The sequence below is a fragment of the Caloenas nicobarica genome, chromosome 22 (assembly GCF_036013445.1).
Source record: "Caloenas nicobarica isolate bCalNic1 chromosome 22, bCalNic1.hap1, whole genome shotgun sequence".
Classification (NCBI taxonomy): domain Eukaryota; kingdom Metazoa; phylum Chordata; class Aves; order Columbiformes; family Columbidae; genus Caloenas; species Caloenas nicobarica.
In genome coordinates, this window is record NC_088266.1 from 2,149,652 (window position 1) to 2,220,042 (window position 70,391).

A 70,391-nucleotide genomic window follows, 5' to 3' on the forward strand; every position below is an offset into this window, starting at 1 on the left:
CCTGTCTCCCCTCACACTCACTGAGGTCAAATCCATCTGTTTTTTCTCCCCAAATTTACCTATTTTATCTCACGGCATCTCGGCCAACTTGCATGTGAACGCTGGGGTGGTTTGAGGGTCAGGAATTGGCATTTTGGGGTCGGAAAGTGGCTTTTTGGGGTCAGGAATCGGTGCTTTTGGGTCAGAAAGTGGGGTTTTGGCGTCAGGAGTTGGCGCTTTGGGTACAGAAATCAGCGCTTTGAGTTCAGAAATTGGCGATTCGTGGTCAGAAAGTGGCTTTTTGGGGTCAGAAAGTGGCTTTTGGGGTCAGAAATTGGCATTTTGGGGTCAGAAAGTGTCTTTTTAGGGTCAGAGGCATTTGGGGTTCAGAAAGTGGGGGTTTGGGGTCAGAAAGTGGCACTTTGGGGTTGGAAAGTGGCGCTTTGAGTTCAGAAAGTGCCTTCCGGGGGTCAGGAATTGGCACTTTTGGGTCGGAAAGTGGCTTTCAGGGTCAGGAATTGGCGCTTTGGGGTTGGGAATTAGCGCTTTGGGTTCAGAAAGAGGCTTTTTAGGGTCAGAAATTGGCGCTTTCAGTTCGGAAATAGGTGTTTTCAGGTCAGAAAGTGGCACTTTAGGGTCAGAAAGAGGGTTTTTTTAGGGTCAGAAAGCAGCTTTTTGGCTCTGGAAGCAGAATTTGGGAGGGATGGGGAGTGCTGTTCGACCCCTGATTTCTCTTCCTCCAGGAGTTTCAGCTGCACGTGGGTGCACGGGGTGGATTAACCCATCACGAGGTTATCGTGGGATTGTTTTCCTCCCTTTGCCTTATTTATAGGCAGCCTCCGGGGGCTGAAAAATCTGAATATTGCGGGGTTGTATCATGCCTTGCGTGCCAAAGCCCTTGATAAGGTGGGAACGGCTTCGCCCACCAGCAAAAAGGACAAGTTTTGCAGGAAATTTGGGGTGGTTTTGGGATTTTGCAAGAGCAAAGCGACTAATTTGTGCTGCGGCGGCGACAGATCTTGTGTTACTGTAAATTTGAGACCACCAGAGATACGACCTTCTCCCTCCTTTAATTAATCCGAGCAAAATTGTGAGCGAGCGTTGCCGGGGGAGGCGTCGGGCGATTGAGCATCCTCGGGAGCGGCGGTTTGGATTGCAATGTTTTAATTTGGTTTTGGCATCGAGGATGCTCTGCCGGGAGTAAAGGGCAGCGCTGAGCCCTGACACCTTCATCACAGCGCTGCCGGTAACAGGAAGGTTTCCAAGCACGCGAAAATTATATTAACCCACCGGGGGCTGGAATTAGTTATTCCGAGCTGAGGGATCGATGGGTCCTGATCCTAAATGGAGCATTAATGCATTAGCAGCAGTTCTGCGGAGCATCAGCCGCCCTAATGCAATTTTTCCCAAGGCTGTGGCCAGGAGCCAGCGGGCACTGTCCTGCCCGCACCCGTTCCTTTCACATACCCCACACCAATTTCCCTCTAATTCCACACTTTTATGCAGTTTAAGAGGCGTTTTTTAGCTTTTGGAGGTCTCCCGTACTTGGTCAGGGTTTTTTTTTTCCTTCTCTTTCATGTTGGGATGCACCTAAAGTATATATATATATATAATATATACCTAAAATATTTTCTCTCCTGGTAAATCAGATCAGTGTGTCCTCACCCAAGCAAGGCCGAGCTAATTAGAGAATTACTGCGTGATGGATTTTAAAAAAAAAAAAACTCAAAATTCGAAACGATGTGTAGCAGAGGAATTAATTTGGCAAATGTTTGATTTGGGTGCTGTCATCCTGCCCTTTTCCTTCTCAGTGTCAAAACTGGCGCTGGGTAAAAGGACTCGGAGTAATTTCATATTAATCAATCTCTTTCTAAGAGGAGCTCAAAGGACATTCAAGGCCAAGGATGGAAAGGAAGGCACGGGGCCAAATTAATCCCCAGCACAACGTTATGGACTCGAGCAAAGGAAGGCAGCAAGTCACTGAAGCCGCAGGAGGAGCTGGGGTTCTCAAATTTCTTGGACTTTGCATGGAAAATATTTCCAGGGGAAGCAGAGGAGTAGAAACACCGAGAGATGCTCGTTCACGGTGCTTCGCCGCTGCTCCCATCGGCAGCAAACCGGCGGGTACCCGCATTTTAGGGATGCTGGTGCGAGCAGCATCCAAACTAAAGATGCTTTTAATTGCAACGATGGGGATCGGGCTGTGAGGGATGGAGATGGGGAAACGAAGCTGAAATAGCGAAGAGGATGGTAAATCAGTACTATTCAATATATTCATCAATGACTTGGATGAGGGAATAGAGTGACTGTCAGCCAGTTTGCTGATGACACCAAACTGGGAGGAGTGGCTGACACTGGGAGGCTGTGCTGCCATCCAGAGACCTGGGCAGGCTGGACAGCTGGGCAGGGAGAAATTTAATGCAATATAACAAGGGCAAGTGTAGAGTGTTGCACTGAGGCCAGAAAAAACAAAATTGGTTCCCCTGGGGTCACCGTTTGGAGCCCTGAGGTGATTCTGGTGCCACCATTTGGAGGCAGCTCGGGGGTCACTCCCTTGTTCTCCTGCCCCTCTGCTCTGCCCTGGTGAGACCGCATCTGGAATACTGTGTCCAGTTCTGGGCCCCTCAGTTCCAGCAGGACAGGGAACTGTTGAGGGAGTCCAGCGCAGCCACGAAGATGCTGCAGGGAGTGGAGCATCTCCCGTGTGAGGAAAGGCTGAGGAGCTGGGGCTCTGGAGCTGGAGAAGAGGAGACTGAGGGCTGACTCGTTCATGGGGATCAATATGGAAAGGGGGAGTGTCAGGAGGATGGAGCCAGGCTCTTCTGGGTGACAACCAGTGATAGGACAAGGGGCAACGGGTGCAAACTGCAACACAGGAGGTTCCGCTTAAATATGAGAAGAAGCTTCTTCCCGGTGAGGGTGCCAGAGCCTGGCCCAGGCTGCCCAGGGAGGTTGTGGAGTCTCCTTCTCTGCAGACATTCCAACCCGCCTGGACACCTTCTGTGTAACCTCATCTGGGTGTTCCTGCTCCGGCGGGGGGTTGGACTGGATGAGCTTTTGAGGTCCCTTCCAACCCCTGACATCCTGTCATTCTGTGAAAAGGTCAAAGCCCCGCTTTTCCAGGGATCAATACCACAATTGCAGTTGTCACGTCGCTGCTGGTACCCACCTCAAATGGCTTTTGCTGCAAAGAGAAAGTGGAAATGTGGAGCAATCCTGAGTCAGAGGGAACCGGGGCGAGCTCGAGGTGTGCGTGGGGGGAGCAGCTAAATCGGGCTGACAAATGAGTCACGGCACAAGGGATTTGCTCAACCACCTCGGAAAAGTTCTGCTTTCTCCAAGTTACCAAAGCTCGAGCTTCGGCGATCTCCAAACAGAGATGTGCAAAAGGTGGCTTTGCCTTGGCCACACTTCCAGCCTGCACAACTGCGGGTTGGTTCTTTATTTCTGGTTATTTCTATTGTTTTTTTACTTTATTATGAAGTTGCACAGAGCTGGAAACAAGACCTGAAATAAGCCACGCTTGGCCATTTGCAGATGCGGCCAGGGATGCAGCCACAGCCTTCAGCATCAGCCCGAATTACCCCCGAGCGCTAAAAATCTGGTTTTAGGTGAGGTCCCCGCTCGCATCTTCACTCACAACCCTTTCTAGCATTGCAATATGGAGCATCTCAGCTGGGCGAGGTGGAGAAATGCGAAGCTGGATGCAATGCTTACAAAAAGAGCAGGATTCAAGGGAGGAGAGGGGACTTTCTGCTGGATATTTGGATTTTCTTTCTTGGCAATGCGGCCGCCCAGCCCTGCCCTCTCCCCGGGGAGGAAGGGAGCCGTTTTCCAACAACAAGGAAAACAGTTCGCTTTTGTACCCGGCCCTTTCTTTCCCTTGGCTGCCGGAGGATTTACCAATTAAACGGTTGTTTAGGGCTCTAAACCCACTAATCAGATCTGCCAAAAGCCTTAATGAGAGCTTTTCATTTCGCTTCCTCTTTGTTTTATGATTTTTTTTTTCCTTTGGCGTGTTTAAAGGTTCATTAAAGATCCACAAAGGATGGCAGCGAGTTTCTCAAGCCACGCTCCTCTCCCCAAAAGAATTGCATCGTTGGCTCTTGTCGCCGCCGTTCGCCATCCTGCCCTTTTCCATAGTGGTGGGAACTGGGGATGGGGCGCTTTTCCCTGGGAAGCGCTTTGCTTTTCTCTTCCCTTCCTAATTTTTTTTTTTTTTTTTTTGCATTGTGGGCCTTTTTCCTCCTTTTCTCTTTGTTGTTGCTATTGTGCGTGTGGCGAACCCGTAGGAAAAAGGATGTTCGGAGCACATTGGGTTGGCTCCATCCTTGACCTCCAATATTCCTCCCGGACTTTGGGGTTTTTTTTCTGCTCTTCTCATTCCAGCTCCTCTTGCTGTTTCCAGCCTTGGAAACTAAATCTCTCCCCAAAGAGCACGAGCCCATCAAGGGGAGCAGATGGCTGATGAGGAGGAAAGTCGTGGGCAGAAGGATGCAAATGATCTTGGATGTCTTTGCAATATTCATCTCGTCAAGGCCGCACTGCTGGGGAAAATGCATCATCCAGCTTGGCTTCTTGCAGGTTTTTCCCCTCGACCATTCATTTTTGGGGCATTTAATGGATATTTTATGCTCTTGCAACATTTCTAATGTCTCGGCCGCTGTCACATCACGCGCTAACAAACTATTAAAGCTCCACCTAAAGTGTTTTGTAACATCACCCAGACTTTTCTGGAGATAATGCTCCAAACCAGAAACCAACCCCGCCGTGTCCGTGGGCAGTTTTGCAATGATATCGTCTCCATGAGCTGGAACAAACCTGCAAATTTCAGGATGTCAGAATTTCTCCTGAGATTGAAATTCCATGTTTTGACCAGCTGTAATTATTGGGTGTCACCGTGCACTGCTTGCGCCATCCGAGCGTGTAGGTGTTGCAAAGATCTCAAGACAATAACAATTGCCAGTGGGGGTTTAGCTTTAAGAAGTTGGGTTTATTTGCAGCAAAATGGTGTCTGCTTGTGTCTTGCTAAAAGCAACTCTTGCTTCTAGACCCACTGACAACTCTAAGTGCATTGCTGAGCAGATGTATTTTAATAGTGAAGGGAAAAAAATAATAATAATGCGTGCAAAAATGATGGGGAGTTTCTCAAAGCTACTTATCAGCTGCAAAACTTCACCAGCCCTCTTCAAAACTGCGAAACTCTCCTCTCAGATGAGCGTTTTGCACATTTAATTCTCTCTGCACAGATCTCCTCTGCATTTCTAGGCGGCTTAAGATACTTTAATGTGTGCGGCAAAGGCTGGTGGTGACACATGTAATTAAGTCTTGCAGAACACCCTTCAACAGGAGAGATCAAAGCAATTTGCAAAAATAAATGTGCGTCATTATCTCGACTTTACAGGGAAACTGAGGCTTAGAGAGGGGAAATCTCCCAGCAGACAAAGGCTTGGAGACGGGGAGGGGAAAACAGGATTCCCAAATCCCTCTTCTGCTGACAGGGCGAAACCACGGAACACTAAAATTGCCGCTGAACATGTTCGGCAGCTGACGAATGACGCAGGCTCCGGTGGGGGAATAATTCGGCTTGACAGAAGAAACGGATTGAGATGCGAACAGATTCTCCCCCCCAAAAAAATGACAGCTTGAAAGAGGGACTTGATGCGTGGGAAGCTATTTTAACGTGAAAAACCTGTATTTTATTGCGTTGATCCAAGGAGCCTTGTCCTGCATGAGCGAACTCGGTCTGTCTCCAGTTTTTGTGCTGTGAGTTGGGGTCACCCGCACTTTTTGCATCCTGTAGGCTCTACATCAAAAACTCTACCCCAAAACGCTTGCTTGCTGCCTTGGGATGGCGCCTCCATGGACTGTGTCTTGGAGATGACACGGAAATTTGCTCTGAGCAGCCTGAGCTGGGTGAAGATGTCCCTGCTCATGGCAGGAGTTGGACTGGACGAGCTTTGAAGGTCCCTTCCAACCCAAACCATTCCGCGATTCTACGATGCACCCACATGCTGGCTTGTTCACGTCTCTCTATGACCATATTGGCCAAGTCAGAGTGGACAAAGCGTGGATCATCCATCACATCCCCATTTCTTGGCCCAATCTGGTGGTTATTTGCTCCAGACAATATTTCTTCTTCTTTTTCCTCGATAAGCAGAGCTGGATCCACCGCTTGCCCACTCGAAGCTCTTTGTTTCCAAAAGCCCTCAAGATAGTACCTCCGTGCTTTCTTTGCCGTAATTAAATTTTGCTTTCCAACCACCACCAAAAAAAAAAAAACCGCCTCCTGACAACCAGTGAAAAATAATTAGCAGCACATTGTGTCATTAAACACTAGACTTTAATTAAATTGCATAGAGATAACTGCCTCTAACAACTGGAAGGCTGGAGCCTTGAGACAGCCAAGCACTCAGCAGAATGGAGTAAAAGACCTCATAAAATAGACACGAGTCAAGTCCTTTCCTCTGACTGATGAAGCACCTGCCTACATAGGGCATCACATTGTGTCTTCCACCTGAAAACAGCTTATTGCCCGTTTTCCTCACCTGTTTTTCATCTTTGTGGAGCTAACGGGTGTTTGTCGGGATTGAGTTTCATCCTGGGAGGAGATGTTCTCTTCTCATGTTGGCCTCCTCGTGTTGGGCAACTTCTTTTTCGTCTTTGTGCCTTGGGAAAAGAGCTTTCCCCATGGACGTGGAGCAGCTGGACTTGGACCAACCACGTCAGCAGCTCCGTGAAGGTCATTAATGAAATTTGGCAGCGTCACCTTTCGGTGGAGACTCATTCACGTCGTGGCGTTGGTGGGTTGACTCCAGGGAGAGCTTCTTGGAGCATCTAGGTCTCCATGTCCTGTTGTTTGCCCATGGACCTGAGCTTCTCTAGAGCGGCTGGAAATCCTAAACAGACCCATTTTCAAGGTTGTTTTGGGTCTACCCACATCTCCAAGATGATTTCCACGCATGTGTTGGCTTTACTACTTCTAAGTCTCTGCTTGGCGTACATAGGTTGAGTTTGTACTGCTCGTGAACTTCTCAGGGTGTCTGTGCATGTTTCAGTGGGTAAAAAGGCGGCAGTTGGATTAATATTGTGGGGTAGAAGACGCTCCCTGGTTTGCACTTGCTTTTTGAGCTGAAAAGCGTTACATTTTTCTCATATTATTGCCTTGCCCTAAACACAATTACAATCCCTCCGTCGTTGGCCCGCCCCGACGTTTTATACCGACTTCTCCCGATGCAGGCGCGAAGCGGTAAACCTTCTTGCGTGCGAAAAATTTAATTACTGCTTTCTCGCATCTCGCTGCCAGACCTATAAAAAGAGGCTTATCGGGAGCGATAAGCCCGGCGGCCTCGGGAATCGCACAGGAACTCGTGCACGGAGCCCAAATGCAAAAGGGGCAGCAACTTTGGTGGCCTTTTTCCAACTGCCTTCTCCTGGCAGGGTTACAGCTGAGCACTTGGATGCAAACGCCCAAGGTTTTGGGGTTTTTTCGTTTGTTTTTTCTTTTTTTTCCCCCTTCCTTATAAATAAAGTAAATATCATTATAATTCAGCTGCTCCTCTCTTGCTTTTTGCTCTTTCATCCTCGCCTCTTCCAGCCATAGTAACAATTTCCTACTGCTACTATTTTAGTTATGAATCCTCTTGGAGAAGGTTTATTTTGAATGGATCTCGTCGCTGGTGTAAAGGAGCAGAAAAAATCTGGGTCAGACGTTGCCGGCGACTCTTTGCTCGTCATCGTGTTGCAACGATCCCCGAAAACTGCCCCTTTGTGAGCAGATGTCGAGCCGAATCTCCAAAGAGCTCATAAACAGAGAAAAGCGAAAGGAAAGCGAGACGCCGACTTACTAAAAGCCGGTTTTCTGTAAATTCCTCAAGGTGCTTTTCCTCCTCGTAAAACTGCCCGTTACAACCCAAGGTCGGGTCTCCGAAGAAAATAGTCACGTGCTGGGCTGGATGTGCCCAGAATTGAGTGGTTTTCTTGCTGTAAAACCGCTCGAGGAGGGCAAGGTCTCCTCTGGATGGCTCAAAAAAACCCCTTAAAAAGCAGAATTTTCTCTTGGCTCGTGCTGAGCAACTGGCTCCCAGCCCCGCTTGGCGTTTTCCCCGCACGAGCTGGGTCGTGCTCTTTCCCTTTCGCCTCCTCGTTGATCCGCGGCAGGTTGTGGCGCTCGGCTTTGATTTATTTTCGCTGCGTTTGCTCCAAAGCACCGGGAAACGTGATGCTCTGGCTCCTGTTTCACTGGGGCCAGCGGAGGAGTGAAAGCTCCGAGCGGTGCCAAAATTGTTATTCTTATTTTTTTTTTAACTATTCTTATGAAAAATAACTTTTTTTTCCCCCTTCTGCTCTGCAAAAAAATTTAAAATACTGCTTGTTGCTCTGGTTGGTGGGGGAGATGCATGGGATTTGGCTGCTCTTCTGTGTGGTTTAAGCTCAGCTCTATACATTTTAATTTGTGATATTTAGCTGCCAACACCACGGATTGAGCTGATGCCGCGTTGTGCATCCAAAGGACAAAACCCCTCCTGTCTCGACAGCCCCATTGTTTCTTTTTGGAAAGTTCTGGCTCTTTATCAATGTCATTTTTAGGCTTCTCACCTTGCGCGGCGCAAAATGTGGCGTCTCCCAAATCGCTGCTGGTTCCAATGGTTGGATGTGTTTCCAACCCCATGCAAAGTGTCGCTGCCTCTATGATATTCTAGAGGACTTATTTTTATTATTTTGTAGGTTTTGTTCCCACAGGGGCAAGTCCAGTGTTAGTGGAACCGTCTTCTTACAGACCTTACTCAAACCTAGTGATTTAGGGGGCAAAAATACCAAGTGCGGTAACAGGTTTCAACGTTTTATGGGGTAATCCTGTAAATTAATGTGCCGGCATCAAATCCAGGCTGTGCTCCTTTCCCTGCTCTCCCTATGGACCTCATCAGGTTGACAATTTTCCTTGGATTTGGGAGTTTTTTGGGAAAAAAAATAGGGGAAAACCACAGCGTGCTCAAGAGCATGTAGTGGTAAGACACATACATGCACTTGCCTGCTTGTTCCCATCTCGAGGTTTGCTCAGTTTTGTATTTATTTCGCCCAGCCTGGCGGAAAAATAGTGATTATTCCTTGGGGGAAGCATCTATAAAGTCTACTTGGATTGGAAAAAATCATCTTTGAAGAGAGATTACAAAGGTTTGACTTATTTATCCAAGAGGAAAGCCTGGTAGGAAGGGTATGATGGGCCTGGGAAATACAGAATATGGTAAAAATGAGAAATCAAGTGCTGCTAGTTCGGGAAGAGGAGTCAGGGGCTGAGAAACGCTGCAAAAACCCACCGGGGAATACTTGACTTGATAAAAGGAAAATTTCATGCGTCTGGTCCATAATGAGACTATATGCTGTGGTTTTAGCTCTTTTTCTCTTTCCAAGTGACTTAAATTTTCACCGGTGGGTGCACGGTACGGTGTATCAGATTTGTTTTTCGATGAGAAGAGCTTCCCCGCCGCCGTTAAATGCTTTTTTTTTTTTAACCCTGTTTCCATGCAAACTTCAGCTCCGCTTTATTCCGCTCCTCTCCAGGTACTTGGCAATGGATGGATTTAATACTTAACTACAGCCCATTCGCGCACCTCACCTGCCCGAGGAGATGCGGGGAGGTGATTTGCATGTTTATTAAATATCTTTTGGTAGGATACACAAGCCGCATTGCCGCATCTCGCCTCGCGATGCTGGGAGGTGAAGCAGCGACGGGAGGGGGAGAAAAACCCACCGCAGCAAAGCACGTTAAAGTATATTCAAGGTAAAAGACACTTGAGGAGTCAGGATCTTGCAAAGGTGATGGACAGCCTCCGGAGTGGGAGGATTTTGATTTTTTTTTCCCCCCAAATTTGCCAGCAATTTCTATAATCTGGTGCAGCAGCAATGAAACGCTTGTTCCCCTTGGGCTTCCTCAAAAAAACCCTTATTTTATTTTCATTTTTGCTTTAGTTTTAGGAAGCAATGAGCCGTCCCGTGAGGTATTTAGCCAGTCCAGCGCAGGGTGTTGAAAAGCTTATTTTAACCCATTTTCCCTAAGAAAAACCATCTTGTGCAGCTGCTCCTTGTACCCAACACCTGAAATTTGGGGCCAGCTTGGTCAGTCACCTCAAAACCCCTATTTTGAGGTTTTTGACCCCAAAAGCATCCTTCCACTGGCAAGGCCACGCACTAAAGTGATGCTGCAAACCCCATTATGGGGCTTGGATGTTGAGGAATTGACCTACATGTCTTTAATTTGGGTCAAAACGAAGTTGGTTTTGGTTGTAGTCGTGCTTGCTGACCCTGAGAGATCTTGCATAATTCACCTTTTTTTTAAAGCAAACACATTACTGCTGGGGGGGGGAAAAAAAAGCAGGCAAACAAGCAAATCCCATTTACACCTTTGGGAAGGAGACTCGAACATGCGGAAATAAATGGGATATTTGGCTGGAAACTTCTCCCGTGCCCAAATTTCACCTGTTTGCGTCGGCACGTGTTGTTTGTTATCTGTATTTCTCGCTGGGTGATGGACGGTGCTTAAAGTCGGTATCTAGAGCAGAAAACACACACTCTCTCCTGAGATGGATGGATGCTCCGTGAAACATCTTATGTGCCCAAGGTGATACAGGCATCGTAAGAGCTCCCCTGACAATATGTAACAAAATTTATTGATGCTTCAAACCCACAGATTTATGGGCTTGGGGAGGTAATATGTGAAAACAAAGCGGGTGTAGAGATGCTGGGAATGAGGAGGAGGAAGGTCTGGATGATGCAGCTGGTGTACGTGGTCTTAATATGGATACAGAGGGTGACTTGGAGCAGAGATACAAAGGAATTGTGGTGGATTTGCTGGAAAAAAATGCAATTTTTCCCGCTGGCAAAGGTCGGGTTGGGTGACCGGGGCGATCCCTTCAGGCTACGGATGCTCGGAGGTGCGCAGCAAAGGGAAGCGAAGCTCGGAGTACGGGACGCAAGGAGAATTTAGGAGACATGAAACGAGGTGACGGCTGCGAGAAGCGCGGGTGACATTTCTTTTTGCGGGAGCGCAAACAGCCTGAGGCCATCTCTGTTTAAACAGGCGCCGGCTGCTTGTTTGCTCCCGTGGATTTGGGCGATGGGAAGCGTTGGAAAAGCCACTTGACCGCGGTGCAAGCCCAGGATCGCCCCCGTGCCTTGGAAATCCCTCCGCAGATATAGCGGGGATGGATTTACCTTGGTACGGGGAGGTAGGAGCCAGCAAACCCCCCCTGCTCCTGCCGTGCCGAGGGCTGGAAGGGACCTGTCTGATCGCGTTTGCCTGGGTCCCGCTGAGCTCTGCCTTCTCAGCCTTGGCTTTTCCCAAGGTTTTCGGGCATCCACGGAGGAGCCGAGGTCAAAAGGGGATAAAACCGGGCCTGGCAAAGCTCCTGCTGCCATCAGCATCCCTGCTTTTCGGCGGGGGAATGCTGCTCTGGGTATGAGCCCTCCTTATTCCCCAAGATGCAGGTGTTTTATTAAGCAGCTCTTCCATGCAAAAATATATATATTGTACTATTAACATCCCGTAAACCCCCAACCTGTGCTGGATCAGCCCCTTGAAATACAAGCGAAGCTCAGGCACGGAGGAGCAAAGCACCAAGACACAGAAAAGACCTGACAGCCTTTTGCGAGCGAGCGATCGGTAAATAAATATCAGAGATCTCCACGCTGAGATGGCAGCGGGGCTGGGTTCTGCTGAGCCTGGCACCTTTGCTACCTGAAGGGAAATTTGCTTTATAAAATACTGGAAAAAATAAGTAATGGGAAAGGTGGGCAGCATGATGGGAGGGAGGTCCAAGTGCTCCCCAAGTCACCGCTCGCTCCGTTTGCAAAGCGAGTGGCCCCAAAATGCAGCTGTGCAAACAAAACCAGGGGAGATGATGCCAAAATATATTTTAGCAAAATAGATTAAAATCCCAATGGTTTATGGCCACCTGCAAGAGCCCTCAGCTGGTGGGGAGCTGCCCTCTGCTTTTAAAGGTGACTGTCCCTCCGTCCGCCTGTCTGTCTGTTTGCTGCTGCTGCTCAAGGTTGGAAACACATCGCATGGGTTGGATTTGGGGTTGGCAAGAGTGTTTTTCCCTGTTGTGTGGAGCAGCAGCTGGGTTTTTCTGGCTTTGCGCTGAAAATTTCTCCTGTGAAAGTGGCCCTGACCATTAAGACAAGGAGATTTATATTTTTTTTTTTTTAATTTTTTTTTTTTTTTAACAGCTGCTAAGTGCCAGCTCTGCAGAATGAGGCTGGAGATTTGCAAGCTATTGGGACCCATCGTCCCTCCTCCCCATGATGCCTTCATCCCAAAGGATGCTGCATCCATCCCAAAGGATGCTGCATCCATGCACCGGTCCCATTTTATCCCAAGCATCCCCACTCCAGCGCTTCTCCCCAAGCAGACATCCACCCCCTGGCACCTGTCCGAGGGCACGCTGCTCTCCTGGAGCCCTTGATGCATATCAGGGATAAATTAGCAATTATTCCTATGTTTCGATCCCAAATCCACTTCCACATGTGTGCAGGAGCTTTGAGGCTCAGCTGTTTGGCTCTGCTTTCTTGCTCATTGCTCACCGTGCCTCGTCACGACCGGGAAATGTTATTTACCCCTTTTTCTGCTCTTTTCTGGGCTCCTGCATGCCCTGCCAAAGCCACCATCTGACTCAAATAGGATCTGTCCCCAGAGACTCGTAGCTCAGCCAAAAAAACCCATGGGAGGCAGTAGGTAGCTCCGACCCAGCACCAGCTCCATCCTTTACCCTCTCAATTACATGGTAATGCATGTTAAAATTACAAATTTATTTATAGCCTCTATTTTCTCCTCTCCCCCCAACAACTCCACAATTTTTTACAGCTCATCCGCCGTAACAAATTCGACTTCATAAAGCGAAGGCGCGGGTTATTATTGCCTGATGGAAATAAACGGGAGCAGCCGATCTTTATTCCCGGGCCTGGCATTTGTCTCCCTGAATGCTTAACACAGTTTCGGTCGACACTTCAGATTTGTTCCAGTTGCTAAAGACGGTGACAAGCTCAGCTCGGGGTGGGTGGTTCCTCCCTCTCCTCACTCCTTGCATCGTGTTTTACTGGTGAACTCCCCATTATTTGTTCTCCAAGGGGATGCTCTGTTTCAACCCCTTTGTTATTTGTGCAAGGAAGGATGCTCCTTTGCAAACTCTGAGTTATTTGTTCGCTAAGGTGATGCTCCATTGCAAACCCCCCGTTATTTGTTCATTGAGGTGATGTTCCATTGCAAACCACCTGTTATTTGTTCACTAAGATGATGCTCCATTGCAAACCCCCCGTTATTTGTTCATTGAGGTGATGCTCCATTGCGAACCCCCCGTTATTTGTTCATTGAGGTGATGTTCCGTTGCAAACCCCGTTATTTGTTCATTGAGGTGATGTTCCATTGCAGACTCACTGTTATTTGTTCATTGAGGTGATGTTCCATTGCAAACCCCCCGTTATTTGTTCATTGAGGTGATGCTCCATTGCAAACTCGCTGTTATTTGTTCAACAGAGAATATTCCATTGCAACCCCTCCATTATTTGTTCACTAAGGTGATGTTCCTTTGCAAACCCCCCATTATTTGTTCAGCAGAGGGATGCTCTGATGTAAACTCACAGTTATTTGTTCACCAAGGTGATGCTGCATTGCAAGCTCCCCATTTTTTGCTCACCAAGATGATGTTCCATTGCAAAACCGCCTTTATTTGTCCACTGAGGTGATGTTCTGTTGCAAATTGCCCCATTATTTGTTCAATGGATGGATGCTCCATTGCAACCCCCCCATTTTTTTGGTCACTGAGGCGATGTTCCACTGCAAATCCCCCCTTATTTGCTTCCCAAGATGATGTTCTGTTGCAAATCCCCCATCATTTGTTCACCAAGGTGATGCTCCACTGCAAACTCGCCGTTATTTATTCGCCGAGGTGATGTTCCATTGCAAACCCCCGTTATTTGTTCACCAGAGACATGTTCCATTGCAAACCCTCAATTTTTTGCTCACCAAGGTGACGTTCCATTGCAAATCCCCCATTATTTGCTCGCCAAGTTGATGCTCTGTTGCAAATCCCATTATTCATTCGATAGAGGGATGCTCAAAAAGAGCATCTTTTTGCGAAACTCAGAGCTTTTGGGGTGTTGTTCTTGCAACGTGCTGACAAAGCAGAGGGTGCCGCTCCGGGTTTGGTCACCCGGCTTGTGCTGGGAGAGGGTTCACCCCAAAATTTGTGGGCACAAAACAAGGATGGAGCCAATGAGATGGATGAAAAAAAGATCCTAAAATTATTGCTTAATATTTTTTTTAACTCCTTTTCAAGGCTGAGAGGCCCTGATTGGGCATTAGTGGGGTTTTTTGAACTGGGTTTATTGGAGAAAAAGGAGAATTTTGTCTGTATCTAGCATCGCTTGGTGGCAATTAGTTGGGTGAAGATGAGGATGGATGTAACCCCCAGCAACCCAATTTAAAAAAAGGGCCATGAGGCTGGTCCTGAGCAGGTTTTGAGGCCATTTAACCCGTATGTGTGCAAAAAAGCATCATTTTAGTGCAAAAATAAGAGGTTTGGGGGCTGGAGGATGGGATTTTCCATCCCCTCTGCAAGATGTGTGGGGATGGAGGTGGGAAAAATGCTGTGGAAAGGGCGTCTGCAACTTTTAATCTTATTTATATCCATCCCATGGCTGTCATCAGCCTATTTATACAGCTGTTAAGACGTCCTCTCAAACGTCTTATATGTATATATATATCTATCTGTGCATATGCACTTTTATATTTATATAGTTCCTAGGAGGATTCATTTAGCAGCGGGAGATATTTCTTGGAGGGAATTTAGGGCTGTGGGCTGGTCGAGGTGTTTTTGGGATGAGCATCCTATTAAAAAAAGCCGAATATTTCAGATGGTGGTTGGTGTTAAAGGGGTTTTTTTTCCCCTTCTGACTCGGAGATGCTGCAGGAGCATCAGGTACATCAGGCAAAGCACAGACCCCAAATACCGCAAATAATTTGGGGGGCAAATTAGGGGGAGAAGGGCTATTCTAGGATGGAAAGAAAATATTAAGTTTTCAAGTAAATCGTGGGTTTGGGGGAAAAATTGGAGCAGATGAGATGTTTCAATTTGGGTTTTTTTTAAGGCAGATGTGAAGGGATTTCTGTAACAAAATGTTCTTTCCAGCTGAAACACTGAAAACCCTCCATTTGAGGGGAGGGAGAGACAGGCCACGCTAATCCTTTCAAAATACTCCCAATTTTTCTAAAAACATGACATTCAAACCCAAAACCCCTCCTTGACTGACTTGCAGGCATGAAATACTGCAGTGTTTTTTAAAAATGAGGGTTTTTTTCACTCCCCCAGGTCTTCATTTTGGTGGAAAACAGCAAATCCAGCTTTAATATTGACTCACAGGCTCGGGGGAAGGACAGGGCTGAACATATGGAGACTTATATTCTAAATTTTGCCCATATAGAAGGGCCGTTTCTCTCTCTTGTGTGACCATATATTTAGCTATAAGTCCCATTTTGTTGCATAGATAAATGAAATAATGACTTTTGAAACACATTAGCCACCAGCATGGATTTATAATTATTATTATAAATAATAATGGAATAATTCCAGCCCCAAACACCAGCCCTGGGAATCAATCAGTGCACAGTGGATGTAAAGCAAGATTGACTAATACCTTAATTTGGGGAGATTTGGGGATAAAAGCACATTTATGCACATTTAGGCTGTGGGTTCGGGAGCTCTGGGGTTTGCTCTTGCTTTTCTGCGTCGACTCCGGAACGTATTAATTACAGTTTATTAATTACGGCCCGCACGCTGTGAAAAGCCCCTCACTAACATGGTGATGCTCTTTTTGCTCCTCGTTGGTTTTTCCACCGCTGGGCTTGTCAAGGGAGGAGAAAAGCATTGAAAAAATCGCTTTAATTCCCTCCCGCATCGCAGGGCTCCGATGCTTCACATTACCTGGCCGGAGCGGGCTCGGTCGAGGGAATTCAGCACTTAATAATACACTAAAAAGAAATGCAATGAGATTTTTTTTAAACCAGTGAAACAGCGTTTTTGGCTCCAGCTGCCTCGCTCAGAAAAACTTGGGGAAGGAATGCCAGAAAAGCCGCAGTCGTTTCATTTTCCGATGGTTTTTTTATTGCTAAAAACCAGATGTCGCGGGTGGGAAAAGCCAGAGCTTGGGCGAAGGAAAATGCTTTGGTTTAAATGCAGCACGTTGGGTCATCCCATGACAATGGGGTATTTTTTTTTTGCTTTTTGTTTCTATTATTGAAGGAAAACTGCTTGGGAGGAGAAAAACGGATTATCTGAAGTCAAGCACCTGTGATTCGATTTAATTTTACCCCAGTTTCAAGCCACCGAGGGATGAAGTGGGGTTTAGGAGTGCTGTGGCGGGGTTCATTTTTCCGTGGGGTAATTAGTCAAGGATAAATCTCCATCAGCACTAATTAACCCTTCATACCATGCAAACACTCTTTGCAACACGGGCGATATCTCCTCTCCATCCCACTGGGATGCCGATACTTTGGGGTGAATTAATGTCATTTTAGCTCACAAGCAAAGGGGTTTTGCGGGTTGAGGAGCAGTTTAAGCACTGTCTGTATTACCGTTGACCACATTTATTATTATTTATAATATTTCTTTATTTATTAACTTCTTATTTCAGCTCTAAACAAGCATTTTCCAGCAGTGGGGATGGCGCAAGAGCCAGGTGTTTGGGACCAGCTGAGATCCTGAATATATTACATAGAGATTTAGGGAAAATTGGGGTTATTCCAGGCTCGGTGGGGACTTTCTGTCGAGGAGCATCCCCCCAATTTGGGCTTTGGCCTCGTTTTTTGGGAAGTGCTCAGCCCCCCGTGAAGGGCAGGGGGGAGCCACGTGCTGCTCTTTTCCTTCATTAATCTTGATTACGGAGCCCTGGCACCACAGTTAATTTTCTTGTAGATGCGTATCAGTCATGTAGCTGGGAATCTCGCAAAAGCTAATGAGGAATCGCATCCTCGCCACGTTATTACTCGGCTAATTAGTACACAGGCTTCTTCTGGAAAGGTCAGGAGAGAGGAGCTGAGAAATGTTTGCCTTTTGGAGCCTTTTTTTGGTGCCGAATCGGGGTCGCCGAGGACAGATGGAGGAGACTCGCCCGCAAGACTCTGCCCTGGATTTAAGCTGTTCCCAAAGGGCTAAAGCTTTGGACCTAGTTTTTCCAGGCTGGATCCATCCCTCGTGAAGGTGGGAAGGACAGGAGGACGACAGCTCCATCCCAAAATAGGGATTTATTTTTTCAGGGTGTCATGTCTGGAAGAAGCGATCTGGCCTTTGGCAATGGGACGGGGCTGCGGGGAAACCCTGATTTATTGAAAAATATATGGAATAACCCCTTTCATGGTCCAGATGGCTGTGTTTAGCTGGGGAAGGAGCATCGTTCCCCATCAGCTCGGTTCATTTTATTCCTTTCTAGGGGCCCAAAGCCCCCAGGGCTCTCAACCGAGGAGCTTTTACCAGCCGCTGTATTCACATGAAATTAAAACCCAGGCGAAACCCAACCGAGCCAGACACCCAATACAAACGGCAATATTTTTATCCACCAATTTACATCACTTACTGTCTCCTTCAATGTCCTGGGATCCGGCTGATGGGCCCGCGCGCTTCTCTCTGGGTTTCCCTGCGCTCAAATGCAAAATCTGGAGGCTGCCAAAGATGCTTTGCCATGGGAAAACAAGTCCTGCTCTCAATGTTTCAGGTTATTTAGTTTATGCTTCTCTCACCAGGTCATTGCTTTTTCTCTGGAGGAAGGTTTTGCAGCCAAAAGATGGACCTGGAGCTGTAAGGGGCTAAAATTCAGGTTGAGAAGGCATGGGATTTTATTTTTAATTTATTTTTATTTGGCGAGGTGTAGCTGTTGAACGTCTCCTGTGTTGTTTTTAGCTGGATATGACCTTTCTCCAATTCCCAGTCTAAAATCTCCACCTCTTTACTCACCTCGCCTATGCATACAAGGATGGAAAAAATTGCTCCATGCACCTCCCTGCGATAAATTAAAATCGGGTTATTCCCGCTTGCTTGGGATGGGAATGGAAAAAGGGGCTGGTGAGTGATGGAGCCGGGGGTTTGCGGCTCGTTGCGGCAAAAAAAGAAGAGGAAAAAGCTCATCTCGGTGGAGGCATCTCGAGGAGCGGCTCTTACAGGAGCTGACAGCACCATTTGGGTCGAGCGCGGGCTGTTAACCCGGCAGAGCGGCTTGAAAGCAAACAACGGCACGTTCGGCTTGGCTGAACTCGGTTTTACCTCCGGGCCGCCCAGTTAGGCTGGAGCTTTTTTAGGGTTTGCTGGGATCGGGCCCCACGAGCGCCGGTTCTTCCTCCCCTGGTTGTTATAATCCCAGGAGAGCAAAGAAAAAGGCGATGTCTCTCAGGGACCCATCAAATCCAGGATCAAATAAAGCGAGATTTGATTTCTGGACGGCTCCACGCAAGAACGAGCCGCGGCTTTTCCCAGCAGATGAAAAGCGGAGTGAGAAGGGAACGAAAATCCAGCTTACTCAGGGGAATTTCAGCAACTAATTGGTTTTATTTAGTATTTTTTGCACTGATCTACACAGAGCCTGATGCTTTCAGGATGGGGGTTTAAGAAACGAGCCACAACCCACCAGTTTTCACCAGGCTGGTGTCGCTGGTTGTGCTCAAGTCTCAGCACAGGGGCCGTTCCCCGTCCTTACCCCAGGGAGACCTTTTGTCCTGGTGCGCTTTTTTTTGGCAAATATAACCCCCAGAAGAGAATGCTGGGTTTTGGGGCATGTTATTTTACGTGGGGATGACTTTTGAGGGGCTTTCACGTGATTTTGGGAAGCGGTGGCGTTAAGCCGGGCTTGAGGGCTGTAAGAAAAGGTGTTGGGGTGAGCACACAGGACTGGGAAAAATCATGAAAAGCTGATTTTGTAAAGCAAAACGGTGTGTTTTAGGGAAATGCTGCTTCTAAGGTAGAATAGCAACAGAAAAAGGCCTCAAACCTGGAGGAAAAGCTTCTTCCAGCCCCCTAATCTCTTCTGCTCTGGCTGTTTGTGAGCCTGGGGCCGTCCCACTCCCTACCTGGGCTCTGTATAAATAATATTTGCGTTTTCCTCTATGTCCAGAAGCTAATTAAATCTGGGGAGCTGGAGGAAAACAAGGTCACCTGCAAGGCAGGGCCATGGAGGGGCGTGCATCCCCGGCCGGTGTGTGATTTTTGGGGGGGGCTCAGTGGTTCCAGGGCTGGATCCTGGGGTGCAGGGAACTGCTGGAGGAAGGGGGGGCACATGGACACTGCAGTCCCGGGGCTCCCTTTGGTTACTTGCACCTCCCATCCCTGCCTGCACCCTGCATCCCTGCCTGCATCTCTCCCACTCCTGCATCCCTCTCTTTGCCTGCACCCCCCATCCCTGCCTGCACCCCACATCTCTGCCTGCATCCTTCCCTCTTCTGCACCCCGCATCCCTGCCTGCACCCCACAGCCCTGCCCGCACCCCCATCCCTGCCTGCACCCCACATTTCTGCCTGCATCCCACATTGCTGCCTGCGTCCTTCCCTCTTCTGCACCCCACATCCCTGCCTGCATCTTGCCCTCCTGCCTGCACCCCACATCTCTGCCTGCATCCTTCCCTCTTCTGCACCCCACATCCCTGCCTGCACCCTGCATCCCTGCCTGCATCCTTCCCCCTCCTGCACCCCCATCCCTGCCTGCACCCCACATTTCTGCCTGCACCCCACATTTCTGCCTGCACCCCACATCTCTGCCTGCGTCCTTCCCTCTTCTGCACCCCACATCCCTGCCTGCACCCTGCACCCCTGCCTGCATCCTTCCCCCTCCTGCACCCCCCATCCCTGCCTGCACCCCCCATCCCTGCCTGCACCCCCCATCCCTGCCTGCACCCCACATCTCTGCCTGCACCCCACATCTCTGCCTGCACCCCACATCCCTGCCTGCATCTTGCCCTCCTGCCTGCATCCCCCATCCCTGCCTGCCCCCAACCCCCCTGCCTGCACCCCCCATCCTTCCGCTGCCCCCGCTGGATCGCAGATTGCCTCCTGTTACCCCCCCAAAACCCTGCTACCCCCTTCCTAAACCGCACCCCCCCATCCAGTGCCCCCCTCCTCCCACCCCCCTAATACACCCCCAACCCCTCCCGCACCCCCCCCCCCAAATCCTCCATCCCTTTCTCCATCCTTTCCCGCATCCTTCCCCCCCCCATAGCGCTCCCGCCCCCATAGCCCCTCCCGGGGGCCGGGCCGGGGCGGGCTCAGCAGCGGGGGGGGCCCGGGGGCGGGCGGCCGCCAGTTCGCTCCGCTCCCGCTGCAATAAATCGGCTTAGGGCGGCAGCAGCAACGGGTGCGGGCCGAGGACCTGCGGGGGGGGGACACAAAACCCGGGCTGAACCCCCCCACCGCCATGCCCGCCTGCCCCCCGGATAAAGGGCTGGGGGGCCGGTGAGCCCCCCCCGCATGGGGCTGCCCCCCACCGCGGGCATCATGCGGATGATGAGCCCCCTCCTGTGCCTGCTGCTCTGGGACCTGCTGGACCTGGTGCTGGGTGAGTGTCACCCCCCCAAAAAATAACCCACCTGCACCCTTGTAAGTGTGCGGCGGCTTCGGACTTTGCACCCGCCCGGGGCTCGGGGGAGGCTGTGGGGTGGGGGGGCAGGCGCCCAGTTTGGAGCCGGTAATGGGAGACTCGTTTTGGAGTCACTTGGTCATGGAGCAGCCGGTTTGGACCCGTCAGTGGGGCGCCCCCCACCCCGCCCCGAACTGGGAGCTGGTTTGAAACCCATTAATGGGGTGCTGGTGTTGGAGCCGTTACCGGGGGAGCTGTTAAGAGGGGAGCAATTAATAGCGGATGTGTTAATAGGGCACCTGTTTTGGATGCGGTAATTGAGTACCGGAGACAGGGTGAGAAGATGGGGAGATGCTCGTCCCTCAGCCCTGAGCATCACTGGGCAGAGGGGACCAGTATCCCCGTCCCCACTCTGTACTGGGGCTCCGGCCGCGAGTCCCATTCCTGGCTCCGCTTGCTCCGTATGGGGGTCCGTGCCCTGGGGACCCCCAGGAGTTTTTTGGGGGATTTTGCAGCACCCAGGGGACCCCCAGCCCTTTGGGGGTGCCCTGAACCCCACAGATGGGAGGGAGGGGACACCCAGCATGGAGCAGCAGATCCCCGCCATCCCCAGCTCATCAATGAACATTTTGACTCCCGCTTGTCTTTGTTGAGGTTTTCACCCCAACCCCATCTCCAAAAACGGGGCTCCCAGGAGGTAAAAATTAACGGGGCAGGAAACTTTCCCCTACCCGCATCCCAGTGCCTGAGGGGTAGCCGTGCAATTTGATTTCTTGTGCATTTGCAGGCAATCATCCTTCTCTTTCCCCTGTTTCCACACGCGTCCCCCTCCCCGTGCCCCCCCAAATCACCCGCTCTGGGGTCTCAGGTGGCGGCTCTTTAATGAGCACAGCGAGACCCGGCTGCTCTCCGGAGCCTCAGAGGCTTTGCCAAGCGCCGCCTGATCCAGGGATGAGCAGAGCTCACTCGCTATCTCCTCGTTTCATTATTTTTTTTATTTATAATGTACTTTTTCCTCTCCGGAAAGCTACCGTCAGCTGCTGCAGGGCGCGGGGAGGGGGAGCAGCGGCCACATTCTGCGGGGTTGAGCGGGGAGAGCTTGACACAAAGGAGCTGATTCTTCCCCAGCATCGCGAGCAGCTCCAAAATAATCCCTGGAGGACCACGGACCTCTGAGTTTAGGCTCGGATTTAGCTGAACCGGGGATGGGAAAGCATCGTGCATCTCCTGCGTCCCTTTTTGCCGTCCCCCCCCAAATGGGTTTTATGTGCTGCGGGGCTGCGGCTGCTGCTTTTTTTCCCCCTCTCCGGTTTGCTCCGAGCATCCTGAGCATCCCGTGCTGCCCAACACGCGGTCGATAATCAAACCCGCGCGGCTCAGGGTGGGGGGAACTTGTCCCAGATCCAGTCCTGCCTCCCACCTGGATCTCCTCTCCACCTCCGCCACGGTTTTAAGGTCACGGGTAGATAATTTCCAAGGAAAAATGCATCCCCCGAGCTTTTCCCCAGTGGCAAGCTGTCCATCATGTCCATGGATCGCTTTTCCGCCCTTTATCCTGTTTTTTCATCGCTGCAAATTGGGCGATCGCTCTTCTGCCGCTGATTTGTGAGAGCGGGCGAGTAGGGGTGAATCCGTGTTTGCGATGCGTGTTTTGGTGGGGGGGAAAAAAAGAAGAAAAAGTTGGTTTGTGATGGGTCTAGAGGACGCTGGTGGCCCTGGGTGGGGAATGTGGGTTATAAAATGATGCGGGAAGAGGATCGTGGTGTTCAACAGGGTCTCGTGAGCAGGTTTGTCAGGTTTGGGCATCCACGAGCCAGATTTTGGCTCTTCAAACCACGCTGGGACTTTGCTCCTTTCCTGGACCCTGAGCATCAGCTGCTTTAAGCATCTCCCAGCACTCGATAGGGAAACACCATCCCCCCCAAAAAAAAGCGCCAGTTTGTGCTCTGCTTTTTCAGCAAATGGCTAAAAATCATTGCAACAAGCCTCATTTTGGGGGTTGGCGCACCCATCCCGCTGCCTCCCTTTGCTCCGGGGAGCGGGAGCTGTGGAGGCCGAGCGCTCGCTCCCAAAATTGGGTGGGCAGATGGCTTTTCCGTGGCTGACAGCGTCCTTGGCCGGAGCTGCCGGCGTCATGGTGAGGAAGGATGTGCCCGATGAATTTTGTCCCTTCCCGGTGCTTTTTTTCGCACGGGATCAATTAGGATCCAGCCCCATCTCCTGGGAAGATACAGTGGGGCACGTGCCCAAAACTCCCACTGCTTTTAGTGTATTTGCTCTCTGTGTCTCCCATATACCTCCCAAGTCATTTTGCGGGGGAAATCCCACTTATTTTTATTGTCACTTTATATATCGCTCAGTGCCCCCATCGCTGCTGCATCCACGAGGAGCAACAAGATCCCGAGCACTGGGGATCCTTCCCATCCCAAAAGCACCTGTGCCTTTATTAGGAATATTTTTAAGGTTTCCGTCCATCGCCTCGTAACAAAAAGCCCTTTTATTTCCCCGAACGAAGCTGCTTGTGCGGTAGGTTGGCCAGATCCTTTCCGATGTGTTAAACATCCCTCCCGGGAGCATCGCCTCTTGTAATACAGCTTTTTTATTTTTAATTTCTAACAAGCTCAGCCTTGGCCAGCGAAAGCCGCCTAGGGCAGGGCTAAGTGGGTTAAAGAGCCATCAAGACGAAAAAATGAGGCCGCGCGGAGGAGGCGAGCGGCTGGACCAGGGAGAATGATGGAGATGGAGCCCCAGGGTCTGTGTCCCCCCCGCCCAGATTTTGGGAAGCCCCATCTGCAACCGGGGTTTTTTTGGCATCGCCGAAATCTGAGCTGGCGCTCAGCTTGTCGCCTGAAATATGTTGCCATCGAACGTTTGCGGGGGTTTGTTTTACAGCCGTGGAAAATCAGAGCCGTGTTTTGCAAACATGAAAGGAAAGGGCTAAATATGTCAAGTTTTGATCTGGGTGAGATATTTATATAGTCCCTATCTGAGCGGTTTGGTTGAGCTTCTGGTTCCTCCCCCCGCTGCCTCATGAGATGGAGAAAAAAGGGGAAAATTCAAGTGTAGCTTCTTATTTGAAGCTGCTTATGGGTTTTCTGGGCTTTGCCCCAAAAGGCCAGGTTTGCTTGGGCTGGGCTTTGCAGGGATCTATCCTAAGTGTTATCCCTGCACCGCTTCTTCAAGCCAAAAACCAGCTTGGAAAAATCCCTTTACAGTTATAATTTTATCAGCAAGGTGAATTTCTCCCCGCTCTCCTTCACCCCAAGGCTTTTCCTCGCAGGGGTTTTCCCAGCTCACATGCAACCCCTTCATTGCAAGCCTGGAAAAGCTCTTTTTTTTGTCCTTTCTGTAGGAAAATACTGGCGTGCGGCTTTTGCCGGAGTGATGGGAGCCACCTGCTTGCATCTCTGCCGAGCTCATTTAAAGAAAAGAGGTTTTTTGGTGGCAGTTTGTGCACTGGGGGAGGACGAGGGGAAAGGAGGAGCATCCTCTGCGCCACGTGGGAGCGAAACCTGCTCTAATTCACCTGTAAACGCATGGCACTGACCCGAAAAACCATCCCACGCTCCCTCCATCCTTTTCTCCTCCTGCTTTTCCCTGGCAAATCGTGCATTCAGCTCAGGGTCACCTCTTTTTTTTAATCCTTGCCTACTATTTCCATGGATTCTGCATTTCGATGAAGCCTGGGCTTTGCCTTCCGGGTAAATCCAGGCCACGCAGCACCGTCCGAAAATCCTCCCGGCCGTACTAATTGCCATTCCCCAATTAGCCCAATTTTTCTCTTCCTACCAGCTATATTTCTGAGCAGTTTAGAGCTGACAGTTTGAACCCAGAGCTCTTAAAAAAAAAAGCAAAAAACAAAAAAACAACAAACTCTAACACATGCAAGGATCTTCCCCTCGCTTTATACCTTTCCAAGCTAATGAGCATCTTTGGGGTGCGGAGATAGTCCAGGCTTTATTAATCTGTGGAAACCCTCATGCATTAAATCGTGGCTGGTCCCTGGTTATCCCTGAGCATTTCTGAAGCTCCCCCATGTGTCAGAGCTCAGTTTTGCGGCGTTTACCCCCCAAATTCCCTTCCTGCAACAAGCAATCCCTTGGAATTCTTAGCACCCCCCAAAAAAAGTCCAGCCTAGGGATGCTGGAGGGTTTGGGTTGGGGATGTTGCTCCCCTTGCTGCTGAAATAAGGGCTTGTGGTACAGGTCCTGGGTTTGCTTGCAAGAGCCTTGAGCTAAGCAGCCCTTGCTGTGCGCTAAATGCTGTATGCTAAACGCTATATGCTAAACGCAAAGTGCAACATGTTAAATGCGAAGTGCTAAACACTACATTCTATGTGCAAAGTGCTAAATGCAACGTGCTACATGCTAAATGCAAGGTGCTAAATGCAAAGTGCAACATTCTATGTGCAATGTGCTAAATGCAAGATGCTATATATTACCCACTAAATGCAAGGTGCTACCTGCTAAATGCAAGGTGTTACGTTCTATATGCAATGTGCTACCTGCTAAATGCAAGGTGCTAAATGCAAAGTGCTATATACTAAAGCTAAAGGCAAGGTGCAACATTCTGTATGCAATGTGCTAAATGCAATATGCTAAATGCAAGGTGTTATATGCTATATGCAAGGTGCTACCTGCTAAATGCAAGGTGCTATATGCTATGTGCTAAATGCAAGGTGCTACATTCTATATGCAAGGTGCTACCTGCTAAATGCAAGGTGCTATATGCTATGTGCTAAATGCAAGGTGTTACGTTCTATATGCAGTGTGCTACCTGCTAAATGCAAGGTGCTACCTGTTAAATGCAAGGCACTGAATGCGATGTGCTACATGCTAAATGCAAGGTGCTAAATTCTGCATGCTAAATGCAAAGTGTTATATGCTGCGTGCTAAGTGCTATATGCTAAATACCTCACAGGCCTCCTGTATGCGCTGTGATTTCTCTGATGCCTTCAAGCACTTCCAGGCAAGGTGTCTATGCCCTGATGTTGCATTCGGGCTTGAGCAACATGGAAATGCAGTTCAGCTCCTGCATGGATGGGTTTTCACAGAGCATCCAGACGTGACGTTAACCATGTTCTCACAAACCTCCCATTCCATAGAGATGTTTCGAGGCTTCACATGCCTCACTTGTTGTTTTTTTTTCCGGGTTGTCATTGCAGAGATGGTCTTTTCTGTCAGAAAATCCTTGGCTGGGAATGCTTGACCAGCTTTGCCTTGTTCCTTTTGCCAAGCGCTTTAAGATCTGCCGATGAAAAGCCCTCCGCTGTGTCTTGATAAGAGCAGGTTTTATTTAATCCAGATGTGCTAATGGCTCGGGAATTAGGCTGAGACAGGGACAAGGATCCTGCGAAGCCTCCTGCAGTACTTGTTGAGGGAAAAGCCTCCCAGGGAGGTGGGGATGGAGCCAAAACCTTATCTCGGCAAGGATGGAGATGGCCAGGACCTGCCTGGGACCAGGCACGGGGAGGACAAACCATCACCCCGCTTGGGACCCGCCGCCGATGGGATTTCCTCAGCGCTTTGGGTTTTTTCCCCCTGTTTTCTACGAGAAAACCGTTATTTCAGTGACACCAAGTCTCGCTCTTTTCTCAGCAAGGAGGCAAATCGAGGGAAGGAGCCCCCAAATCTTGATTTTCTGGAGGTGCAGCTCTTGCTTTGCAAACTTCGCACATCACAAATCCCGCTGCGAAGAGGAGGATGCAGCTGATGCCGCTGGTTCTGTTCCCTTGCCAAGCTGCTCTCTTTGCCCTTTTGTTTGCTTTCTGCCGAGGCACTTGGAGCACTGATGGGCTTGTTTTTCACTAATGACTGGCGCTCACATTATCTCTTCCCCCAGCATTATCTCCTTCCTACTTTTCCCCCTCTCCTTCCTAAAATAAACCATCAATCGCCGGCTTGTTTTCGACGCTTTGGGGGACTGGAGTCACCTGGAGTGCCAAGGGCAGGCGGGCTCATAGCAAAATGTGGCGACAATAACCCGCCGCCGTGGTTCTCTCTATAGAATTATTCTATAAAATTAAGTTTTTAGGCTCTGCTGAACCATTTGAACTGGGGAAGGTGTTTGTTTTTACTCTCATTTGGCTGAAAAATTGGGTTTATCCCCCTAAACGCTGTGTCAGAGCTCACCCGATGTGCTTATCTAGTGGGGTGACCTCGAGGCCTTTTGGGGGGGACCCTCCTTGCTGCAATTCCGCGATCTCGCAACGTGAGCACCTGGTTTATGTGTGTTTGCAGCAGAGGAGCCGCTCCTTTGAAATGCAATTGGTGCTGGTATTAGCTAGAAGCAAAAATTATCATTAATAGGATCCTGACAACCCTGGTGAGGGAGGTTTGGAGCGAGGATGGAGGTTTGGAGCGAGGATGGAGGTTTGGAGCGAGGATGGAGGTTTGGAGCGAGGATGGAGGTTTGGAGCGAGGATGCAGGTTTGGAGCGAGGACGGAGGTAGGTTTGGAGCGAGGATGGAGGTTTGGAGCGAGGATGGAGGTTTGGAGCGAGGATGCAGGTTTGGAGCGAGGACGGAGGTAGGTTTGGAGCAAGGACGGAGGTTTTCCAGCCCTGGGCTGAATCCACAGCAAAGCCCTCACTGCCAAGACCTCCAAGGAGGTTTGGGGAAATCCAGGAAAAACCACGTTTCCCAGCAGAGGGATGTTACAACCCAATGGAGAGGGGTTGTAGAGGTGGAAACGTGGTATCGCCGAGCTATTCCCAGCTTCCAGACCACACATTTTGTCTCTTCTGGTGCTGGAAATTCATCTCCATCTGCAAAAACCCTTCTCGGTGTCTCAGAGCACAACTGGCTTTGCAAAATGGAGCATTGGAGGCAGGGATTTAGTTCATCTCCTGCCCAAACCTCTGTATAATTTCCCATTTATATAACGCCTCCAACAATATACTTCGGAGGGGAGGGCAAAGGGGATTAACAATGGTTATTCCAACTGCGTTCCACCTCCCCGTGCTTGGAGGTAAATCCTGATACTGCATCCAATCTGGGAAAACGGGAGCAGGAGAACTCTGTTGGGATGAACCTGCTTTGTACGTGTATTTATACCTATTTTTTTTTCTTCGCAAAGGGATGCGGAGCGATGTAAAGATGCTCCGCGATGGGGGTTTGGTTCCCCCTGGGTGATGGGTGGGATGCAGGGTGGTACTTGGGTTTGCTTCTGGGTGGACTGCCAGCCGTAGAAATGCGTTTTTTTGGGATGGGTTTCATGGATAACCCTGGATTTGCTGGTAGGAATGTTGCTTTGGATGGTGCTTGCGCTGGGGCTGGTTTTCCACTTGGGGCTGATAATGCTTGAGAAGAGGAAGATGATGAAAAGTGAGATTTTTGCCTGGCAGTTGGCATCGTTATGGGCACCGAGAGATGGGCCATAACATCAGGAGGAGGAGAAAAAGGCTCTGGCTCGGCAGGTATCACTAGAATCACCAGAATCACCCCAATTTTGAAGTGGTGGGGATGGGATGCGGGTGAGCTGAGCTCCCTGTACCCCATGAGCCTTCTCGTAGAGACGAGCACCTTCTTCATGACAAGTTGGCTGTTGGCTCCGTCTTTCATTCCAAAATATAGATATATATGATATCTCCTTGGTTCGGCTGGAAATGATCTAGAAAGGCATTTTAATGGCCAAGTGATTTAGGTTTCCATCCCAGCTTTGCACCTCCGGAGAGCAGAGTTCAAAGTTTGGCTCTAAGTCACGCTTGGGAAGATTTCCAGCCTGAATTCAGGCCGTCCCTTGATGTACTATGATCTGAGATAGGTTTTTTTTTTTTGCTCCATCAAGCATCTTTCTCATCTTTTTAAGCCCAGAAGAGCCCTGTTCCGTGCAGATTTAGCTTCTGCACAAGCTGTGAGAAGAGAAGGGACCCCATGCTTTGCCATGCTCAAGAGCATCCCAAGAGCCGGTGCTTGAATTTAACTGGTTTTCTTGGTTTTTCTCCTAAAGATGCACCTGCCAAGTTGTGTTGCAGAAGGAGACGGTGACTCAGAGAAGGGTGGGAGGATTTGGGCAACTTTGCCTTATCTACCACCCCAAAATATATACAGCGAGCTGGTGGGGAGTGGGGATTTTCCGGGTAGGGTGGAAATGATGGAGAAGCATCGTGTAACGGGTAGATATTGCTCCGGAAAGGATGCAAAAAATATAACACCACCAGGAACAAGGCTGAGTGATAACTCCATTGGTTTGGCCTCAGACAGACCATAATTCCTACAGAAAAACCTCCAGCACCTCATCTCCTTTCAAACCATTTCCCCGCCTTGTGACTTGATCATGAGATATTTCCCATAAACGCCGGCGGAGGCGGCTCTTTTTAAGCTATATTTGTCTCTTGTTGCATTATTGCAGCTTTGTTTTTTGCTTTGCTACGGAAGTTCTTTGCAAGCGGTCGACTGGCTGGAGATGGTTGGGTTTCCTCCTGTCGGAGAGCGAATTTACGCCGCTATAATTATAGCAGCAGCGTGGGAGCGCAGCGATGCTCGAGGTTTCCAAATTAAACCCGTCATCCGCTCCTAGAAACGTGTCTTTAATTTTTTTTTTTTTTTTTCTTTAGAGCGGGGAAATTACATCTGGGCAACCTCATGGTGGGAAATGATTTGGAAGGGGGCAGGATTTGGGCATTTGGATGTTGGGGATGCTGGTGCATCTGGATTTGTTTGCATGGACCACCCTCCTCTGGCTCCCGATCCGCACAAAGCTCCCCGCCGTGAGAAAACAACCCGACTCTTTCAAATTGAAAGGGCTTATTTAAACAATGTTATCTCTCTGGTGGAGGGAGAGAAGCATATTGAATCGGTTATATTTAGTGCTGGGTGGAGGACAAAGCAGATGCGGAGAGATTTTTAACGCAAGAATGTTAATCACTTACGCCACACTGCCTTGGAGATGTGTGTACTTTTTTTTTTTTTTTTTTTTTAATATATATGCTCAGACACCCATATACTCGCTGAGGATGAGGATGGGAGTCCAGCATCCCTCCTCGATGTGCTTTTTGACCTTTTTCCGCCACAGAAAGTCCATCTTCGTGAGGTGAAGCGATGCGGCTCTGGGAGCTGGGGACCCCCGAAACACACAGCCGGAGGGATGCGCTTCAGCTCTATGGGGGTCCACACAGCCCCCCCATCTCTCTGCACCCCAAACTGGGATGGAAATGGGAAGGAGAGCTCTTCCATGCTTGCAAACAGGCTGTTTAACAACCCCAGAAGCGCTCACCCCCCCGGCGAGCCGCGAGGAAAACCTACCGCATTACCCAGCCTCTATTACCCACCCTCGCGGGAGCACTGAATTAAAGGAAATATTTTATGATCCTACGCTTCGTTATGTTTTATTAAAAGCAGAGCATCGGCCTCCCCTGCCACATTCATCAGATCAGAGGCTCTGTTATTTTTCTTTTTTTTCTTTTTTTTGCCCTCCCAAGCTCTTTCTGTCGTTCCTAAAGCATCCAACTGCTTGGGTTGGCCAGCCCAGGGTCTCCTGGCAGAGGAGGAAAATATGCAATGGGGCGAAAAATGGGGCTGTTTGGTTTATCTAAGGATGCTCCGTATCCGAACTGGCTGGGGGATGTGGAGTCGCAATGCAGGAATAGGGCTGGATGCGGGAAAAGTGGAGTCACGGGGAGATGTGACCCCATGGATGGAGCTGAGCTCGTCCCCAGGAAAAGATGCTCAGAAAAACCTCCCCTAATTTTTCAGCTTTGCTGCATCTCAGGGCAATCAAGCCTGGGGTGCGAGGACCTCCGGTATGTCACTGTTTTGGGGAAAAAAAACCCCCAAAATGCCAAAATCCCCTCTGCAGGGATAAAGCATCGAGCAGGGCTGGGAGTTTGCTCTATCAGCCTTGGAGATCAGGAGCAAAAAGGCAGACAAATATTGATAGCTGGGCATATCTGGAAGCAGTCAGGAGACAGAAAGGTATTAATTAGCAGTTATTTCTCAACGGTGCGGAGATGGATAGGGATTAAGGTAACAGCCGTGTGTATCCTCTCCGTAAGAGCGGCAAAGTAACAGTAAATCAGCGTTATGAATCAGTGCTGTAAGAGAGAGATATGTTTTAATCTTATTAGCGGCGCGGCATTACTGGGAGAGCAAAGGGATTATTAATCACGGAGCGTTAATCAGGGAGGAGAGAGGAGCTTGGAATTAGCAATCTGGCTTTGGACAGTGAGAGGGGCTGCGGGGACGGAGGGGAAAAGGCGGCGGATGGGGCTGAGCTGGGGGAGATACTGAGGGAATCGGCAAAATCCTGTGCTGGGGGATGATGGGGAGGTTGGGATGCGCTGAACGCCCAATTGGTGCCTGTGAGGGGCATTTCTGGGCCAGGGCCAAAGGCTATAGCTGGTAAATCCCTGTGGGTTGTGTCTGTTGTAATGTAGGATGTGCAGGTATTTGTTCCATCCACCCATCAGTCTGTCTGTCCATCCCTCCTTCCACCCACCCCTCTGCTCCATCCATCCCTCTATTCTTCCCTCCATCCCCTCCATCGTCCTTCCATCCCTCTGTTCTTCCGTCTATCCCTTCCTGCATCCCTCTATTCCTCCATCCCTTCCTTCATCCCTCCATCCCTCTATTTTTCCACCCATCTCTTCCTTCATCCCTGCCTCTATTCCTCCATCCTTCTATTCCTTCACCCCTCCATCCTTCTATTCCTTCACCCCTCCATCCTTCTATTCCTTCACCCCTCCATCCTTTCCTTCCTTCATCCCTCCCTCTTTCTCCATCCTTTCCTTCATCCCTTCATCCTTCTATTCCTCCATCACTCCCTTCATCCCTCTCTCTGTTCCTTCATCCATCCCTTCCTCCATCCCTCTATTTTTCCATCCCTCTGTCTCTCCATCCATCCATCCCCTACTCCCATACACATCCAGAAGAAAACTCCAGCTGCCTCCGGAACATTCCCTGTGAGAGCACAGAGGGTTTTTTGGAAAGGAGCAGGGTGGCTTTGGCTGCTTTTCAGCACCCAGTTTCGCTAACAAAGGTGACAATCCAGCTTCCCCCAGCTCCCTCGAGGTCATTTTTGGGGTAAAAAGCTGCACATCCCTCTCTAACTTGCAAAAAAAAAAAGCGGATTTTGTAGCACTTGGCACTTCCACATGGCGCCGGGCTTTGTTTTCCCCCCTTCCTCTGCCTGAGGTTGTGCCTTCAGAGAAATTGTTCAGAGGAAAATGGGGAAAAAAAAAAAATATTAATAATCCCTTTGCGGTTCCACGGCACAGGAATCGATGGTGCAGGCAGAGATCGCTCCCAGCAGAGCCCGGGGCTGGAGGGGGAGAATCGATGGCTGCCTCATTTGTCACCAATCAGAAATATGGGATAATTGGATTTCCTGCAAATAGAGAAATAAATAAGCGAATTCATCACCTGGGTCATGGTCACCAACTTCTCTTGGGCCACCTTGGCAGAGCAAAACCCCGCTGACACCTCACCAGGATGCTTAACTTGGTGGGAAACCGAATGGCAACTCTAAACCTAAACCCTCATACTCGTTCTTAAGTGAAATTAATTATTTTTCCCCCTTCTGCCCACCCCAAGTCTGTGTATATCCCGCTAAAGCTGGAAGAAGAGAAGGTTTAGGGAGGATTGTGGGGTTTTAGATGGGAAGAATTCAAAATTTCGCTTATTTTTCAGAGGAGCAGCATCTTTAATAACCCCTCGTTATTACTCCGGGATGGGATTTTCGCTGGATCTCAGATGGGTTTGTGAAAAGTCTTACTTTCCCCCTTGCAAGTGGGGAAACTGAGGCACGCAGCAAGACTTGCTCCCAAGAGCATCCTTCGAGCAGCTCCCTGCCGCTTCCAGCTCCGCTAATTAGCCTTGTCTGGGATTAAGCTCCAGCCTAGATTAACGCCATGAGCCGTGGTTTCCAATAATTAGCTGCTGGTGTCGTAATCCTCACCCTGACGGGGCACGAAGCAGCAGCAAAACCATCGGCAGGTCCCTCCTCAGTCACCCAAGACACAGATCAGACTTTGCCGAGGGCTCAACACCTTTTTTTCCAGACTTCAACATCTGTATCTAATCCATCAGGCTCAGTTTACAGCTCTAACAAACCAGGCTGGATACAAATAATTCGCTTTATTTTTATTTTTACTTTTTTTTCTCCTGAATTGCATCTCCAGGGTGCTTTTTTTTTTCGCTCAGCACCAGCTGGAGACGAGACCCTTGATCCCAGGTGAGATTTTCCATAATCCCCCGTGCTCAGGGGCAGCATCCAGATGTTGCATCTTCCTGATGCCAACACAGCGAGAGATGCCAGAAGGGAATCTCTCCTGTGTCAGGATGCAAAGCAGAGCCTGTTGCTGGAAAAGAGGGGTTTTTTGGGGAAAAAAAACCCAACGTTTCCAATTCTTTGCAGTGCAGGATTACAATATGGTATCTCCTCCTCCTGCCACACTTAATTCTGGATTAACCCCCCACATCTGCGCAGGGTTTGCTGGAGATTTGCAGATCCCACCACCCTCGCTGTGATGAAAAATAATGCAAAAAGAGAGGGAATGTGATTTTTTGGCATGGGGAGGCTGCTAAGGTTTCAGAATACCGGGGCATCTCAGCGCCCGGGCATTAACCCACATCATGCCCAGGCGTTGGGGGGACAACATATTCTATTGCAAAGCTTTTTTTTGAGGGGATGCTGCAGCATCCCGGAGGCATCGCATTGAATTTGGTGGCTCCTGCTCTGCAAAAGTAGGATTGTAGAAAAATTCCCCGTCTGGCGAGCTCAGGATTTGCTGGGGAAAGACAAGACCCCACTGCAAGTCTCTCTGGAAATACGTGGAATTATTAATAAATGCACTTGGAGGAGTGTCCCACAGTGCAGCACAGGGGAGAGCTGCTAAAGCGATAACGGGGTCGGGGAATATAAAGAGTTGGGGTTTTTTAGCAGGTCTTAGGGTTAATTAACATCTACAATGAGGCGCTATTAGAAAAAGGAGAAAGCAAATCTCTCCTGGGAGTTATTAGTACAAGTGGCACGCGGGAGGGAGTTCTGGCTCTGTGGTTGTGGTCGAGGGGGGTGGCAGTTTTGGGTGGAAATCTTAAGGAAAATTCAGGGGCCGTGGAGGAAATCTGCAGGAGGGCAAGGAATCTGGTGGGAATTGGGTTTGCTTAATTGGGGAAAGGAAAATTTGGGGTGAGAGAGGAGGGATGAGCGCTCAGAGCTGCTCCAAGGCATGGGGGGGCATCTCCTAGCCCTTGCACCTTGTTTTGCCCAGATCTGTCGGCTTTAGCTCATGAAACAGGAAGAAAATTGGGGTTCAATTGGTTTCGAGGGCTCTGCCGTAGACAGCTGGCGCGGGGGTTTTTCAAACAGCACGACTGGCAAGGTAATCAGCCCCTATTTGCATATATGCAAATGAAGAGCGTGATCTCTATTTAAAAAATGGGGCATGGGAGGCCCTGGTTGACCCATGGTGGGGTTTTGGCTTCGTTTTGGCACCGGCGACTACTTGTGCAGCCGGGGAGAGGCCGAGAGGTGCCGGCAAAGCCATTGCTCCCAATCGGTTATGTCACTGGGGTTTTGTTTTGGGGCTCTACCAGATTTTATTTCCCTCTTCTCTTGGGATAAGACATCATTTAGGACTCCAAAACCCCCCAAAAAATCACCCAGGATGGCCAAATCCTTAAATAACCTGTAACTGGGGATAAAGGAACGAGACCGATGAGCAATATAATGATGACAAACACCTTTCCCTTCCAAAAATCCAAACCCAACGACCCATCACGGGTCACGACCACCAATTTTAGCAGCTGTAAACGGCAGCTGGGTGCTCGAGCATTCTGGTTTAATGGCAATATCAGCGGTGTGAAGATGCGGTAGTAAAATTCTCCTTCCCCCCCACCCGGCGTCGTTAGGAGACGGAGGCGTGTGTTATAAGCCATTGGCTTTATGGCGATGCGCTGAGCAGCGTGGGGGGGAGAAATTATAAATAAAACTTTACTGAGCTGGAGTAAATGCTGCTAAACATACTTCACGTCTGCGCGGCGGCGGGAGATAAATATTAAATCTATAATTTACGTACCCGGCTTCCCAGCCTGTGCGGGGGGGGTCTGGTAGCAGCTAATAAAATACGGTATATCAAGAAGAGTTATCAATGCAGCGAGCACAACCCTGCTGATAAGCTACGTGGGATGGCGAGACCCATCTTTTTCATGTAGACTTGTTCTTTTTTGGGGTTGATTTATGGGGTTTTGGGCTTGGGTCGGTGTTTCGCAAGTGGCTGTTGGTTTTGGTCGGGTCTCCGGTCTTTCTTCATGTATGGAAAGAAATGTTCATCTAGGGGTAACCTCATGCCTCGCAGGTGTTGAAATATTACCCAAATGGAAGAGATTTCCCATTCATCCCAGTAAGGTACCCTCAAAATCCTACTGCTCCCAGTTGTCCAGTGCCTGTTGCTTTCCTCCAAACCTCCTTTTTCTTGCATTCACCCCCAAATCATCACTTCTCCACCACCTGGAGCAGCTCTGGTTTTGTAGGCAATGGGTTTGGCTTCACAGTGACTCACGGCTCGCGGGGTGGGCAAGACTTGGCTTCATGAGTTTGGGATTTATGCCGCCGACGTTGCATCTCTGAGTTTCTGTCTTGGAAACCACCTGATTTTTAGGTTGCGGGATCCATTGAGCATCCAAATGATGCATCGGAGGTTATCCCAGGTGTTTGTAGCAGGGCACGGGTTTGTTTCAGCCGTTTTGCCTCAAAACTTCCATCTTTTCGCTGGAATGACCCATTTCCCGAGGATTTCAGGCAAACGCTTTGACGGAGATGTAGTACAAGCACTAACTCGGCGCCGCGAGTCCAAGGACTCATCTTGTGCTCCAATGAGCTGGAACAGCCCTTGCCGATGAGCTTTCACTTAGAAAAGGCGCGATGGAGACGTTAAAGCGGGTTTTGTCTCAATCCGTGCCCAAACCACGTGGCTGATACGGATGGCTCCATCCACCGTGGATTTGTTTGCCGGGAGACACGCGCCAAAGGTGGTGACGGGTTTGTGAAAACGATGGTGTTTACATCTGGTTTATTAGCCGGCGCTTGGTGATGGATGGAGCCGGTGGTTGAGTAGTTGATAGAAGGAAACAGGAGGGGGGAATGTGGAAATGGTGGATGGAGTAGATGGAAAAGCTGGATGTTGAAAAGGTGGAAGTGGTGGATGAAGGAGATGGAGAAGAGGCAGGAGATGGATGTTGGAAAAGTGGGAATGCTGGAATGAGGAGATGGAGAACATTCTGTGATTCTGTGAGAAGAGGCAGGAGATGGATGTTGGAAAGGGAAAGGTGGAAATGGTGGAAGGAGGAGATGGAAAAGATGGATGTCGGAAAGGTGGAAATGCTGGATGAAGCAGATGGAGAAGAGGCAGGAGATGGATGTTGGAGAGGTGGAAATGGTGGAAGGAGGAGAGAAAGATGGATGTTGGAGAGGGAAAGGTGGAAATGGTGGATGACGGAGATGGAGAAGAGGCAGGAGATGGATGTTGGAGAGTCAGGAGGAGACACCGCAGCATCCCAAGGCACCCACCACCCAAATCACCCATTGCATTTCCATGCCCAGAGTGACCCAAACTCTCCTTTTCTGTGTCCGAGGTCATGTACCGTGCCGATGTGCATGAAAACCCCACTGAGCCGAAGCATTTGTAACGTGTTTTTAGTGCAGCGTGAGCCATTTTGAGCCTCGTTTCTCCGCAACCTGCGGTGTTGCTGCACCACACCAGGGTTTCGCTACAAACGCTGGCGCGTAAGATTCAATCTCTGCCCTTAAGAACGTCAAAATGACTGTAGTGTTCATAACGAGGACAAAACCGGTCTAAAAATTGATTTTTTTCTTAAGATATATTGACATAACTCTTTGGGAAGCCCTTATGTGATTGCACGGTGTTGAAGATACTCTGTGTGATGCTGAGACGGCTGCACACAAAGTGATGTTGGGTACCGAAAATGAGGCTTTATTTCTTTTTTCTTTTTGGCTAGGATATTTTTTTCCAAGAGAAATCCAGGATTCAAGGCAAAAATAAAAGTTGTGGGCAGCGTTCAAAAGCCCCGTCTCAACTGGATTTTTTCACCAGCATTGGAATCGTTGGAGGTTGGGTTTTAGTTTTTGCATTATACACCCCAAAACAAAGCAAAAAACTTCGGACTGGGACACGGGGGTAAATTTTGAACGGGTAAAGCTTAAAAAACACATCGTTTTGTATAGTTTTGACAGACTTTGATCATTAAACCCCAAGTGCAGCAGAACCCCTTGGGGTCCGTCTGTCCCCCAGCCCCGATGAAGTGGTTTTCTCAGTTAATCTGGATTTAAAAGGGGTCGAAAGGCCAAACCGGCTGCGCTCAATCGATATATCGATTAAAATTATCGATTTGCATTACAAAGAGCTAACAAGACACGAGAGGCGTCCATAAGATTTGTCGGGTTTAACATGCTGATTGCATCCTATTTAGTCAGAGAAAAATAGACCCAAGCATCTTCTCTATGTACTCCCTATATATTCTATATGTTTTCTCCGCGGCTCTGCAATACCTAAAGGATTTGGGGGCTGGTTTGGTCCAGCAAACCCATAAAGAATAATTAAATGTACAACCGCAAAGTGTTTCCTCCCACTTATGCAAATGGCTGTGAGGTAAGAGGCATCTAATTAAATGTTTGTACTTTAATACGCCGCGGTGTGAAGGAAGATGAATTTTAATTACAGGCTCTTTAATTGTTTGGTCGGCCCGTTAATATCCTATTTACACAGCATTAATACAATTTGCTCTCTGCCAGCGGGGCTCTTCCTCACAGTGGGACACGCTGGCTTTTGGGCTTTTATTCCACAAAACAGCGCGGTTTTTGCAAAATCCGGCCCAAATTTTAAGCGGGCTTGGGGATGCTCAGCCCCGCTGGTGCTCGGCTTTTGGTTTTGTTGAAGGAAAAGCTGGAAATCCAAGCAAAACTCGAGCAGTTTGGGCTTTTAGAAATATAAATGGGCTCCCTCCAACATTTTTTTTTTTCCCCCCTTCGCAAAAGGAAGCGCGATGCTCTTCACCCGTCACATCCCATTCCACTCGTAGTTAAATATGTGTTAAAACACTTATTCCTCCACTTCAAAAAAAAAAGAAAAAAATATAATATATATTATAATATGTATCTATATCTCAATGCAGCAGCTTTCCAGGAGGAAAAGCTCAAGATTCAGCAAAATTTGGCCGCTCCGGATTGGGACAGATGCGAATCCTTCACCCGTTCATGCCCCTCGCAGCCCTCCTGGCTTAGCAACAAAAAGCAGCAACACATTATAATTGTAAATCATCCCAGAATATCATAAATAAGGCATCGCCGGAGCTGGGGAGGGCGGGAGGAGGGATTTGCTGCACTCCCAGGAACGGGAGCAACTGCCGGCGTTTAATTTTTAATGAACAAGATGTTGCAAAGTGCCGCGAGTCAGAGCGCGTTTGCTTAATGCTCCTCAGCCCCGGCGCACGGGAGGTGACGTCCCTGTCCCCGAGGCCTCGCACGTGGCCACAAACCCTCAGACACCGCTGATTTCCCCTCGTGCCGACCATCATCTTTCTCTGGTTGAGAACGGGGAGCGAAATCACCCCTTTGTTTTTATTCTGTTGCGGTGATTTGCGATCTTTTAGCATCCCAACCGGCTCTTCTGCAAGGAGCAAAGTGCCTCCTGGATGACTTAAATCCTGGAAAATGACGAAAATCAGCCCTGTGCTGATTAGGGGGGGGTCCTGGTTCCTTTTTTTCCCCCTCCCTCCTTGTGTTTGCACCCCGAAATACCATCGTAGGGATGTGCCGGAAGGCGGTGGAGGATTCGGTGTGAATTATGTATGAGCCCCGCTAATCACGGGCTGATTAAAATGATGATGTGTTAATATTATCTCTCCCCGTTGCCTCCAGCCGAGGGGGACGTGTCGGCACCTGAAGAATGGGGGGGACACGGCGGGGACAGACGTGTCCCCTCCTCCAGCTCCATCCCACAGCATCTTTCCCCTCCCGCCCCTGGAAACGTCATTATTGCTCCAAATGACCCCAAGTGCAAAGATGGGGCCAGGTTGAACCTTGGGGACACGTCCCGAAGGGGTAAAGCCCGTCACCGCTTCGAGGTTAATTTTTTGGAAGGGCTGGGAGGTGAGACTTCCATGGGGCTGCTCTCATGTGCAAAAAAACCCCCACGGGCCGCTCAAAACGGGGCAGAAATGGGTTTTTCCACCAGCGCCTTGGCGGAAGCATCCGGTGAAACCTGCCTCCCCCCTCGCAGCTATTTGGTAATTGAAAGCGCCGAGCATGTTACAATGTGCTCCTTTTATTAATGTGTCACTCCTGATTTAAAAGGACATTTCATTTATCTCTCCCTTCCCCCTCTCTCTCCTTTTTTTTTTTTTTTGACTTTCCCCTTTAAACTGGATGTTGCAAGAATTCCCACTGCTCACTAGCAAAAATACTCTTTCCTCCCCGGGGATGCGATCTAATCAGAAGGCTGAATTTCCATAGGTCAGAATGTAATCGGAGGGTGGCCCCGGCACAGCTTTCGCTATCAAATATGTCTTATTCAAAAAGAGCAAAGGGGAAGGAGGGGAGCTTCAGGGTTCAGAGCTGCCTTTGGGATGCTGATAATGCAGAGGATGATGGAGACGTTGGGTTGGGCTCCTTCTTCGGAGGAGTAAATCTGGTGCTCAGCCCTCTTTAAAGTCCTTGAAATTCAGCAATACCTGGCACAGCTGGTTTCTTCTCCCCAATAAATCCAGGAGCGAATGGGGGATTTTGAGGAGCGGTGACATGTTGCCATCCTCCGCCGTCGGAAAGCAAAGGGAAAGGGGGGCACAAGGGATGAGATTCGCACGTCAAGCAGCAAACCAGCAGGTTTTGGACGGCTCCATCTGGATTCTTGTGTTACTTTTTGGCGTCAGGCTTTATTTTCGCTGCTTTTCCCCCTCCCTTACACACATCCGTAGCATTTTGGGGGCTGGCTTCTCCGGGGATCGCGCATCTGTTTCTCTCCGCTCGCACTCGAGCTCTTTCCCTCCTCCTTTTCCTCATCTTTTGGGGTGATTTTGCTCTGAATTTGGGGTTTCACCTTCCAGGCATCAGCATCACCCCTCTGCAGGGTCCCTGTCAACCCCGGCACCGGTGCAATAAATCCCAGAGCTCCAGAGCTTTGGCTTTGCCAGGCAGGACCTGCACGGGAGGAGAAGTGCCGGAGCATCCACTATTTTTAAGGACCCCATATCCAGATCCCAGCACAGCCCAGCCCAAATTACTGGGTAAAGTGGTGCAAACTGGTGGGCTGCAGCCCCGCTGCAGGTGGTTTTTGCAGCTCGTGGAGGGGGTAAAGCAAAAATAAAACCCCTCATTTGGCTTTTTTGAGGTTTGGAAGAAGCAGGTTGGGGATGTTTGCGGTTGGATTTGCCCCCTTAAATGCTTGTGCCCATGCGTTCGCTGCACGTGAGCAGAGGTGGGTGGCGGGGACCACCCCAAGCTTGGCCATTTTTTGACTTTAAAAAGCCACCAACCAGCAGAAAACAATCTAAGCCACCACCAAACCACCTGGGACGGGGATGCTCCGGCTCCCCATTGCCATTCACAGGGTCTGAAGAGGGATGGAAAACCATCCCGAGATGCTGCGGTTACGAGCTGGGAACTCCTGTACCTCAGTAATTTGCGGGCACGAGGGAAAATACAACCTTAGCTCTGTCTTTGTCACCTACCCGCTTTATTTAATCGCCCCGGTGATCCGCGCCGGGGGCAGGAGGGAGATGTAATCTCACCCCGCGGCTCCGACGCCAGTTGACGGAGAGTTTTTCCGCGCGTGTGGAGGTTCCGTCCCCGATTTCCTTCGGGCAGACGAGCAAAACGTTCGCTCGCCCCCCTCCCTTTGCTTTTTGTGCCCGTTGCCCGTCTCAATTTTGGAAATGCAGGGGGAATCAGGGCTGCGGGACCTCGCCTGACCTTCCTCGCGTTCCTCCTCCTCCTCTCCCATCGCTGCATCTGCAAAGCCCCGAATTCGAGAGGAACCGTGTGCTGCGTTGGCAGCCACGAGGAATTAATCCCTGCTTTAGCCTGCTAAAATAAACCCTGTCCAGGCGAGGAGAGAGGCTGGAAAGAAGCCGTCCCCGAACAAACGCGGCTGCTGGCGAGGATTTGGGTCGCTGTCGGACTGGGGTTGCAAAGGTGCAAAATTAAACCTCATTTTAGGCCTTAAAACAACGCTTAATTTCCGCCCCCATCCCCGCTTAGTGCTGCTGTCCCCCTGTGCAACGCTGCAAAACACTCTCCAGCACTCACCACCACCAAGAAAAATTCACTTTTTTCCATATTTCCTTGCAACCCGCCGATTGCAGCAGCAAATTTGCTTTTGCAGCCGCCCAAAAATACGGTATAAAGAGGGTTTCTGGCATCTTACAGCCCCGTGCTCAGTATTCCAGGCCACGCTGCTTTGCTGTTGCAGCAGGTACGTGTTGCAGCCTCCTCTCCCGCGGGTCGCGCTTGAGATTTATTGCGAAAACACTGGCAACTTGTTTTACAAGTGTTGTGAGCCTCGAATCGCTGGCTGCGGGACGTATAAAACCACCTTTCCTCCTTTCAGGGCATTTTCTGCAAAGGAGTCTTAGTTTCTGCAGCCTCATTTCTAAACCCGCTCCTATTTTCCAGGCGCTCTGAGGTTCTTTAGTGTTGCTTTTCCACCTGATGCAAGCAATAATTTAGAAAAGAATGGATTTTTGCAGCGGGTTAAGGGTTGTTTTGGGGCGCCCTGGTTGGAAACGGTGTCAAACGGGTACAGTCGGGGCAAGGATGCTAAAGAAAGGCTCAGATCTATCGGGCTGTCAATCTGGGATCTTCCAGCAGCCGGAGGAAATAGAGGAAAATAAAATAGAAATGCAATTGCCTGCCCTCCTGACCCTGGTTGCTCCATGCTCCTGTAATATTTTGCAGCAAATCGAGGGAAAACAGGGAGAAAATGGGTAGATGGAGCCGCCCGTGTTCTGATTTTTCCCTCTGCTATGAGGACAGATCCTGCATCCAGCTATGGGGGAGATGGGGAAGAAGCTGCCGGCCAAGGCGGGGCTATAAAACCTCAGGTCGGGCTTTGCAAATCCTCTGATTAACCTATCGTACCTGTTCACGTGGGAAATGAGTCATTTAGAGGGTTTTAAAGCTTTTTCTTTCCTTCCAAGGAGGAATTTGGTCTGCGATGGGGAGAGAACTGATGTGGGGTGGATGATGGTGGAGACAAAGTCAAAGCCAAGATCTTCAGAGGAAGGTTGGGCTTGAGTTTGCGGGTCAGGGCTTTGCGCGTGGATCAAGGCGAACCTCAAAATCTCAGTGCCCGGGGTTTATTTAGGCAAACATGGGCAATTTTGCAAAGCTGGGGAGACGAGCAGCGAAACGCTCGGTCCTTTTTGGTGCCAGAAGCTGGTAAATAAGGTCAGGAAGGATTTGCCCCAGTTTGTGGGGTTTTTTTTGTGCTTTGGGAGCAGCCGAAACTCATCACTGCGAAGGGACACGGTGCCACGCAGATGGGCTTGCCCTTGCGTTATCCCGATGTGGGATGCAGCCAGCGTTTGCAGAGCTATTAAAACCATAAAACCGTTTAAGAAAAATATTTTAACCCCTTACCCCATCCTTCCTGGCAGCTCACGTCTCTTTTTCTCCTCTTTTTCACCTCTTCCAGCCTACCTGACCGTCAGCATCGAGCCGCTGCCGCCCGTGGTGGTGGGAGACGCTGTCACCTTGAAATGCAACTTCAAGACAGACGGGAAGATGCGGGAGATCGTCTGGTACCGGGTAAGCGATGCCGGTGACTTTTCCCCTGCCCTTGAGGACGGGGACACGGAGCCACCCGGCTGCTTTGCTCCTGTACAACAGAAGGTCAAGGCTGGATGGGGGAGAGAAAAGCAAACGATGCTCTCGCTGATGGGAATATTGATTTGGCGTAGCAAGCAGGCTTTTGAAAATCTGGGTGGGGGAAGAGATGTAAAACAGCTTTGAAATCATCCTGAGGGCTGTGCAAGGCTTTCTTCAGCCTTTTTATTATGCTTTTCAGGTGGGTTTGGGGCTGGCAGGCTCGGTTCGGTGCTGGGGGTTTTGCCGATGGGGGTTTGGGAGAGAGGGACTCGGGTTGGCACTGCTGCGCAAAGAGAATTTGCATGTTGGGTGTGAAATGATGTGAAAAAGAGGGTGGTTTTCATGCTGCGGGGGAAATGATGGAAATTTGAGGGTATTTGGGGAGCAGCACTGGGCTTTTCACACTGGGCTCTTCAAGCCTCCCTGAGAAATTCTTTCTCCTTCTCATCCCCGTCCCCAAAATACTCAGGGATGTGGGATGCTGAGCAGGAGCAAAGTGAGACTTAGAGCCTCTGGTTTGATTTGGGGAGGGGGGATTTGGAGGCTGTAACTCTCCCCTGCACCAGCATCACTCCCATCTGCACCGAGCCTGGATCCAGCCTCACGTATCACAGTCTCCAGCAGCATTTTTGGCTTTCTCCAGGGAATTTCAAGATAAGCTGCCAAACACGAATAAAACCCCCGCAGGGGTTTGATCAGAGAAAACTTAGACATTTTCCAGGATGGGAAAAACTCAGCTCTTTACACGTTTGCTCGCGGAGGAGGCCGAGAAAGAGCTAACTGGGTTGGTGGCCTCAGCTGAAGGGGCCACCCTCCTCCATAGGATATTTTTTCTTGGTTTTGCCATCTCGTTTCTGCTCCCTGAACAAGGAGAGTCTCTGCCTTAAAGCTCTTTTTCGCATCCAGGCTGGTTTATAAATAGGAAAATGTGCTCGCTGTACTGATATATATTCAGTTGCTGGAGCCAGGTGTGTGCACAGGCGTATTTCTGTCGAGTCCTGGCTGGTTTTTGCTATAAATATGTGTATTTAGGTGTGTAGGGGATGCAAGCAGAGAAATACCCAAATATAAACCAAAAGCCATCCCAAACCCTACATTTCAGCTTGCAATGGGCTTCGTCTCCCTCTTATTTTGGGGAGGAGGCTTTTTGCGTGGCGCTGCCATCTCCATCAAGTTTTTCCTTCCCTTTTCCACTCAATAATATTGGATTAACCCACTTTCTCGCAAGCTGGAGCTGGATTTGCATAATCCCCCCTGCACGGAGGGACGCTGGAGCCCTCGGTGAGAGGACGATGTGCCGGGGCGGCCGAGCAAATCGCTCTCTGAGAACCCACCGAGAGGGTGGGAGGGGAAAAAAAATCACCCAGCTTTTATTTTTATCGCCGCAAATCCCCCTTTCTTCAAGGCTTTTTACCCGCTTTCCCTTTTTCTTCTTTCACAGGGACATCCCGCATTGAGAAAGTTGGGTTTTTCGTAGAGCGTCTCCCAAATTCTCTCCTGATTTTAGGGATTTTTCCCCCCCCATCTTGTCTCGCTCACAGACTTTGAACCCCCAGTCTCAGCTCCCCCGTGCAGGGGGAGCCAGGGTGGAGATGTTGTGGGTACAGAGTTATATTTATACCGTTCGTAGATCATCCGGACAGCATCTTTGTGCGTGACACCGGGGCAGTGTGGGGACTCGCGGGGGCTCCCACTTCCCATGGTTTATTTTCCCGAGAGCAGAGGGAGCTCGTTGAGTTGAAGGATGCCCCCGAGGTGCATGTTGGGTTGCAGGGAGTGGGAAAGGCAAAAGAAGTGGAGTGTGCAGCAGCAGATTCCGTAGCAGTTTGGTGTAGGGCATGGGGTGGGTGCATAACCCATCATAGTGGATGCATAAACCATGGGTGGGTGCATAACCCACGGCATGAGTACAAAACCCTTCAAGTGGGTACATAACCCATGGGGTAGCTGCATAACCCATAGGATTGGTGCACAACCCATCAGGGTGGGTGCATAACCCATAGGGTGGGTGCATAACCCATGGGGTGGCTGCATAATCCATAGGATAGGTGCAAAACCCTTCAAGTGGGTGCATAACCCATAGAATTGGTGCACAACCCCTGGGGTGGGTGCATAACCCACAGAATTGGTGCACAACCCTGGGGTGGGTGCATAACCCACAGAATTGGTGCACAACCCCTGGGGTGGGTGTATAACCCACAGAGTGGGTGCACAACCCATAGGATTGGTGCATAACCCATAGGTGGGTGCACAACCCCTGGAGTGCTGCAGACCAAGGCTGAAGGCTGTGAGGAGTAAAGGGGCTTCTTAGATGTGTGCGGCAGGCAAAACCCCCCAAAAAGCACCGTGCTGCAACCCAGCACCCCCCGAACCCCCGTTCCAGCAACTCCCCTGGGAGCTCCATGGCCGAGGGACACGGAGGAGGGGGTGGCAGCAAGGGACAATGTTTTCCTTGGGTCGCAAATCCCCTCAGCTTGAGCAGTTAAAATGCAGAAGACTCGAGGAAGCCTGGGCTGAGCAAAGGCGCTTTTTCACGGCATAAACAAGAACATGCACCGTCTGCAGAGGCGTTAATTAACATCCAACCACCCCCTTCCGCGGTAGGTTTGTCTCCAGAAGGTGCGATTTGCCCAAGAACATGTACAAACACAGGTCCAAACCCCTGGCGCGTTAGGTGAGCGCCCAAAAAACCCCTTGCAGGTGACGAGGGTGGTGACATCCTTGCAAACGAGCGTGTAACAAGTCCGGGAAGACGTGGAGCTGTCAAGCTGTTCGCTGGCTGCTGTCGCAGGCGTCTCAGGGGTCGCGCTCCAGACCTGATTAGTACGGTCAGTGCAAAGGCTGGGGAGGGTGTAAATTACTTTTTTTGCAGCAGTGCAGAGCTCAAAAAATTAATATAGAAGCGGGAAAGGGATGGGGAATCCTCGGAGTGTCTGTGGTGGCTCTGTGCAGACAGCTGGCAGCGGCGGGGGACGCGGGCAGCCGGCAGCAGCCACGCTGTACACACAGCCGGGGGCGCGGATGAGATGATGGTAATTGCAAAAAAAAAAAAGTGTTTTGCAGATTTTTTTGGTGGCAGGCGAGGGCCGGGCGTGATTTCCCGGCGGGGACGCGCGGCTCGGCCTGGGGGTGTAGAGCAGCGAGCGCTGGGGATGGAGGGGAACCCGGGGGGAGCCGCTCTGCCGCGGTTAATTAGAGCTTGGTGCTCAGTGTAATTAGCAAGAAAGAAAAGAATGCAGAGCTGGGGCTGGTGTTGCTGTTTGCAGTGCCTGCACACGGACGTTGCTCTTCGTAGCACCCATAGTATGTGGGCATTGCTCTCTGTAGCACCCATGGTGTATGGACATGGTTCTCTAGCGCCCATGGAGCATGGACGGTGCTCTCCACAGCACCCATAGTATGTGGACATCCCTTTCTGTAGCACCCATAGCATATGGACCTTGCTGTCTGTAGCACCCATGGTGCACAGGCATTGCTCTCCATAGACCCCTGATGTATGGACATTGCTTTCTGTAGCACCCATGGTGCATGGACATTGTTCTCTGTAGCATCCATAATAAGTGGACATTGCTCTCCATAGCACCCATAGTATGTGGACCTTGCTCTCTGTAGCACCCATGGTGCATGGACATTGCTCTGTGTAGCACCCATAGGATCTGAACATTACTCTCTGTAGCACCCGTGGTGCGTGGACATTACTCTCCATAGCACCTATAGGATGTGGACCTTGCTCTGAGTAGCACCCATAGGATGTGGACATTGCTCTCTGTAGCACCTATAGGATGTGGACCTTGCTCTGTGTAGCACCCATAGGATGTGGACATTGCTCTCTGTAGCACCCGCACACAAGCGCTTCTCTCCACAGCACCGTGGCCTTTGCCGGTGAGGGGACACCCCCCATGTCCCCATGTCCCCCCCTTCCCCCAGCTCTCATTTTTAAGCCCCTGGCTCGGTGCAGGGGATTACAAAGCATTTTGCTCCGTTAAGGGCTCATCCCTGCCTGGCAAACGCCCCTGGCGGCTCCAAACCCCACGGCAAGTGGTGGCCGATGCTTCACAGAAGTTGGCGGCGCCGCTCGGAGCCACCTGATGGATGGTGACAAATCGCTGTCCCCGCGGGGGCTCCCTCTGCCACTGCCCATTAGGAGAAATGAGACGTTCCAGCCTCGGCGACGGCTCCGAGCGGAAAATGTTGCTGGTGACAGTGATAAAGTCACCGCTGGCGACAACGGTGGCTCCAGGGAGGGGGAAAATGGGGTGAAGGGACCAAGCGAAGGGCACCCAACGTGCCAGGGATGTCACAAACGCTTCCTCCACCCTACGATGCTGCTGGGAAAGCCCAGAGCCCCAGATTTGGGGATGCAGGGCTGGATGCAGCACCGGGATGCTGCTTTTTAGCCTCTTGCTCTTAAAAAGCACCTCCCAGACATTTGCATCCCCGCTCCAAACTTTCAAGCCAACCCAATTCATGGCCTCTGATTTATGAACCTGCTGCTCTTTAGGGAAAAAAATCTGGAGTTTTACACCCACGGAGAAATTCTCCAAAATCGGAGCAGCTGATGGAGAGATTTTGGGCCGGAAACGGCGAGAGGTCTGACCGGTGCCATTCATTACCCGCCGGCTGAGTCGTCCCTGCGCCTCGGAGATGATAATTTAAATGTCAGCGTGGGGAACTCTTTTAATTCCTCATACTTAGGTGGGGAGAGAAGGTCACGAGCAGCAGCAGAGTTTATTGAGCTCTCTATTACCGCTGGGCCAGGGCATCGCTCCAGCAGCGGGGAGCCCGGGCTGCGCTTCCCAAAATTGCACCATCCCTTTGCAAAATTGATTTTTAGCGATGCTGAGAGGGGCGTGCCAGCGTTGGCGATGCCCTTTGGGGGATGGAGAAGGCTTGCCGTTCTCGAATCGTGCAAGTTTGGACAACTAAATCAACTAATCTGTATTTTTTTGGAAGGGAAATCTGATGGCAGCGGCGGTTTGGGTGGTTCTGAGCAAGGTGGGGCAGCTCAGGGTGGGAGGAAGAATATCAGCCAGCTGGGTTAAATGCAGACGCTCGAGCGAGCTGGGGAAGGAGGCAGAAAAAAAGCTAAAAAAGGGTTTTTCCAGCGTGCTGCGTTTCTCCCTGCAGCTGCGACACAGGATGCGCAACCCCCTGAAGCATCACAGTCACCCCTTGCGGGTATTTTTCCCTTTTTCCATAGCATTTACTTGGAGAACAATTGTAAATTCAGCCCCAAGACGAGGTGGGTTGAAGGAATCCAGACCCGTTCCCCAGGGTGCTACGGAGACCTCCTGTAATTTTAGGGTTGTAACACCCTCAAAATCCCTGTTTTGTCCTCCAAAATCCGCCCCCCCCCATCCCTTTGGTCCCCCATGGGTGGCCTTATCTACCCCCCCGAGCATCCCGGTGAGAGGCTCTGCCAATATTAATGGCACCGGCGTATTTTGGGGACAGCAAAGTGCCGGCTCACTGGCGAGGTGACAGCGACGAGGGGACGCGCAGGAGGGGACAGGAGGTTAATGCGTCCCCGCGCTGTGGCAATCGCCGCGGTTTTGGCAGGAATAAGGTTTTTATTGGAGTTTATAAATAACGCAGCTGCCTGAGCTCAGCTTTGGTGCCTTCAATGTGTTTTTTCCTCTCCCCACACACCTTTTTCTCCCGCTCCTCAGTGTGGACATAAAATCTGGGGCAATTTGGGTGCTGCGGAATTATCATCCTTTTGGGTTTTTTCCCCAGCTTGGCGGCTCCCACGCTCACACCAACTTTATATGTAACTTCTTTCCAAAAAAAAAAAAAAAAAAGACCCCAGGGTCATTTTCAGGCTGAAAATAGGTCTTAATTCCTGGAGAAAGACTATTTTTTAAGGTGCTTTTGTATAAATCGCCAAGGATGCGACCGGACTGCAGCATCTGCCCTTTCTGTGCATCCTCGGGGGGATGCGATGGGTCCCGGGGGGTGAGTCGTGGTGTGAGAGATGCTTTGAGCTGCGTTTTTTTTCCTTTTTCCATCCTCATATGTGTATTTTTTTTACCCACATCTGTCCAGATGTGCTGGGAAACTCCTATGGCTGCAAATTCCTGGTGAGCTCCAGCGGTCCCCACCTCTGAGCATCCCTCCTGGGAGCGACCGCTCTGCTGCGTCCCAAAAATAATTCCTAAAAAAAAAAAAAAAAAAATCCCTTTTTTGCCAATACACAAAGAGTTCCCTGATCCAGGAGGTTTCGAGGTATAACTGAAAACTGGGAAAAAAAAAATCAAAACGCGTCCTTGAAAACTTCCCTTCGTTCCCAAGGCCGGAGATTTACGGCTCCGATAATTCTTCCTGCGGTTCTTTATCCCGCGTCCGTGCCAACGTGTATTTTCTTTGCCATAAAAGCCTCGGGCTCGGCGAATAAATTTGAAGAGGTGGGTTTAGTGACAGCTCAGCTTCTTTTTTTTTAATTTATTTTCTTCCCTTCCTTTTTGCCATTGAAAAAAAAGGGGGGAAAAGGAAAATTTGGCATTGAATTTTGCCCAAGAGGGGAGAGAAGTGCTGGGTGTTCCCCGAGAGATGCCGAGTTTGGGGGTTTAATCCCCAAAAATCCCCTTCTGTGCATGGCCTATTAAAAAAAAAAAAAGACTATTCTAACATTCTGATGGATCGATCTGAGCTCTTCTAGCCCCAAAATGCCCATTTCCCAGCTCCATTGCTTTTCTCTGCCTTTTCCTCCTGAATTTTGTACTAAATCTCACTCCTCGCAAGAGGGAGAAATAAATCTGAAGGTATTGGGGGAAACAAAGAAGAAATGAGTCCTCTCCACTCTTAAAAAGAACCTTTTCCCACTTTAAAATTACAATTCCAGTGAGTGGCTGGAGATGGGAGTTGGCGACGCAATATGGACAGAAACACCTGGGTTTGGTTTTTAATCTCAGCAAGCGTACAATAAATAAATCGTATGCATCAAATCTTAAGAAAAACATGAAGAATAAGAATTTTAAAAAGCAAAGTACTTCTAGTAAAAATATTTGTGAAGTCGAAATATTAAGGATGAGAATAATTAAAACAAAAATATTTTTAAATATTTTTTAAAATTCAAAAGGGGGTGCAAAGCTGCTCGTGCGTTTGCACAAGTGACCGCGGGCAGCTCATATGTATTTTATTCTTTTTGCAGGTCACCGATGGTGGCACCATCAAGCAGAAGATCTTCACCTTCGATGCCATGTTCTCCACCAATTTTTCGCACATGGAGAACTATCGGAAGAGGGAGGATCTGGTCTATCAATCCACTGTGCGGTAATATCCTCTCCTTTGACTTTCGAATGCCGTTTTTTTAGGAATTTCTCCCCATTTGGGGGCAGCTGAGGGTATTATGACGATATCCGCTGTGTCCTCTTTGGCTGCGGGTGGGGATTCGTTATATTGCAAAGAAATTATCGTCCCTTCATCCGCTGTCACCAAATATCCGTGGTCTGTCCCTGGGGAAAAAGTGACATTAGTGGAGGTTTCCAAGGGTGAAAATGGGCTTAGAAAAACAAAGCTTGGGAAAAAAGCAATAAATAAAAATATATATGTGTGCATATATATATATATTTATAAAACAGGCGTTGCGGAAGCTTGTCTTTGCTTTCCTTCCAAGTGCGAAATCACTTTGCAGGAGTGTCAGCTTTATTACTAATTACACACTTGCTTTATTGCCGGTGCTATAAAAACAAAACCGGAGCCTGAAAAAAAATGTCAAGGGGAGCCTTAATTCAAGGCAAAAAAAGGCTGGGGTGAAGTATTTATTTTTCACCTTTTTTTTTTTTTCCTTTGTTTCTTTTTTTAAATTAGAATTTGCAAACTGGATTTCAAAGCTTGTTTTTCCCCAACACGGGGTAATAAAAATTCTGCGTATGGTGGGGAAAATAGGGTAATTTCCTGGAGGTGATGTGATGCTTTGCACCTGCAAATGTGGTCGATGAGCGTGTGTGCAAGTGTGAAATTCTTTAGAATTTGAATTTTGGGGGGGGTTTATGCTGTAATTTTGCTACTCTCAGAGGTATGTTTTATTGTAAGAAATTGTGTTAAATGGCTGCAGGGGAATAAATGTGAATATAGAGTGGAGAAGGAGGAAAACAGGGCTGGGGAGGAGGTGATCGGGGGTGCTCGGAGGATACTCAAGGGTTGCTCAGGTGGATGCGCAGAGATTACTCAGGGGAGGCTCAGGAGATGCTATGGGGTTGCTCAGAAGGGTCAGCAGATGCTCAGAGGTTACTCAGGGGTTGCTCAGGAGGGTCAGCAGATCCTCAGTAGTTGCTCAGAGGATGCTCAGATGTTGCTCAGGAGATGCTTGGGTTGCTCAGGAGGATGCTCAGGGGATACTCAGGGGTTGCTCAGGGAATGTTCCCAAGATGCTTAGAGCATTCTCAGGACGGTCAGCAGATGCTCAGAGCTTGCTCAGATGATGCTCAAGAGGGTCAGGAGATGCTCAGGGATTGCTCAGAGGTTGCTCAGGGGTTGCTCAGGAGGATGTGTAGGGCCTGCTCAGGAGATGCTTGGAGGATGTTCCAAAGATGCTCAAGGTTGCTCAGGAGGGTCAGCAGATGCTCAGAGGTTGCTCAGAGGATGCTCGGGGGAGTCAGGAGATGCTGAGAGGTTGCTCAGGATGCTCAGGAGTTGCTGAGGAGGATGCACAGGGCTTGCTCAGGTGTTGCTCAGGGGGTGTTCAGATGATGCTCAGAAGATGCTCAGGAGGGTCAGCAGATGCTCTGGGTATGCTCAGAGGATGCTCAGGAGGGTCAGCAGATGCTCTGGGTATGCTCAGAGGATGCTCAGAGGATGCTCAGGAGGGTCAGCAGATGCTCTGGGTATGCTCAGAGGATGCTCAGAGGATGCTCAGGAAGGTTGGGAGATGCTCGGGATGCTCAGAGGCTGCTCAGGATGCTCAGAGGTTGCTCGGGATGCTCAAGAGTTGCTCAGGAGGATGCGCAGGGCCTGCTCAGGGAGATGCTCAGGAGATGCTCCAAGGATGCTCAGGCGACAATCAGAGGTTGCTCGGGGGGATGTTCAGAGGACGCTCAGAGGCTCCTCCACTTTGGAGTTGTGTTTCCCCACGTAGCACAGGCTCCGCTCAGCCGCTCGCTCGGCTGCCGTACAAGTTTCCGACACGCTTAATTATTGTTCAGAGCCCGTTTTTGGCGGCTTTGCGGAGAGATTACACATTCCCCAACTCACCAGCCTTCCTTCCCTGCCATAAACCCAGCCCTAGCAGGGAGCACCAGGAAATTCGAGGAATTAAACCCAAATCAAACATCCCCCGTGCGCAGAACGAGACATCCCAACCACGAGTATCCCTTGAGCAAGAGACAAGGACCTTGCACTGTCCCGGCGAGGCAAAAACAGCTGCTTTTTTGCTTTTTTTGGCTCAAACCCCTCCATTTTTTCTCCCTTTCACCACATGTTTGTAGAACTAATAGAATTTGTGAGCAGAAAATCTCGCCGCCCTAGGACCAAGAGCTTAAAAGCCTCGGTAATCGCCGGCACGACGCCGGCAAATCGCCCGTGGATGTTCGCGGCGAAAGTCTTTTCACGCGGTCGCCTTTTTTCGGAGGAAAACAGCAACTTGCCTGGGGAGAAAGGAGAGATTTCTCTCAAGAACTTGTTTTCTGAATCGTTAGCTTGATGCTTTTTTTTTTTTTTATGGAGGTCCTGCTTTATTTTGGGCTGCGGTGAAAAAAAGGAGCAATTTTTGGAAGGGTTTGGCAATGGCTTGGTCACTTCCCAACCACTTCCACTCAGGTTTTTCTCTCCCTTTTCATTTTATTCTTTCATATTTTCTGCCTTTTTTTTTTTTTTTACATCGTTTTAAGGGCACGGTCACGTCGGTGCCGTCCCACGGAGCGTTATCCACGGGTCTTATCTGCTCCTTTTCATTCCGCCTCTGAACGCCGCCCGCCCACATGAAAAGCAAAGCCCGGAGAGATATCCGACCCTGGATTTTTAATTTTTGTTTTCCCCATCCTCTGATTAAAAACCCACCCTCATCAAGTAAGGCACTGCTTTATGAATAGCTATATAATTTTTATTTTTCCTTATTTCCAGCGTGCTTAGAGGACACAAAGGACACGCCAAGCACCGCTCTGGCATTGCAGGGCTGGGGTTTCCCTTTCTTTGGTCCTTACCCATCGCAAAAACATCAAACTGACCCAATTAGGACTATTTTACACCCAAATCCGCGTGCGAACCCAAAGGGCTCGTTCTTTTTGGCGGGGACCAGAACCGCTCCTGCGTGTCGCTAACGAAGGGTGTGGATGATTTCCCGGTTAATTAGAGGCTGGAACAGATGGCAGAGGCTTGAGATGAAAGCGGCGTGGCCGTGAAAAAGGAGCTGCCGAGCGACTGGTGGCTTCGACGGGGGCTTGTTTGTGCCGGGGGGGGCTCGTGCGGTGAGGAACAGGCACCGGGGGGGTTTCGGAAAGGGTTCGGCAAAGCGGGTTTGTCGGGAAAAGGGTGGGGGTTCAAGCTGGGGGTGGCGCCATGTGGGAGGAGATGATGGGGGTTGCTCAGGAGATGCTCAGAGGATACTCAAGGAGGATGCGCGGGGATTACTCACGGGGATCAGGAGATGCCATGGGAATGCTCTGAGGATGCTCAGGAGGGGCAGGAGATGCTTGGGATGCTCAGGGATTGCTCAGGGAATGCTCAAGGATGCTCAGGAGATGGAATGCTCCGAGGATGCTCAGGAGATGCTCAGGGAATGCTCTGAGGATGCTCAGGAGATGCTCAGGGAATGCTCTGAGGATGCTCAGGAGGGCAGGAGATGCTTGGGATACTCAGGGATTGCTCAGGAAATTATCCGAGGATGCTCAGGGAACGCTCTGAGAATGCTCAGGAGGGGCAGGAGATGCTTGGGATCCTCAAGGGTTGGTCAGGGAATGCTCTGAGGATGCTCAAGGAGGGTCAGAAGATGTTTGGGATGCTCAGGGAATGCTCCGAAGATGCTCAGGAGGTGCTCAGGGAATGTTCCGAGGATGCTCAGGAGGTGCTCAGGGAATGCTCTGAAGATACGCAGGGAATGCTCAGGGAATGTTCTGAGCGTGCTCAGGAGGGTCAGAAGATGTTTGGGATGCTCAGGGATTGCTCCGAGGATGCTCAGGGGTTGCTCAGGGCTTGCCCCTTCCTTCTCGCCACGGTGGCATGCTGCTCGCCGGCGAGGTGGGACACTCACGCTCAGCAAAGTGACTCCTTTGCAACCCCCATGAGTATTTCCACCTCCAGCAGCACCAAGCCTTTCGCACATCTCTTCTTTTTTTTTCCTTTTTTTTTTTTATTATATCTATTTAAAGACTCCAGATAATACACCGATCGAAGCGTGTGCTTGGAGTTCGGGCTTTTGATGCTTTTTATCCGCCACGCTTTGCTACAGCCGCCGCATCGCCCGAGCGGTCTGTAACGTCTGGTGCCGAGACTTTCCCATCGGCGTTTCGCAGGCGTTTCATGTCCACGCTTCGTGGGTTTTTTGCTCTCGGCAGTGCCTTTACCTCCCGTACGCTTCTCCTTTCAATAATGCAATTACTTACCCTCCCGAGGAGCTGTCAGTGCCGGTAAACTCCAGCTGCTAAACCGCATTACGCAGCTCGCTCCTGCAGCCTTTGCGGTTATTAATAGTTTATTGATCCCTGGCGCTGCTGAAAAGAGACCCCGTCCGACACCTCGGGATCCGGATGCCACGTTCCCTGGGAAAACGGGGTCGGGATGGAGCGGGGAGCAAGGGGTGAGCCCTGTCTGTCCCCCGCAGCCTCCCCGAGGTTCGCATTTCAGACAACGGTCCCTACGAGTGTCACGTGGGGATTTATGACCGAGCCACGCGGGAGAAGGTGGTCCTGGCGTCCGGGAACGTGTTCCTCAACGTGATGGGTGAGTGCGGCACCCAAATGGGTGGGACCCGGGCGGGGAAATGGGTGTGGGGTCTCGGGGTGAGGGGGCAGGAGCGGTTTGGCTCATTTTCCCATCCCTGGGGATCGGGACGGGGATGGAGGTGAGGGATGGGGATGGGGATAGGGATGGGGATGGGGATAGGGATGGGGATGGAGATGAGAGATGGGGATGGAAATGAGGGATGGGCATGAGGATGGGGATGAAGATGAGGATAGAGACAAGGGATGAGGATGGGGATGGGGATGAGATTGGCAATGGAAATGGGGATGGGGATGAAGATGAGGATGGAGACGAAGGATGGGGATGGGGATGAGGCTGGGGATGAAGATGAGGATAGAGATAAGCGATGAGGATGGGGACAGGGACGAGGTTGGGGATGGAAATGAGGATGAGCACAAACATGAGGATGAAGATGGGGCTGGGGTCAGGGATAAGGATGGGGATGGAAATAAGGATGAGGCTGGAGGTGAGGATGGGGATGAAGATGCAGATGGGGATATAGATGAGGATGAAGATGGGAACAGGGACAATGGTGAGGAGGGAGATGAGAATGAGGAGGCGGATGAGGATGAGAAGGGAGACGAGGATGGGGACAAACATGAGGATGGAGATGGGCGTGGGGATAGGGATGAAGATGAGGATGAAGTTGGGGATGGAAATGAGGATGGGAATGGTGACAGCGATGAGGATGGGGACAGGAACGAACATGGGGATGCGGATAAAGATGAGGGTGAGGATAGGAGCAGGGATGGAGGTGAGGATGAGGACGGCGATGGGTGCGTTTTGAGGACACTGTACCAATGCCCTGGCTCTGCTCCCCGGCAGCTCCCCCGACGTCCATCTCGGTGCTCGCTGCCGACACGCCAGCGCCCTTCAGCCGCTACCAGGCGCAGAACTTCACCCTGGTGTGCGTGGTCTCCGGCGGCAAGCCCGCCCCGCTGGTGAGCCCTGGGGGCTTTATCTTTCATGTACATACATGAATCAAGCATAAAAATGTATATATAGAGAATATATGGTATATATGCGCTGCTTTTGGAGGCTAAATAAGGCGAATGGCTGCCTGCTACCCAGATCTTGCCCTGCAGTATCTTTCTGTGGGGACCTCGGGAAGGAGCTCCATCCAAAGCTCCCCAAGGGATGCTGGGGATGTCCAGGGTGGTGGCCGTCCCCTCACTGTCCCTTTTGTCCCCACGCAGGTGTACTTCAAGCGGGACGGAGAACCCATTGAGGCCACCCCGCTGCCGGAGCCGCCGGCCGGCGCCGGGAACTGGGCGCCCCGTAACCTTCTTCACCGCGACCTGGATGACACCAAGGTCCCCAAATCTCTGGCGGGCGAAGGAGAAGTGGGAGGTGGCCAATCCCCGGTCACCTTGGACCCACCACGGGGCTTGGCTGCCGAGCGAGGTCCCGTCACCGAAATCATCCCCGAAACGGTGGTGAGCCGGGAATTCCCGCGCTGGGTGCACGTTGCCGAGCCCATCTACTATTTCCGCCACACGCACGCTCCCGTCAGCGACGGGACGGTGGAGGCGCGGGCCACCCTCACCTGGACCCTCAACCCCCAAATCGACAACGAGGCGCTTTTCAGCTGCGAGGTCAAGCACCCGGCGCTCTCCATGCCCATGCAGTCCGAGGTGACACTTGGTAAGGACCAAGTTTTTGGGGTTTCTTGGCTTTTTTGGCACTTTTTGCCTCCTTTTTTTTGGCATTTCTTGACAAGCTGCTCACCAACCGCCTCAGTTAGTGGGAGGTTGGTGGCAATGAGGAGGTAAACAGGAGATTGGCAGTCAACAAGGAGGGCAGCAGTGCTCTTGCTAATAGAAGGCCTTCCATTATCTGTTCCTCCCTCCTGAACATTTAAACTCTCTCCCAGCAGCCCAAAAATAACCTAAATCCAGCATTTTCAGACCTTCTGCAGCCCCATGAGGCCAAGACTTTGATGGGTTGCTTTGCTGAGGTGCCCATCTCCATGGCTTCAAACCAACCTGCCTCCTCTTGACCCCTCTTTCTGAGCAGAGACGGGCTCAATTAGGCAATCTGTCCTTCTCCATCCACGCATCCTGCTTCAGTTGTCTCTCAATCTCGCAGGCTTCCCGTTCATCCGCCCGCGGGGTCCTTGCCTTGTCTGTCAATCATTCGGACATCCGTCAGCCTGTCCATCAATCACCCAGCCATCAGCCGACCATCCCCTCGCCACCATAGTTCATCAAACCATTATTGAATCCCAGCCAAGGCCACGCACCCGCAACCCCTCGCTCAGCTGATGTCCCTCCTTGTCCCCTTCCCTTGCAGTGGCTCCCAAGGGCCCGAAGATCACAATGACCCCGACGAGAGCCCGCGTGGGAGACACCGTGCGGATCTTGGTGCAGGGCTTCCAGGTCAGCGTCTCCGTCCATCCCCATCGCCGCGGGGCGATGCCATCCCAACAAACAACCTTGTGGTTGGGCTGGTGGCCTTGGGTTGCGTCCTGGTCCCTACGCTGATGCACCCCGGAGCATTTAGATGAGGCTCTTAGGGACGTGGTTTAGTGCTAGATTTAGCTTATGGCTGGACTCAATGATCCTAAGGGTCTCTTGACCCTCTAAAAAAAAAATCAAGACGATTAAATTAAACAGAATTCCGTGAAAATAGAACAGTTTCAGAACAAATACGAGGCCTTGGTACTTATTTAAAAAATGTTCTTTTAAGTTTCAATGATTGTTTGCTCCTACCCTTACCTACAGTCATGCTGAATAAAGCTATAGCTAAATGGAAAGTTAAATGTATTCACGAGGTGTTAATGTCTGCATCTTATTATTTGCAGTCTCTCAGAGAAAGCAAAAGTAACTTCAAATAGCGCTATGCCAGAAACTGGTTTCTTGGCCAACAATGTTGCTTCAGCAGGAAATGTACTGGTTCGTTCTAAAGTGGTCACAGTTGTTGACGACAAGAGGCTTTGTATTTGGATATGGCACGTCTTCTGGTCCATGTGAAAACAAGTTTGAATGTTAAATATTTTCTGACACTTTGGAGTTACTGTTGCTCTTCCCGTTTTCTTTAGGTCAACATATGGTTCAAGGCAATACCGTACAGGTCTAAAACCTCTTTGCAGGAAGTAGCCTATGATTCTATGGTTTTGGGGTTTTCCAGGGTTTTCTCACCCCCTACACCCCTCTCCCTGCAGAACGAAGTCTTCCCCGAGCCCCTCTTCACCTGGACGCGTGTGGGGAGCCGGCTCCTCGACGGCAGCGCCGAGCACGACGGCAAAGAGCTGGTGCTGGAGCGGGTGCCGGCCGAGCTCAACGGCTCCATGTACCGCTGCACCGCCCAGAACCCCCTGGGCTCCACCGACACCCACACCCGCCTCATCGTTTTCGGTACGGCGGCACCGCGGGGGTCACCCCATCCCTCCAGAAATCCTCGCTCGTCTCTTCCACCCCCAATAAACTGTCTGGTATTTCTTTCCCATTAGAAAACCCAAATATTCCCAGAGGAACAGAGGACTCCAATGGTGAGTGGTCGTAGCGCTGGGATTTCAACCTGAAACCCCCCAGGGAGGGAAGGACCGTGCGGGAACACTTACGAGGAGCGGCTGAGGGAGCTGGGGGTTCAGCTGGAGAACAGGAGCTGAGGGGAGACCTTCTGATCTCTGACCTGCCTGAAAGGAGCTTGGAGCCAGGGGGGGTCGGGCTCTGCTCCCCAGGAACAAGCGCCAGGACCAGAGGAAACGGCCTCGAGTTGCACCAGGGGAGGTTGAGGTTGGATCTGGGGAACAATTTCTTCCCCAAAGGGCTGTGGGGCATTGGAACAGGCTGCCCAGGGCAGTGCTGGAGTCGCCATCCCTGGAGGGGTTGGACAGACGGACATGAGGTTCTCAGGACATGGGGCAGTGCCAGGGGAACAGTTGGACTGGATGGTCTTAAGGGTCTCTTCCAACCGGAATGATTCTCTGATCTCTCCTCACATCGCCCCGGGCCCTCTCCCTTGCAGCAGGGATGTCCTTGCACCCCAAGGGTCCCTGCAGCTGCTCCCCGCAGCATCGCCGACCTGCTGCCCACCCCCCACAAGCCCCAGAGCAAGTTTAGGAGGGGGATCCCCCCAAAGAAAAGGTGCTGACCCCATCCTGCTTGAACCCAAGCAGCGAGATGGGGCTCCCAAAGCTCCTCATCTGTTTTCTTCTCCTGCCCAGGTTCACTTACCGGCCGCTGCGGCTTCAGACTAGTTTTGGTGCTCACCCTAACAGTGATCCTGGAGCTAACGTGAAGCTTCGCCTGCCTCTTCCTCCTCCTCCTCTTCCTCCGTACGGCTCCACCTGGCGTTTACATCTCCATCAACCGATTCTCTCACTCTCTTTTTTTTTTTTCTATACTATTTACAGTCTATATCTCTTTCTGTCTGTGTCTCGGCTTCCTCAGACAATTTAATTAAAAGGAAAAAAGAAGAAAAATCTCCTCCTGTAGAAGGCTGTGCCTAGTGTTTTACCTTGTGCTGGGGTGCCCAGAACCATTTTGGGGTGCCCAGGGGCTTTGCAAGGTCTTGGGGGGCAGATTTCCCCAGGAAAAAAAATCCATTTACACCATTCCCACTGCACCGAGCTGCTCCAGGTCTCAGTTTCTTGGGGTAAGGACTGCATGTGTCACCAGCATGAGGGACACTGGGGACGAGTCTTACACAGTGGTGCTGGGAGCCCAAAAACCGCGGATCACTGACCTTATACCCCGGGACTTTGGTTGGGGCAAATTGCCTTTGCTGGCAGACGGAGCCGCGCGCGCCGCTCGTCCCGGGCTGGACGGTCAATCTCTAGTGACAGGCGGCTCCCACCCCAAATGTCACCGCTCACACATGAGCGGGCAGCACGTGTCCCATGGCACGGAGGCACCGGCCGAGTTTAGAGCCCACGTTCGGTCCCTGCCACCCTCCCCATCCCTCTTAGCCGAGCGTTACCATGGAAACAGATAACGCGCCCAGATCCTGGCCATTCCAACGCTACCCGGCACCGCTGGGCGCATCCCAGGAGGATGTTAATCCCGCTGCAGGATGGCTCTTTGCAAAAAAAACAGGTGGTTTTGCCCCAGTCCCGCCTGGTGCTGGGGATGCCGGTGGTTTTCCGGGCCGTGTCCCCTCCCTGGGGTTCACCGAGAGCATCCAGCCCCGCACCAGGATCCCTGGGGGAGAGCAGCCCGAGGACAGGGTGTTCTCCTGCCTTTTCCTCCAGGAACTCTTAATCCTAGAGGATTAGCCAGCAGCCGTGCGGTGCTTCAGCTTTCCAAAGCCCCTGGACGGGTGCTAAGCATTATTATTACTATTATGATTAATTATTATTAAGCAGATTCAGTCCTTACCATGCTCCATCGCCAACCTCGCTGCAAGCGATTTCCTGGCCTCGGAGGAGCTGAACAAACACGCGGCGGCTCAGGAGTTTCTTTCCATACGCAATAATTGGGGCTGGCAGCAATGCGGAGATGGATCGGGGACTTTCGGGGTTGGAGGAGGATCGGCGGCTCCGCTTTCATCCCGAAAAATCAGCATCTGAGCACCCGGATCCCTTCGGACCAGCTCCCTCCTCGAGCATTCTCACTGCTCCAGCCTATTGCACCTACCTGGGCAAGAAGGGAAACTTGATTTTTCAGATGAACCTTTATTTTTTTAGAGAAATCCATGTGACTCAGTTTACCCCCACGCCACCAAGCAGGCGGGAGAGAACCCCTGTCACAGCGCGGATGCTGGAGATGCTCCAGGTGCCTCATCCCAATGTGATTAAACAACCATTAGGCCGCCTCGCTTGGAAAAATGGGGATTTACAGATGCCTAAACCTCCATTTAAATGCAAACGTGGCGCTTTCCAGCCCGAAACCATGGAAATGAGCATTAGAGAGACAGTGGCAGTGCCACCATCAACTGGTGCCATCTCGAGAGGGACGTGACGTCCCCATCCAGCAGCTGGGAGGGGATCGGTGGGCTCGGAGGTCCCGCGTCCCAAATGCACCGGTGCGGGTGCACGCGGGATGCTCAGCTCGTTCCCGTGGTGACGGATCGGGATACAGGATGGGACCTTCTTAGCACCAAAACAGTGACCGAGGGGACACGGGACTCTCTCCTCATTTTGGGCAGAGGTGCTGCCTGCTTTCCCAAAGCATCCCCAAAAAGCCCAAGACCTGGGAAGAGATGCCACCACACCAAAGCAATAATCCAAAAATTGATCCAAAAAAAAAAAAAATAAATTTGACCTTGAGGGTCTCTTCCAACCAAAATGATTCTATGAAAGAAAACATCCCGTGCCGGCCTCTGCCGTCACCTGCTGTCCCCTCATCCGTCACCCCCCATTCCCATCCACCTGCCTCCAGGTAATTAGAACATCAATTAAACCCCCGGCTCCCCCCGTTCCACACGCGGTTGTTTGGGGACCTGCCGGTGAATAATGCAGGAGGCTGGAGGGGGCAGGAGCTGCTCAGGTTGTTTCATTATTGATGAGCGATGGCAGATCTGCCGCTGACAACCTGCCTAAGAGATATGATTAGCTCGTGAAAAATTAATCGCGCTTCTTAGGGAATGACGCGGGCTGAAAAACCCCAAGGAGCGGCGTTATCCATGTTCCCTAATTTCAGGGGACTTTGAAAAGGTTCGAGTGAAATTTGGAGGAGGCAATTACATTCAATTAGAGTCACAAGCGCCGAGACGTCACCCGCAGCTCGGAGGCGACACGGCTGCGTCCCCCGCAGCGCGACGCGTCGATGAACACGCATCGATACATCCACCAGCACAGAGCTGCCGAAAACGGACATTTTTCCCCTAAAGGTTCCACTCAAAACGCAGCAATTTCACGCCCCCGCCACACCCACAGCGCCACGAGTGGGTGACGGACACACGGACGGGGACGCAGACAGACGGACACATTGTGGGGGTGTAAAGGGCCCGATCCTGCCCAGAAGTGGGGGGGGCGGGAGGGTGAAATCGCTGATTTTTCCAGCGGGACCTTTGGGGCAAAAAAAAAAAAAAAAAAAATGTCCATTTTTGAGGGGTTGTGCTGTAGGGTGGAGGAGCTGAGAGTCGTGTGTGTCCAGAGTGGACACATGGACAGACAGACGGACACTTGTACATGCAAACAGCTGGACAGACACCCGCCCAGCCGGACACCCGCCTCCTGCACCTCACAGCACAAACTGCCCAAAAATGGACATTTTTTTGCCCCAAAGGCCCCACTCAAAAAGCAGCAATTGCACGCCCCTGCCACATCCCCAGTGCCATGAGTGGGTGACGGACACACAGACACAGACAGACACACGGACAGGCTGGGGGGCCTAAAGGGCCCGATCCTGCTCACGAATGGGGGCGGGGCGGGGGTGTGGTGGGGGCGGGGCGGGGGCGTGAAATCGCTGATTTTCGAGCGGGGACTTCAAGGAAAAAAGGCCATTTGGGGGCACTTTGTGCAGCAAGGTGCGGGACATTGTCCGCCTGGCGCCTGCACGTACAAGTGTCCGTCTGTCCGGCCGGACGTACAGCTCTGCACAGACAACTCGGACACCTGTACGTCCAACCGGACAGACGTACAGACACCTGCCCAGCCAGACACTCATTTTCTGCACCCAGCAGCACAACCCTCCCCAAAATGGCTTTTTTTCCTGAATGCAGCTCTCAAAAATCAGCGATTTCACACCCCCGCCCCGCCCCCACCACACCCCCACCACACCCCCGCCCCACCCCCAGCTTGATGAGTGGGTGACGGACACACGGATGGGCACACGGACAGACGGACACATTGTGGAGGCCTAAAGGGCCCGATCCTGCTCACGAGTGGGGGCGGGGCGGGGGTGTGGTGGGGGTGGGGCGGGGGCAGGGCGGGGGTGTGAAATCGCTGATTTTCGAGCTGGGACTTTGGGGCAAAGTGTCTGGTTTTGGTGCATTTGTCCCATAGGGTGCAGGAGGTGAGCGTCCGGCTGGGCGGGCGTCTGTCCGGCTGCACGTCCAGGTGTCCGTCTGTCCAGCGGTACGTACAAGTGTCCGTCTGGACGTACAAGTGGCCGTCAGTCCGGCTGGATGCACGGCTGTCCATCTGTCTGGGGACACACACACAGAGCAATTCCTCCATCCCCCAGCACAAACTTCCCAAAATGGACGTTTTTGCCCCAAAGGTCCCACTGGAAAATCGGCAATTTCACACCCCCGCCCCGCCCCCGCCCCGCCCCCACTCCAGCAGGATCGGGCCCTTTCGTCCCCCCCAGCCTGTGTGTGTGTCCATCTGTCTGTGTCCCCGTCCGTGTGTCCGTCACCCGCTCACGGCGCCGTGGGTGTGAAAACACTGATTTTTCGAGCAGGGACTTTGGGGCAAAAATGTCCATTTTTGGGGAGTTTGTGCTGGGGGGGGCAGAGGAGCTGTCGTGTGTCCAGCCAGATGGACAGTTCCAAGTCCAACTGGACACCTGGACAGACAGACGGACACTTCCATGTCCAGCAGGAGACACGGACACTCGTATGTAGCACTGGACGGATGGACACCTGTACATACAGCCAGACGTCCGCCCAGCCGGACACCCGCCTGCTGCACCCCAGCACAAACCGCCCAAAAACGGGCATTTTGCCCCAAAGGCCCCGCTCGAAAAGCAGCAATTCCACGCCCCTGCCACACCCCCAGTGCCACGAGTGGGTGACGGACACACAGACACAGACAGACACACGGACAGGCTGGGGGGCCTAAAGGGCCCGATCCTGCTCACGAATGGGGGCGGGGCGGGGGTGTGGTGGGGGCGGGGCGGGGGTGTGAAATCGCTGATTTTCGAGCGGGGACTTCAAGGAAAAAAGGCCGTTTGGGGGCACTTTGTGCTGCAAGGTGCGGGACATTGTCCGCCTGGCGCCTGCACGTACAAGTGTCCGTCTGTCCGGCCGGACATACAGTGCTGCACAGACAACTCGGACACCTGTACGTCCAACCGGACAGACGTACAGACACCTGCCCAGCCAGACACTCATTTTCTGCACCCAGCAGCACAACTGTCCCCAAAATGGCTTTTTTTCTTGAGTGCACCACTCGAAAATCAGCGATTTCACACCCCCGCCCCGCCCCCACCACACCCCCACCACACCCCCAGCTCAATGAGTGGGTGACGGACACACGGATGGGCACACGGACAGACGGACACATTGCTGGGCCTAAAGGGCCCGATCCTGCCTAGAAGTGGGGGCGGGGTGGGGGTGTGAAATCGCTGATTTTTCAAGCAGGGACTTCAAGGAAAAAAGCCTTTCTGGGGCAGTTTGTGCTGCAAGGTGCAGGACATTGTCCGCCTGACGTGTGTCCATCTGCATGTACAAGTGTCCGTCTGTCCGGCCGGACGTACAGCTCTGCACAGACAACTCGGACGCCTGTACGTCCAACCGGACAGACGTACAGACACCTGCCCAGCCAGACACTCATCTCCTGCACGTGGCGGCACAACTGTCCCCAAAATGGCTTTTTTTCCTGAATGCAGCTCTCAAAAATCAGCGATTTCACACCCCCGCCCCGCCCCCGCCCCGCCCCCACCACACCCCCGCCCCGCCCCCAGCTCGATGAGTGGGTGACGGACACACGGATGGGCACACGGACAGACGGACACATTGTGGAGGCCTAAAGGGCCCGATCCTGCTGGAGTGGGGGCGGGGCGGGGGTGTGGTGGGGGTGGGGCGGGGGCGGGGCGGGGGCGGGGCGGGGGTGTGAAATCGCTGATTTTCGAGCCGGGACTTTGGGGCAAAGTGTCCGGTTTTGGTGCATTTGTCCCATAGGGTGCAGGAGGTGAGCGTCCGGCTGGGTGGGCGTCTGTCCGGCTGCACGTCCAGGTGTCCGTCTGTCCAGCGGTACGTACAAGTGTCCGGCTGGATGTACAAGTGGCCGTCAGTCCGGCTGGATGCACGGCTGTCCATCTGTCTGGACACACACACACAGAGCAATTCCTCCATCCCCCAGCACAAACTCCCCAAAATGGACGTTTTTGCCCCAAAGGTCCCACTGGAAAATCGGCAATTTCACACCCCCGCCCCGCCCCCGCCCCGCCCCCACTCCAGCAGGATCGGGCCCTTTCGTCCCCCCAGCCTCTGTGTGTGTGTGTCCATCTGTCTGTGTCCCCGTCCGTGTGTCCGTCACCCACTCACGGCGCCGTGGGTGTGAAAACACTGATTTTTCAAGCAGGGACTTTGGGGCAAAATGTCCGTTTTTGGGGAGTTTGTGCTGGGGGGGGCAGGGGAGCTGTCGTGTGTCCAGCCAGATGGACAGTTCCAAGTCCAACTGGACACCTGGACAGACAGACGGACACTTCCATGTCCAGCAGGAGACACGGACACTCGTATGTAGCACTGGACGGATGGACACCTGTACATACAGCCAGACGTCCGCCCAGCCGGACACCCGCCTGCTGCACCCCAGCACAAACCGCCCAAAAACGGGCATTTTGCCCCAAAGGTCCCGCTCGAAAAGCAGCAGTTTCACATCCCCGCCACGGAGATCCTCCTTCCCCCGCAGCTCAGGCTCAGCATCGGGCCCTGGTCCCCCCACCCATCTGTGAAAACAGCAGCACCCAGAGCCAAAACCAGCCTCGCCTCCCCGCCGTGCTTCGCGTTTGCCGTGCCGAGGTCCATAAACACCCAGCGATGCCGGGGACACCCGCGCTTTTCCTGGCACACACACAGAGCCAGGGCTTTGGCAGCCCGGCCCTGCATCTCTCAAGGATGCGGCGCGTCCTTTGGGATGCTGCGGTGGGGAGGACAAAAGCAGGGATGCTCCAGCTCGGGAACGTCGGCGGGAGCGACCAGGAGCTTCACTCGGTGCTTCTCCTGCCCCCCCTACCTCGTTACGGGGCCATGACCGGGCTCGCGTGCCACCAAGCACAGGCACAATTCACCCTCGCCCGCTCCTGAGCGCAAGGGTCTTGGTAGATCTACCTGCAGATTAAAAACCACGGCAGCAAGAGGTGAAGAAACCCAGGCGAACAAATCGCAGACCCTTTGCCGATTATCCGAGCCCTAAAACTCGTGCCCGGCCTCCATGCGCATCCCTGTTACCCCAATTCCAGCCTCGCCTTTGGGTCCCCGTGGGTTTGCAGGCAGGAGGGATACACCTTGCCCAAGGCTTTTGCTGGACCAAGCCCCCCAGCGATGCAATTTTGAGTCCCCGTGTCAGTTAGGATGGAGACGAGCAGCTGGGTGGGTTTTGGCTGCTGTTGCTTTGATTTGGGGCTCAAGCTCGAGACGCAACGGAGGGGGATGCGTCGGTCAGCTCTTAATCTACATGTCCCGATTCCCTGCCTCACCGTACGAGGTGACATCTTCTCAAATACTGTAACCCCCCCAAATAAACCCTCCTGGTGAGGTCTCCCTGTTCACAGCAGGGATATACGTGGGGGCCCCCAACTGCCAAGCCAGCACAGGGAAGTCACTCCTCTGCTGCTTTTCCATCCTCTTTCTGTAGATATGCATAAATATCACACTATTTAGCACAGGGTCCTGCACCTAACGAGCATCCCTGGCAAACGTGGTGGCAGATAAACAAGCACCCCCGTCCCCTTTGGCGCCGCCACGGTGAAATTCAGCATCTCGGCATTGGCAGGAGGACATTTGGGTGCTGCGGCTGCTGGTGATGGTGGGGAAGGCGCCCCAGGGAGGTTCAGATGCTGCATCCCCATCACCGAAGGTGGTACCTGAGGTGCTTTGGGTGGCTGCGGACACCGGGTACGAGCCCACGAGCACCCCCCACCCACTCGAGACCTCATCCCACCACCCTGACCCACGCCGGCAGCACCCATCGCACCCACGCCTCGCTCAAGGAGCTGGTTTAGCATCCCCTGGGCTCGTTTCTCCTGCAAATCCCACCGGATCAGGACCGAGCGAGTCCCTGTATGCAAACAGGAGCAGCCGCCCACCCCCACCCACATTCGGGCTGTTTCTTCGCTGGTTTAGGGCCTCGTTTCTTTGTGCATCTCTCAGTATACGAGATGTTCCCCTCGGGGGAAAAGGAAATTAATTTTCTCCCTTTGAACTGAGCTCGCTGAGCGGTGGTTGCGGAGGGATGAGGGATGCCGTTCCCCAGGCCCCATCCTTCCCCCTGCTGCGGTCCGGGCGTGGGGACTCGGCCGCCTCAGGGGCAACGGGGATGACAATTCCCCTAAATCTTTGAAATTCAGATCAGAGACGCATCACCGACATCTTTCCAGGGTGAGAAAGAAGCAAGCGCGACACTGTCTGGCACCCTCCGTGCCTCAGTTTCCCCGCAGCGACTCCAATCCCCGCAGACATCAGGCACAGCAGCAAATCCCTTCGAAAGTGTAACTCGCACCCCAAATTTCTTCCCAGTCATGATACTTTTGTTCACCTCCCTGAGCTCGCCCCTTTCCCCACGCACACAGATGCCGGTCTCTGAACACAGCAGCCAGCAGCTGCAGTCCCATCCTGCCGTTATTTCCTCTTCGCTGGCCCGTTTTCCCTCTCCCAATGCCCCCAGCACCTTTTTTACCAGCTCTTCGTTCCCCTGCCACTTCCATGCTGGCCTCAGAGGGACCCCGAGGAGCCTTCGGGCTACTCCCTGTCACCCTTCGTTAGCGAGCGTGCCACTAACGAAGGCCACTGAATTAGTCACCTGCCTCTGCCGCCGAGCAGCTGCTCGGTGTCGGACCAAAGGTTTGTTTCTCCTTCCCTGCACCCAGGGAAAAGGGACCTTTCCCAGAAAACAAGCAAACAAGCAAACAAACAAACTTTATTTTCTCTTTCCAGTGCACGATCCCTTTTTAACAGCAAAAAAAAAAAAGGGGGAGGCAACGCCGCTGGGCTGCTCAGAGGAGAGACTTTTCCTCCCTTTGTGCTTCTTTTGCTGTTCTCTGAGCCTCTCTGTTTCCCAGGCTATTTAATAAAGCCGGCTCTGTGCCGCCAGCGCTGGGCTGGACCTTTTCCCCGGAGCCCAACCCATCCCCAAACATGCAAAACTCATCCGGAAAACCTCCTGCCAGCTTCACCTTCTCAAAGTCACCTTGCCCCGAACCTTCACATCCACGTTCCGGCTCAACAATCATTAATCGGCTTCTCCGCGTTCCTGGGGATGGAAAAATGCCCCAGCGGGTAGCGCCGCTCTGGCAATGCGACATGCAGCTGGCCGGCAAGCTGGTCCTCTCCGCCGCCGCTCTGCTCCTCCTGGCTTGGGCGTTCAGGTTTTATAAATCCCGCTTGCTCGCCGGCGGTAAAGTCCCGCTGGGCGACGCGGGAGGAGAGAAAAGGGAAAATGAGGCTCGGGATGGGGATGGGGACGGGGCGGTGGGGCTGCGGCGGAGGAGGTTTGGGGAGGGGGCAAACAGGAGAGGTGGGGATGGGGATGGGGATGGGGACAGGGATGGGGACGGGGATGGGAGCAGCACTGGGATGCAGCATGTGGATCCCCGGGGGGAGCAGAGGGGTGAGGAGGAGGAGGAGGAAGGTGAGGAGATGGTTTGGGAACCGGGGCTGGCTTGGAGGAGAAAGGGAATGGACAGGAGGGGAAGGGGCTTGGGAAGTAAGTCAGGAAGAGAGAAGGAAATTGAGATGTGGAGCGAACCGGGAAGCGATCTGGGAATTGAGCTGGGAAGTGAGTCGGGAAGCAAACTGGGAAGTGAGTCGGGAAGGGAGTCAGGAAGTGAGCCAGGAATTGAGCCAGGAATTGAGCCGGGAAGCGAGCCGGGAAATGAGCCGGGAATCAAGCTGGGAAACGATCTGGGAAGCAAACTGGGAAGTGAGTCAGGAAGCGAGCCAGGAGTTGAGCCGGGAAGCAAGCAAGGAGGTGAGTCAGGAAGAAAGCTGGGAAGTGAGCCAGGAAGGGAGCCAGGAAGGGAGCCAGGAAGAAAGCCTGCAAGCAAAGCAGGAACGAAGCCGGGAAGCAAGCTGGGAAGTGAGCTGGCAAGCGAGCCAGGAAGCGGGTCAGGAAGCAAACCAGGAATTGAGCCGGGAAGTGAGCTGAGCTCCTACATCCCCGGGGATGCGGCCGAAGCCCCGGGCAGCCGCGGGGACAAGGACACGCTCGGCCCACGCACCGGGCTGTCCCCCGGGGTTGCCGATCGCCCGGTGGCAGCTGACAGACGTGCCCAAAGCAGCGAGCAGCATTCAGCCAGCAGAGCCACTCAACGGGAGGCCAAGGGGCGCAGGGGGACAACCCAGACCCTCAGTGTCACCTCAGACCTGGGGCTAACGATGACAGCGAGCAACGTGGCGACGGATGCCTCCTACTGTTTCTCCTCAGTGGCAAAGATCCAGGTGGAGGAGAACTACATCAGCGAGCGGCGGGTGAAGCACGGGGCCGGGCAGCCAGTCCCTGGTCTCAAAGGCAAAGTCTACGACTACTACGTCCAGTCCATCTCCCAAACGGTGTTGAAGAAGAGGTCTGTCCCCTACATCCCTCTGGGAACATCCCGGCGACGCAGCTCAGAGCAGGTCAATGAGGAGCTGCAGAGCTTTGCAACCAGGGAGCCAGAGCCGGTTTTGTCAATGTGGGATCCCACCACCCCCTCCATAGTTCCACCGCCTATGAGGAGCTTGGAGACGTCCCCTGAGCCACCACCTCCTGGCCGCAGGGACAGCATCCTTCACATCGCCGACAGTCCCCACCTCCAGCTGCCCATGGAGGGTTTTGGGGGCACGGAGCCACCCAACGCACCACCTGCAACCCCCCAGCCAGGGCTGGTGGCCAGTGCTGACCTCTTCCAAACGCCACCACCCACCCACCTGGACCTGGGGAACTGCTACGAGGTCCTGTGCACGGCCAAGGCGCAGAAGCTCAGCCACCTCCAGGAGGCCGCCTACAAGGTGATGAGCGACAACTACCTGCAGGTGCTGAGGACACCGTCCATCTACGGCCGCCTCAATGCTGGCGAGCGGGAGCTCATCCTGCGGCGGAGGATGAAGGGGAAGATGTCCATGGCCGTGGCAGACGTTGACGTGCAGGAGCCCAGCCTCCACACCAGCCGCCTCTGCTACTACGATGACGGAGGGGACCGCTGGCGTCACCTCTGCCATGTGCCACCAGAGGTGGTCTCCAGGGGTTGCGCCATGTGCAGCATGTTCAACTACCTGTTTGTGGCGGCCGGCTGCGAGGGCACGGGCCGGGCGCAAAGACCCTCCAAGCGTGTCTTCTGCTATGACCCCCTGACCAACATCTGGAGGGAGATCTGTCCCCTGAACCAAGCGCGGCCTCGCTGCAAGCTGGTGGCCCTGGACGGACACCTCTACGCCATCGGCGGCGAGTGCCTCTACACGGTGGAGCGCTACGACCCTCGCCAGGACCGCTGGACCTTCACGGCCCCCCTGCCCCATGACACATTCGCCGTGGCCCACACGGCCACGGTGTGCGACGGGGAGATCTACGTGACGGGGGGCACCTTGCGCTACGTGCTGCTGCGTTACGCCGCCCGCTGGGACAGCTGGAGGGTCGGCCCGGCCGGCGGCGGCAAGGACAGGACGGTTGACATGGTGAGCGTCAACGGCTTCATCTACCGCTTTGACATCCACCGCCGCACGGGCATCGGCGTCTACCGCTGCAGCGCCAAGGCCAAGCTGTGGTACGAGTGCGCGGCCTACGCCATGCCTGACCCAGGTGGCTTCCAGTGCGCCGTGGTGGGCAACCTGGTCCACTGCGTTGGCCGGCGCTTCCATGTACGCTTGTTGGCCGACCACATCTCACCACGCTTTGGGACCAAGGAGCTGCAGCCCTTCCCATCGCCCCGCGGCAGCCTCCTCCCGGCCGTCCTGGTGTTACCAGAGGGAGGGACGGTGCAAACGCAGGTTTGAGGGATCTGTGCTGGGGTCTCATGCAACAGAGCTGGTGGCTTAGACGTGACGTGACATGACGGTGAAAGCTGGTAGAAGAAGGCACCAGCCCATATTGAACCACGTAGCATGGGACCAATACTACCAGGACAATGTTACCCGTATCTACCATTGAGCAGGCCTCCTCCTAGTCCACGTAAGTAAGGAAGGAGACAAACTGCCCCTGAATAGTAAGAATAAACTGAGACTTGAAGACACAAGGAAGAGCAAAGCAGGAGCCGGGTGGACTCGTTTGCTTAGAGGTATTTAAACATGGGCGTGTTTGCTCGGGTGCAAACAAACCGCGGCTCCCAGCTGTACGCTGCCTGATAAA

General features: G+C 51.8%; 2 protein-coding genes across 2 annotated transcripts; both read left to right on the top strand.

Annotated features, from left to right (window-relative positions):
* Positions 1-20,476: 20,476 nt before the first annotated feature.
* Positions 20,477-58,553, top strand: IGSF21 (immunoglobin superfamily member 21). The gene is made up of 10 exons (XM_065650181.1): positions 20,477-20,564; positions 42,231-42,343; positions 49,554-49,675; positions 54,159-54,277; positions 55,124-55,239; positions 55,495-55,942; positions 56,591-56,676; positions 57,462-57,654; positions 57,750-57,788; positions 58,467-58,553. Exons 1-10 carry the CDS (start codon positions 20,477-20,479, stop codon positions 58,538-58,540), a joined length of 1,398 nt encoding a protein of 465 aa, XP_065506253.1. The 3' UTR covers positions 58,541-58,553.
* Positions 58,554-67,336: 8,783 nt separating this feature from the next.
* Positions 67,337-70,039, top strand: KLHDC7A (kelch domain containing 7A). The gene has a single exon (XM_065650224.1). It carries the CDS (start codon positions 67,337-67,339, stop codon positions 70,037-70,039), a length of 2,703 nt encoding a protein of 900 aa, XP_065506296.1.
* The last annotated feature ends 352 nt before the right edge of the window (positions 70,040-70,391 follow it).

Coding starts and splice junctions, on each gene's coding strand:
- IGSF21 (XM_065650181.1), top strand. CDS start 20,477: ATGGGGCTGCCCCCCACCGCGGGCATCATGCGGATGATGAGCCCCCTC. Junction 57,655..57,749: donor CACCCGCCTCATCGTTTTCG/GTACGGCGGCAC, acceptor CTTTCCCATTAG/AAAACCCAAATATTCCCAGA. Junction 57,789..58,466: donor AGGAACAGAGGACTCCAATG/GTGAGTGGTCGT, acceptor TCTCCTGCCCAG/GTTCACTTACCGGCCGCTGC.
- KLHDC7A (XM_065650224.1), top strand. CDS start 67,337: ATGCCCCAGCGGGTAGCGCCGCTCTGGCAATGCGACATGCAGCTGGCC.